The sequence below is a fragment of the Gossypium hirsutum genome, chromosome A03, assembly GCF_007990345.1.
Source record: "Gossypium hirsutum isolate 1008001.06 chromosome A03, Gossypium_hirsutum_v2.1, whole genome shotgun sequence".
Lineage (NCBI taxonomy): Eukaryota > Viridiplantae > Streptophyta > Magnoliopsida > Malvales > Malvaceae > Gossypium > Gossypium hirsutum.
The window spans coordinates 20,695,168-20,767,256 of record NC_053426.1 but is presented as its reverse complement, the minus strand read 5'-3'; the positions used below and the strand labels follow the sequence as shown (position 1 = coordinate 20,767,256).

Below are 72,089 nucleotides of genomic sequence, written 5' to 3'. Positions count from 1 at the left end.
CTCATTCCTCTCGACGACGAGCAGCATAAACCAGAGCAAGCTGCCTCACCTTAGTACGCCCAGCACCTCTTCCCGGTGCTCTCTATCCACGGCCCATGCCGTTACCACCCCTAACCTCACCATGGCCTCTAGGTGGCTACTGAACTACCCTTGGCGGCTGCATAGTACCAATACTCGTAGCTTGCATCTACTAGGTCCTCAATGGACAATCCCAAACACGATGCTCAATCGAATCACACCTCAAGCATGCCCCAGTAGTCCTCCAACACTCGCTCGGATGGCATCTATCACAGTGTCCATAGAGCGCACCCTAGAAGGTGTAGTAAGAGGCCACTCTCACTGGCCCATCAGATCTGACCTTTTTCTTAGGCCTCATCGCAGCACTCGAGGGCTCTAATTCCCTCTTATTCTTTCCTTTCTCTCAGTTCTAACGCTCAGCGCGCTTAACCTCCTCTACGATCTTCACCTTCTCAACTAGAATAGAGAATTCACGCTCCCTCTACGGAGCTATCAGAACTCGCAAACTATCCCTGAGACCATCCCCAAACCAAACACAACACTCATACTCAATCGCAACTATGCCCCATACATAACGGCTTAACCTTAAGAACTCGGCCTCATACTCGGCCACTGAACTGTCTCCCTAGGTGAGATTAAGGAACTCGTGCCTCCTAGCATCAATGTAGCTGGGCCCAACATACTTACCCTGGAAGGTAGTCTTAAAATAATCCCAGGTCAACAGGTCGGGCTGAGAGCCCTCTTTAACCGTGAGCCATCACTGGTCTACCTCATTACGTAACAGAGAAACAGCCCCCTTAAGCTTCTGCTCGGCAGTAAAATCCAGGTCGTCCATAATTCTCTCTGTGGCCTCCATCCAATATTCAACCATATTAGGGTCAACTCCAGCGACACCCCTGAATAACTTAGCCCCATTGGACCGGATTCGTTCGTAACCGACCTTCGGCCCCTAGAACTAGTACTGGGCCCAGCGACCCTCTCTATAATCTGTGGCATGGCCTAGGACAGTGCGTCGTCTCTAACCGTATGATCATGAGACCCTGACCCAGTCTCTATAATAGGCGACAGCAGTGTCTCGCTAGTATCCAGATTCAGAATAGTATCAGATGCCAAGAACTCAGTTCGAGCCCCTCTACGGCTCCTACCCTGGACTCTAGTACCCCGTTCACGAGTACCACATATGCTCATCGTAAATTTTGAAATTTATCTGTTTTAACTGTTTCATGCATTAGTTAACAGTTTCGATATTTTATTAACAGATATTTTATGTAATACAGTATCAGAATGTTCAGAGGCTGTTATTGCGAGTAGTAGTCTCACTACAATTTTTGTTTTACACTACCTAGAGTGTTTTCAGTGTAATATACTACTTAAAGTAGTTTCAGAATATTCTAATCATATTTTCAGACAATTCTAAATAAAGTTTCAAAAAACTTACAGGATCGGCGCCGGAGACTCAATGTGCCACATATTTATTCCAAAAAAAATATTTCAAATTATTTACAAATCATTTCTTTAAAACCAACATTTAACACCAAAATTCACAGTCGAATTTTACAACGTGACTCTGATACCACTAAATATAACACTTCAAACCTAGCCTGGACGTTATGGCTGAATCGGATGATGTTACATGAGAATATTTTTGAAAACGTATTGACCTTAAACTGTCTCAATTATTGATCTTAATTAGTTCGGGAAAACATGTTTTAATTTATTTATTTTAAAACATTTCTTTCGCGCGGAAACTTTTGAAAACCCAATAAGTTTTTGGGAACCATTTTGTGTATAAAAATATTAGCTTTTAGGAAAATCGAGTTTAGTCTAAAACCCCATAAATGGTTTTAAAATCCAAATAAATTCATGAATTACATCAACCAACCCAGCACACAATTAAAAAGAAATGAATACCTGAACTGAGTTTAAAACAGTCTAAATATGTGTAGCCACCGTCGAGTCCTCCGCTACACTGAACCGTCAAGTCTGAGGATTACCTACACTGATTAAACAAAAAAGGGTGAGTTTTTGCAAACTCAGTGTGTAATCCCCTCACAAAATATACACAATAGCAGAAATCAAGCATACATCCAAATGTCAGATAACTCGGGCTTCAACCCTTTATAGAACCGGCGTGAGCCTTAGTCCACTCAGATACTGAATCAGTTATGAACGGGCGTTAGCCCTTCTCAGATATATCATGCATAATAGAGCAGAATAATAAAGTCCTACCTACGAGCCTCTACACACCAACTCTGTCCAACCCTACACACCATGTGGGGATAAAATCAACCCACCTATCCCTACACACCACACTGTACTGAAATACGACACATAATCAGATAATTATAGCTCTGCCGTCAGATATCAAGCTTAGGAGCCTTTCCGAATACTTCCTCCATATACAATAACCTAACCCCGATGTAATGCAGCATACAATACATGACGTGCAAATATGCAATTCATAGATCATACATACAAATCAGTCTACATGCTAAAAGTAACATGCTAGAGCACACATATCACATAGTCAGATCACATGATCAGGGGTCAAATAAATCTTACCGACCCTACGGTAGGTCCCAGTCGACTTGGGTGACCCGAGTAGTCTTTCAGAGTATTTCAGAAAATTGGGTTCACACGCTCATGTGGCCTGCCCGTATAGGCCCACACGCCCGTGTGGCCCACACGACCTAAATTGGCCTTGGCCGTGTATCACACATCCTGGTCCAAAATTCTACATACCCATGTGGCCCATACGGCCCAATTGGTCGAGCCCGTGTGTCGCACACAGCCTAACCAATCCTCATATGGTCGTGTCATGTGCCCGTGTCACACGGGCACGGCCTAGTTCGTCGATCACATGCCCGTGTGTTGCCACACGGCCTATCATATGGGCGACCACACGCTCGTGTGGCATCGACATTTTCATTTTTTGGCTTTCACCGATTCACATTTTCTATGTTGATGGGTACACACCTGTATCGTTTTTACCGTAGAAACACTCCCGAGATATCTATCACCTATAATTGACCAATATGTACCCAATTTAGTCATTTAAATCATTATTAAATTTAAACTTGACGAGGTATTCTAACTTAAAACCATTAAAATCCATTACCTTTGAACGATCACCGGTAATTCACATTTCCACAACACCGATTGCAAACTCCAGACTCTTTAATTCCCTTAAACACAAAACAACCTCTATTAGTAAAGATTCAACCTTCTAACATGAAACTATATTCACAACAATTACCGAACGATCAGAATAGCATTACACACTGAAAGATAATGGGGAAGAAATCACAAAAAAAATGAGAGAAAGGAACCAAAACTTTTGACTAAAGAGGAAGAAGAAAAAGAAAAAAAACAGAGAGTTGGAGAGAAAGTTGTAAGTTTTTTTTCCTAGAAAGAAAATTTGGAAACTAATTATCCAAATTCCACTACCCATACTATCTCAATCACCCACTACTTAGATTCCCTTCACAACTCAAACTCCCAGCCACCAAACCGAGCAAAAATATTCACTCATGCTCATGAAGGGATTTGAACACTCGATCTTCAACAACTTAACACACCACTTAACCACCAGACCAGCAGCCCATTCTGATATTTTCTTATCAAACATTAAACTTAAGCCTACTGGGCAAGGTTAAGGCTTATATCAGAAGAAATACCAAAATTTGCCAAATGAAAGGCTTGAACTTGGGACCTCTCACACACACCCAGAACACTTAACCACTAAAGCAGATACAAATTTGTGTCAATTAATAGCAAAAGTATAAACATAAAATGTGGGGCGTTACACTGTTAAAATTTTACTTGTTGAATTCACTGAATTTGGGGTTAAAGTTTCAAACCCCCTAGGCCAGTATGTTATGGTTGATAAAGTTCGTAAAAACTGTCCGTTGATGGTAAAGAGTTATTGTTTCTCGGTTGATTTGATGCTATTGCCCTTTGATGAATTTGATGTAATTTTGGGAATGGATTGGCTAACTCAACATGATGCAGTGGTGAATTGTAAACAGAAGTACATTGTGTTGAAATGTCAGAATAGTGAATTACTTCATGTTGAATCTGATAAACTGGAGGAGCTATCTAATGTGATTTTTGCTATATTAGCACAGAAATATATCAGAAAAGGGTACGATGCTTACCTTGCTTATGTGTTAAACACTAAAGTATCTGAGTCGAAGATTCAATTAGTACCGGTTGTTTATGAATTTCCTGATATATTTTCGAAAAAATTACCCGGATTACCGCCTGTCAGAGAAGTAGAATTTTCTATAGATCTTATTCTAGGAACAACTCCTATATCTATAGTACTTTACCGAATGGCTCCAACAGAATTAAAAGAATTGAAAGCACAGTTGCAAGAATTGACAAATAGGGGTTTTGTTCGACCTAATCATTCACCTTGGGGTGCACCGGTTCTCCTTGTAAAAAAGAAAGATGGATCGTTGAGGTTGTATACTGATTACAGACAGCTCAACAAGGTTACAATTAAGAACAAGTATCCATTGCCTCAACTTGATGACTTGTTTGATCAGTTGAAATGTGCCACTATATTTTCTAAAATAGATTTTCATTCTGGATATTATCAGCTACGGGTAAAAGATTCGAATGTGCCAAAGACAGCTTTCAGAACTAGGTACGGACACTATTAATTTCTTGTCATGTCGCTCAGGTTAACAAATGCACCTACAGTATTCATGGATTTAATGAATAGAATTTTTAGACCATATTTAGACAGGTTTGTTGTGGTATTTATTGATGATATTTTGGTTTATTCCCGAAATGAAAATGAACATGCTGATCATCTGATAATTGTATTGAAAACTCTGTGTGAGAAACAATTGTATGTCAAATTCAGTAAATGTGAATTTTGGCTACAGGAAGTTAGTTTTCTCAAAACATATAGTATCTGTAGAGGGTATCAGAGTGGATCCAAATAAAATTTTACCTATTGTTAATTGGAAACCACCAAAGAATGTGTCTGAAGTTAGAAGTTTTCTCGGACTAGCCAGATATTATCGAAGGTTTGTTAAAGGGTTCTCAATGATAACTTCTCCGATGACTCAATTGTTGCAGAACGATATGAAATTCGTGTGATCTGATAAATGTCAGTAGAGTTTTGACAGATTGAAAGCCTTGTTGACTGAAGCACCTGTGTTAGTTCAACCTGAATCAGGTAAAGATTTTGTAATTTATAGTGATGCATCGTTGAATGGTTTAGGCTATGTTTTGATGCAAGAAGGAAAAGTAATTGCCTATGCTTCTAGACAGTTAAAGTCACATGAAAAGAACTACTTGATACATGATCTTGAATTGGCAGCCATTATGTTTGCATTGAAAATCTGGTGGCATTACCTATTCGGTGAAAAATTTCACATATTTATAGATCATAAGAGTTAGAAGTATCTGATAACGCAGAAAGATTTGAATCTAAGACAGCACAAGTGGCTTGAGTTATTGAAAGATTATGATTTGATTATTGACTATCATCCGGGAAAAGCCAATGTAGTTGTTGATGCTCTAAGCAGAAAGTCTTTATTTGCTTTGCGAGCAATGAATACCCAATTGTCATTATCAAATGATGGTTCAGTTATAGCTGAGTTAAAAGCTAAATCGACATTTCTACAATAGATCTGTAAGCCCAAAAAGATGATAGTGAATTACAAACTAAACGAAAATAGTAAGTTGAATCCTGATTTAGAATTTTAGATTGGGTATGATGATTGTTTATTATTTAAAGGCAGAATATGTATACCAAAGAATTTAGAACTTGTACAGAAGGTTTTGAATGAAGCTCATAACGGTACTATGTTTGTTCATCCGGGAAGTAATAAAATGTACAATTATTTGAAAAAGATGTACTGGTGGCTAGGAATGAAACGGGATATTTCTGAATATGTAGCTAAATGTTTGATATGTTAACAAGTAAAAACTGAACATCAGTTGCCTTCGGGATTATTTCAGGTAGTTATGATATTGGAATGGAAATGGGAAAGAGTTACCATGGATTTTGTATTGGGATTACCTCTGTCTCCAAAAAAGAAAGATGACATTTGGGTAATTGTCGATCGGTTAACAAAATCTACACACTTTATTCCAGTACGTATGGATTTATCTTTGGATAGATTGGCTAAATTATATGTTTCAGAGATTGTTAAACTATATGGAGTGCTTGTCTCCATTATTTCAAATAGAGATCCACGATTTACATCCCGATTCTAGAATAAATTGCAAGAAGCTCTAGGTACTCAATTGCATTTTAGTACCGCATTTCATCCTAAGACTGATGGCCAATCTGAATGTGTGATACAGATTTTAGAAGATATGCTTCGGTGTTGTATTTTGAATTTTAAGGTAATTGGGAAAAGTATTTGCCTTTGGTTGAATTTGCATACAATAATAGTTATCAGTCCAATATTAAAATGGCACCATATGAGTCTCTATATGGTCGTAAATGTAGAACTCCATTGTACTGGACAAAACTTAGTAAGAAAAAGATACATGGAGTTGACTTGATTCGTGAAACGGAAGAAAAGGTAAAGATGATTCGAGATTGTTTAAAAGCAACCTCTAATCGTCAAAAGTCTTATGCCGATCTTAAATGAAAAGAAATAGAATTTTAGGTCAGTGACAAGGTATTTTTAAAAGTATCACCTTGGAAGAAAGTTCTCCGGTTTGGCCGTAAAGGAAAAATGAGTCCATGGTTCATCGAACCATATGAGATTATTGAAAGAACTGGACCTACTGCTTATCGATTGGCATTACCACCAGAACTTAACAGAATTCATAATGTTTTCCATGTGTCCATGTTACGACAATATAGATCAAATCCTTCACATTTTATTTCTCTGACAAAAATTGAGATCTAGCCTGATATGACTTACAGTGAAGAACCGATCAAAATCCTAGCACATGAAACAAAAGAATTAAGAAATAAAAAGGTAGCTTTAGTAAAAGTTCTTTGGAAACAACATGGGATTGAAGAAGCTACTTGGGAACTGGAGGATACCATAAGAAAGCAATACCCGATCCTTTTTACTGGTAAGATTTTCGAGGACGAAAATTCTTAAGGAGGAAAAGTTGTAATAGCCCATTTTCAGTAAAATCATAATAGTAATTTCGGGACCACAAATCCCAGCCTCAAAGAAAAGTTATTTTAATATTATTGCATGGTTTGTATTATGATACGAATGTTATATGAAAATTCTGATATTATGTGTTTATTTATGAAAAGGACCAAATTGCATAAAATGCAAAAGTTGAGCTCTAGTAGCTATAAGTACCAAATAGCTATGGAATTCAAAACTTGAGGTCTTATATGGTAATTAGACCATTAAAGAAAATTTAGTAGATATTTTTGATGAATCATCCATGGAAAATTATAAAAAGGTAAGGACTAAATTGGAAAGTGGAAAAAATTAAAAGATGATAATTAAATTAAATAGAAAATATCATCTTATTTTCATCATCTTCCTTAAAATTTCTATGGAAACCCTAGGAAAGAGAAAACAAGCTTTCTTGGCTTAATTGGGTAAGTATTCTTGTCCTGTTTTTAGTCATTTTTATATTTTTGAAACCGGAATAGCTTAATCTATCTATTTTGGGGATTAATTTGAAAAGTTATCAAAGTATAGAATTTTTTCAAGGATGAATATTCTAAAATTTTGAAATTTATGGTAGAAAATGAAAGGTTTTTGATAGATTAACAACTTTTACAAAGTGAGTTTTGATGAAATTATGATTTAAAAACTAAATTGTATAGATGTAAAAGTTATGGAAAAATTCTGAATTTTGTGAAATACATGTGCTGTAAAAGTTATATGAAAATTTCGGTTAGACTTGGAATAAGGATTAAATTGCCTGAATTTCATTTTCTGAGCCTAGGGACAAAATTGTCATTTATGAAAAGTATAGGGGCAAAATAGTAATTTTACCTAAGATGTGAATTGAATTAAATTGAGTGGGAAATGAATTAAGTTGATGTTAAATTCATTTATATAGATCCTAAAAGACCTAATACTGAGTTGGATCGAGGAAAACAAAAAGTTTCAAATTAGTAGATTTCGTATACGAACAAGTATCGAAGTAAGTCCGTGTAACTAAATTTTGTACATTTACATGTTTGAATTAGATGTTGTATATGTGAATTGTATAATTGCCATGTATGTGAAATTGATCGAATTCCGATAATGCCTGATAAATGTCAAATCTCGTTTGAATAATGAAAGTCGATGGATACAGGATTTTCCGTATTGGTTGTAGTCCAGCATATGTTATGGACATACCAAAGCTCTTATGAGTGTCCCGTTATAAGCCCTCTCGAGCTTCCCATATAAGGTTCTTGCAAGCTTCCCGATAATAGCTCTTCGGAGCGTCCCGATAGGTTGTGATCGTATATTTGTTGTGGACACACCTTAGCTCTTATGAGCATCCCGGTTAAAGGTTCTTTGTGAACTTCCCGTTAAATTGGCTCTTTGTGAGCTTTCTGATAGTGCTCGCTTGAACTTCCCGATATGGTTCTTTGTGAACTTCCCGATACGGTTCTTGAACTTCCCGATAAGGTTCTTTGTGAACTTTCCCATTATGACTCTTATGAGCTTCCCATTATATAGCACGGATAAGCTTCCTAATAGGCTCTTTATGAGCTTCCTGAAATGGCTCTGTGTGACCTTTCTGTTACAAGGCTCGAGAGTATACTTCCTAATTATGTGCCCTAATTGAATACCCTTGGAAATGAATTGACGAATTATAGTTGTGTACACTAAAGTGTACTATATGAGCATATCCATGATATTTTAAATAAATTCAATAGGTAAAGTTCTGAAATGGCTAAACAAAACTTGAAATGATTTATCATTAAAGTGTACATGTAATATGGAATAATGATATAGAAAGCATATGTATATGAAAGACATTAAATGATGAGCTCATCCATGTTCTTGGTATTATGTGAATTACTTGACTAACATGATTGGTGAAGTTGTGTTTTAGGCTATAAGTCAAATTGCTTAGATGCATTATTGTATGCTTATCTTAAATGTACATATATGGTAAGTTAAATTCCTGTTATACGAACTTACTAAGCATTAAATGCTTACTAGGTTTTATTTTCTCTATTTTATAGTGCTCGGAAGCTCATAAAGGTTGGAGATCGGTCGAAGTATCATCCCATTATCCTCCAGCTTGTTTTGGTATAAATAGAAAACTTATTTTGACATAATGACATGTATAAGCTAATTTTACCAATGATGATAAGTAAATGGATGTTTGTAATCTAGCCATTGGAATGGCTAGTAATGGTATATTTTGGTATGATAATATAAAGTTATATCATGTTTAATACATACATGTATAAGGTATGGTTAGATTGATTTAGGGTAAAATATATATATTCTTACAAAAAGGTAAGTTTGACTATATGAATGTATGTAACGTTATAGTATACATATTAATGATGTTTGCTTAGTTTTCTGTTTGAAATTGGTTGGTATATATGTACAAGTATTGTTGTAGGTTATTGGCAAATCTGGGTGAGAAATAAGACTAGGAAATGGTCTTATTTTCTCCACACAGGTAGACACACACATGTGTCTTGACTGTGTGTGACACATGGCCTAGCACATAGGCATGTGGTTTGGCCGTGTGTCCCCTGCATCCTAAAATTTGAGAAACAGAATGCTAATAATTGGGCACATGGGCATGTGTCTTAACCATGTGAAACCTGCACCTAATTTGTGAAAATTAAATTGACCACAAGGCCTAGCACAAGGGCGTGTGGCAGGCCGTATGACACAAGTTAGAGAGTTACACGGTAAGGATACGGGCTAGAACATGGTCGTGTACCTCACATAGAATGTAACACCCTGAACCCGAGACCGTCGCCGGAGTCGAACACGAGGTGTTAACAGACTTCAAACCACTTATTTGACATTTCCCAGACAAGCTGCCAATCTGCGTACTAGACGCTTTAAAAATCATATCTTGAGTTCTGAAACTCGAAATCCAGTTCCGTAAATTTTCCCTGGAACTAGACTCATATACCTATATGGTAGAATTTTTGTAGAATTTTTGGTCAGGCAAATTAGTACAGTTTATTAGTCAAAGTCTCCCATGTTACAGGGATTGACTACACTGACCTTTGCACATTACGACTTGGATATCTCCCTGCACAGAGCTTCAATACCGATGCCGTTTGTTTCTATAGTAACTAGACTCAGAGAGGAATCTGTACATATATGGCATGACTCCTAATTATCTCTGGTTAATTTATAATGAATTTCCAAAGTCGGAAAAGGGAATCCAGAAACCGTTCTGGCCCTGTCTCACGAGAACCTGAATATCTCTTAACATACTATCCATATGATCATTTCGTTACTTCTATATGAAAATAGACTCATCAATATTCGATTACATAATTTATTCATTAATTAATTCCACTCCTACTATTTTTAGTGATTTTTCAATCTCACATCACTGCTGCTGCCAGCATCTGTTACGAAAGCAACTATGCCTATTTCGTGATTTCTCCTTGATCTAACTAGTAATTCATCATACATATCACCAATTATGATCATGACTAGCCATGCCAAAGGCTAATCATTGTCAAACATCTCCCTACTACACTATTGCCATATCATGAATTTTAACACAAAAAAAATCAACCATGACATATGGCATAAAAAAAGTCGAATTATCAAGACTTACGACCTAACGTTATGAAACCAAACCCAACCGAACATTTATGCCATTTTCGCATGGCTAAAAGTTTACATACCAAAGTTCAAACACAACATAATAGCCTATACATGCCGAAATGTTCTCCTAAGCCGACTAAGAAGAAAGTACCAAAACTTGCTAGCCGGTGTGATGACTCCAATGACGGCCCGATCACGCAAAAAGAGATGAGTCCAAGAAACCTAAAATAGGTGACAAGGAAACACCGAGTGAGTATATAACTCAGTAAGTCATAAGCAATGCACTACCATCCATTAATAACATTATCACAAGAGGAAGCAAAATGGAACGAGGCTAGTTACTCCATCCATACCGAACCATACCATAGTTCCTCAAACCTATCGGTTCAATCTCATACCAAGTCATGCATTCACATTCCATATACTAATCAATAGGATATTCGAGGCATTTTCATACATCATTTTATTTTCGTTACAATCATACAACTAAACGACCTTTCACCTATTCCACGATAAATCTTATGTACGTGACTTCAATTATAATTGTCACATAGGTTCAAACTTACCAAGCTCAACTTCAAATATAAACATAACGCCTATTAGTCACGAACTCAAGGTACTTACTCGATCCGCTGTCCGTGATCGACTCAATAATGTCGCACACTTAGTGTTCATAATGATTCAAAAGTATATATTAAGTCCGCACACTCAGTGCTATATAATCAACTCGCACGCTTAGTGCTATATAATCAAACTCGCACACTTAGTGCTACATAATCAAGCTCGCACACTTAGTGCTACATAATCAAACTCGCACACTTAGTGCTGTACAATTTAAACCCGCACACTTAGCGCCAATCTCATGATCATAAATGTTTATACCCGCACTCTTAGTGCCGAGATCAACAACTCAATACATCTCACCTCTTTTCTCTTCATCCAACACTTTCATCACCACATACATACATGTATATATATATATTTATCATTCCATTCAGCATCATTACATAGACGTTATGATCATTTAAATTAATACAAACTATATGATTAATGACTTACTTTGTGTTGGGTAGGACGGTTCCAACTCGGCTACTCGATGATCTTTTCTTTGCCTTTGCTTGATTCTCCTCCTTTAACTCCTTGAGCTTAATCAATAAATCAACTAGTTTAACCATCTTGCTAAACATTCATAATTCAATTACACATGCATATGTATGTTTGTATATTCGGCAACCATCCTCACTAATTACCCATTTAGTCGATTATACACATAATTAAAGGTAACATCACGAATGGGTATACTTATGTATATATACATATATATGTATATATATATACTTCGGAATGGGCATCACAATTAGATTTAACACCACCTTCATACTCAATTAGATGGCCGAATGCATGTATATATGCACAATGTCAACTATAACATCATTTAAACACCTAATTTCATCTCATGAACACTCGACCCATTTTTACCCCATATGGCCGAATGTGTAAGATTACATTCAACACCACCGATGTACTTAGTTAGGTGGCCAAATATACCAAGTTAGACTTGACATTATACGTCACAAGAACTCTAATTTAATTTGTCAATTGCTTGGCCAAGAACTCACAAGTGCCTTATCTACAACCTATTCGGCCTTACTACTTAAACTTAGCCTTTCATACACTTATCTCTATTGTTTTAGAAGGCCGAATCCTTATGTGTTCCAACATCTAGCTTACTCAATTCAACACATCAAAACGACATTTAGGCCGATTTTGCTAGCACACAAGCCTTTGACCGAATGTCCTTGACCTCTAGTCACCTAAATTTTTATTCTTTAAAACTCATCCAACTCATATTTTTCATTGACAACCTCCTTAACTTCAATTTATTCACATCTTTAATCATGCTACATTCGACCATTATTTAACAATAATTCATGTATCCTTTTTATTAAACACTCAAAATCAACCATCTTCATACCTCATCACCAAAGACATCAAAATACCAACCAAGAATGTAACATTCATGGCCGAATATCATCTCCATCAATTAACAAAATTTGAACCATGGCTAGGTAGATTTCAAACTTACAACTTAAAATATACATGAATCTCAAAGAATAATATCAACATACCTCAATCTAGTTACATGCATGGCCAAACTTCTTAGAAACTTTTCCCCTAGGCACCGAATATTCAAGAGCTTCTTAATCAACTTGAAGATGACCAAATGCCTTAACTTCACTTTCTTCTTTTTCTTTCTTTAGGTACGGCAATTGTGATAAGGAAAAGGATGAACACTCCTTCTTCCTCCCTTATTTTATTCGTCCTTTTTTTCTTTTTAATTCCCTTCTTTTATTTATTCTAATTTACTTACCAATATTAAATAATAAACAACATAAACTTGGAGGAATGGAACCATGCTTGGCCGGCCACTTATCAAGAATTGGGCACTTTGACATGCAAACCCAAACTTTCCTATTTTAATACTATTTGGTCCTTACTTATTTACCTATCATAATTTTCTAAGTCTCTCAACTAGATCCTTTCAAGCAAAATTCACATTCCTAATACAAAATTAAAACATCAAATTTTTATACAAGTACTATCACACATATAAGATATGCAAATAAAATTTTAACTAAATTTTATGACTCGGTTTTGTGGTCCCGAAACCACTTCCCGACTAGGGTCAATTTTGGGCTGTCACAACTCTCCCCCACTCAAGAAATTTTCGTCCCCGAAAATCTTACCGGTAAATAGGTTTGGGTGTCGTTCTTTCATCAAGCTCTCGGTTTCCCAAGTAGCTTCCTCGATCCCGTGTTTGAGCCATAACACCTTTACTAACGGAACCCTTTTGTTTCGCAACCCCTTCACTTCACGAGCTAGGATACGCATCGGCTCTTCTTCATAACTCATATCGGTTTGAATTTCAACCTCCGACGGACTAATTATGTGCGAAGGATCAGATCTATAGCGTCGAAGCATCGAAACATGAAAGGCGTCGTGAATCTTTTCAAGTTCAGGGGGTAAAATCAATCGATACGCAACTGGACCGACTCGTTCGGATATTTCGTATGGCCCAATGAATCTCGGACTCAACTTGCCCTTTCGGCCAAATCTGAGTACCTTTTTCCAAGGCGAAACTTTAAGAAACACTTTATCTCCCACCTGATATTCAATGTCTTTTAGTTTCAAATCCGCATACGATTTCTGACGATCCGTGGCTGCCTTTTGACTTTCACGGATTACCCTTACTTTCTGTTCGGCATCTTTAATCAAATCGACTCCGAAAATTTTACTTTCACCGAGCTCGGTCCAAAACAATGGTGTACGGCATTTACGACCGTACAAAGCCTCGTAAGGTGCCATCTTAATACTTGATTGAAAACTATTGTTGTAAGCGAATTCAATCAAAGGTAAATATCGTTCCCATGAACCACTAAACTCGAGGATGCAACATCTCAACATATCCTCAAGTATCTGAATTATCCGCTCGGATTGACCATTGGTTTGTGGATGAAAAGCGGTGCTAAAATGCAGCTTGGTACCCAAAGCTTCTTGCAATTTCTTCCAAAATCGCAAGGTGAATCTCGGATCTCTATCCGACACGATAGAAATAGGTACTCCATGTAATCTCACAATCTGAGAAACATACAATTCGGCTAGTTTATCCAATGAAAAATCCGTACGCACGGGGATAAAGTGAGCCGACTTAGTCAGTCTATCAACAACAACCCAAATCGCATCCTTCTTACTTGCTGACAATGGCAGTCCGGACACAAAGTCCATTGTGACTCGATCCCATTTCCACTCGGGTATCATGATCGGCTGAAGTAATCCTGAAGGCACTTGATGTTCCGCTTTCACTTGTTGACATATTAAACATCTCGAAACAAAGTCGGAGATGTCCCATTTCATACCATGCCACCAAAACCGACGTTTCAAATCGTTATACATTTTCGTACTCCCCGGGTGAATTGACATTCGGCTACAATGAGCTTCGTTCAGAATCATCGAAATGAGTTCTGAATTTCTTGGAACACACAACCGACTTCTGAACCTCAAACAATCGTCATCATCAATTTGAAATTCGGATTCCATATTCGGAATACATTCAGCCCGTTTTGCAACCAATTCATCGTCGACTTTCTGAGCTTCACGAATTTGATGAATCAATGATGGTTTGGCCTTTAATTCAGCTACTAACACATTGTCGGGTAGAACAAACAAGTGCACATTCATCGCTCGTAAAGCAAACAGCGATTTCCGGTTTAAGGCGTCCGCAACCACATTAGCCTTTCCCGGATGGTAATCAATGACAAGCTCGTAATCTTTCAACAACTCAAGCCAACGTCTTTGTCGCAGATTTAAGTCTCTTTGAGTCATCAAATATTTGAGACTTTTGTGATCCGAAAATACATGGCACTTTTCTCCAAACAAATAATGTCGCCATATTTTCAAAGCAAATACGATGGCGGCTAGCTCGAGATCATGGGTTGGATAATTTCTCTCGTGTGGCTTCAATTGTCTCGACGCATAGGCCACAACTCGACCTTCTTGCATCAATACGCAACCCAACCCGAGTAGGGATGCGTCACTATAAATGACAAACTCTTTGCTTGATTCGGGTTGCACTAAAATTAGAGCTTCAGTCAAATGAGGTTTCAGTTGATCGAAGCTTTTCTAACATTTCTCCGTCCATTCGAACTTAACATCCTTTTGAAGTAGCTTCGTCATTGGTGTGGCTATCATCGAGAAACCTTTTACAAATCGTCGGTAATAACCGGCGAGCCCCAAGAAGCTCCGAACTTCGGTAATATTTCTTGGAGGCTTCCAGTTAAGTATGGCTAAAGTTTTGCTCGGGTCAACTCGAATACCCGATGCGGATACCACATGACCCAAGAAGCTAACCTCTCTTAACCAGAACTCACACTTACTGAACTTAGCATATAACTTCTTATCCCGCAAAATTTGCAACACTAATCTCAGGTGCTCAGCATGTTCGGTCTCATCTCCTGAATAGACTAAGATGTCATCAATGAACACAACTACGAACCGGTCCAAATACTGTCTGAAGATCCGATTCATCAAATCCATAAATACCGCAGGGGCATTAGTGAGCCCAAACGGCATCACTAAGAACTCGTAGTGACCGTACCTCGTTCTGAAAGCAGTTTTGGGTACGTCCGAATCTCGAATCCGCAACTGATAATAACCCGATCTCAAATCTATCTTTGAAAACACTGAGGCTCCCTTTAGTTGATCAAACAAATCATCAATACGCGGTAATGGATATTTATTCTTTATCGTCACTTTATTCAGTTGACGATAGTCAATGCACAACCTCATGGTTCCGTCCTTCTTTTTCACGAACAATACTGGTGCACCCCAAGGTGAGAAACTTGGTCGAGCGAAACCTCTATCCGTCAACTCTTGCAATTGAGCTTTCAATTCCTTTAACTCGGTTAGTGCCATACGATACGGAGCTATCGAAATTGGCGTAGTTCCAGGTACAAGCTCAATACCAAACTCTATCTCCCGAACAGGTGGCAAACCCGGTAACTCTTCAGGAAAAACATCCGGGTATTCACAAACCACCGGCATAGATTCGGGTTTCTTTTCTAATTCTTTGTCATCAAGTACATACGCAAGGTATGCTTCGCACCCTTTTCTTACATATTTCTGGGCCAACATTGCTGATATTACAGCTGGCAACCCCCTTAAGTCCGTAGACTCAACTCGGATTATCTCGTTATTTGCGCACCTCAAATCAATAGTCTTGCTTTTACAATTCACAACCGCATCATGCGCGGTCAACCAATCCAAACCAAGAATAACATCAAATTCGTCAAACGGCAAAAGCATCAAATCGGCCGAAAAACAGGATTCTCGGATTATTAGAGGGCATCTCTTACACACTTTATCAACAAGTACGCATTGACCCAAAGGGTTTGACACTCGAATTACGAACTCAGTAGACTCAACAGGTAGAGTCTTACTGGATGCTAAGGTTTCGCATACATATGAATGAGTAGAGCCAGGGTCAATCAATGCAATCACATTAGTATCAAAGAGAGTGAAGGTACCAGTGATGACGTCGGGGGAGGATGCCTCCTCTCGTGCGCGAATGGCATATGCTCTAGCAGGAGTACGGTTCTCGGCTCGAACAGCCGTATCAGAGGCCCCTCTCTGACTACCACCCCTACCTCCTAAAATTCTCGGTGGTCTACCTCTAGTTGTCACTCCACTAGGTCTTGCACCTTGAATCTTATTCTTCTCATCAAGCTCCGTGCAATCTCTAATGAAGTGGTCCTTCGAACCGCATCCGTAACAGGCCTTGTTAGTAGACTTACCCCAACATTCACCTAGGTGTCGTCTCCCGCATTGGGGACATTCAGGTTTCTCTTGACGATTATTGCCCACACTAGCTACCGAAGTAGCTCGGGAGTCCGTCGATGGTCGTGCTCTGATGGAAATTCCCGCAGTCGTCCTCGACTTATTAGTGTCCTCCCTGAACTTCTTTACAGCTGAGAACGGAGCTTTACCCGTCGATCTTTTACAATAGTCTCTAGCTTCAAATTCAGCCTTCTTCTTCTCCTTTCCAAGTTCTTCCGCCTTGCAGGCTCGTTCGACTAGTGTTACGAATTCTTTTATCTCCAAAATACCCACTAGTAGCTTTAAATTTTCATTCAATCCTTCTTCGAATCTTTTGCACATAGCAACCTCATCAGCTACACACTCCCGGGCATACCTACTGAGTCTTACGAATTCATGTTCGTATTCAGATGCTGTCATACGGCCTTGCTTGAGTTCCAAGAATTCCTTACGCTTTTGATCAATGAACCATTGACTAATATATTTCTTTCGAAATTCCGTCTGAAAGAAGTCCCAAGTTACTCGTTCGTTTGGGACTATGGAAATCAGGGTCCTCCACCAATAGTAGGCTGAGTCCCGCAACAAGGATATAGCACACTTTAGACATTCATCAGGCGTGCATGACAGTTCATCAAACACCCGAATGGTGTTATCAAGCCAGAACTCGGCCTTTTCAGCATCATCAGTAACTATGGCCCTGAACTCCTCGGCCCCGCGCTTCCTAATCAAGTCTACAGGTGGCTTACTCAGCCTCACAGGATCAGCGACTGATGGCATTACGGGCTCTTGGGGTGGATTATTCAAATTCGGGAATTGTTGGACGGCCGGATTGGTTCGGGCATATTGCGCGACCCACTCATTCATCATGGTAAAGAAGGCTTGTTTAGCCCCCTCACCTTGATTATTCGCAGATGACTGAGGTTCAACAGGCGGTGTCCCTTGTGCAGGAGCAGCCGCTACACTTTCAATGTCATCCGCCAAGGTTCTCTCTACACCGGGATCCATTTACTAATCAAAACATAAATTTTAACCGTCAGAAGTCATCACACATTTAAACATTAACATTCGGCATGTATAGCTAGACTCATACGTGCTATGGTAGTCCTAGAACCGACTAAACCATAGCTCTAATACCAATTAAATTGTAACACCCCGAACCCGAGACCGTCGCCGGAGTCGAACACGAGGTGTTAACAGACTTCAAACCACTTATTTGACATTTCCCAGACAAGCTGCCAATCTGCGTACTAGTCGCTTTAAAAATCATATCTTGAGTTCTGAAACTCGAAATCCAGTTCCGTAAATTTTCCCTGGAACTAGACTCATATACCTATATGGTAGAATTTTTGTAGAATTTTTGGTCAGGCAAATTAGTACAGTTTATTAGTCAAAGTCCCCCATGTTACAGGGATTGACTACACTGACCTTTGCGCATTACGACTTGGATATCTCCCTACACAGAGCTTCAATACCGATGCCGTTTGTTTCTATAGTAACTAGACTCAGAGAGGAATCTGTACATATATGGCATGACTCCTAATTATCTCTGGTTAATTTATAATGAATTTCCAAATCGGAAAAGGGAATCCAGAAACCGTTCTGGCCCTGTCTCACGAGAACCTGAATATCTCTTAACATACTGTTCATATGATCATTTCGTTACTTCTATATGAAAATAGACTCATCAAGATTCGATTACATAATTTATTCATTAATTAATTCCACTCCTACTATTTTTAGTGATTTTTCAATCTCACATCACTGCTGCTGCCAGCATCTGTTACGAAAGCAACTATGCCTATTTCGTGATTTCTCCTTGATCTAACTAGTAATTCATCATACATATCACCAATTATGATCATGACTAGCCATGCCAAAGGCTAATCATTGTCAAACATCTCCCTACTACACTATTGCCATATCATGAATTTTAACACCAAAAATAATCAACCATGACATATGGCATAAAAAAAGTCGAATTATCAAGACTTACGACCTAACGTTATGAAACCAAACCCAACCGAACATTTATGCCATTTTCGCATGGCTAAAAGTTTACATACCAAAGTTCAAACACAACATAATAGCCTATACATGCCGAAATGTTCTCCTAAGCCGACTAAGAAGAAAGTACCAAAACTTGCTAGCCGGTGTGATGACTCCAATGACGGCCCGATCACGCAAAAAGAGACGAGTCCAAGAAACCTAAAATAGGTGACAAGGAAACACCGAGTGAGTATATAACTCAGTAAGTCATAAGCAATGCACTACCATCCATTAATAACATTATCACAAGAGGAAGCAAAATGGAACGAGGCTAGTTACTCCATCCATACCGAACCATACCATAGTTCCTCAAACCTATCGGTTCAATCTCATACCAAGTCATGCATTCACATTCCATATACTAATCAATAGGATATTCGAGGCATTTTCATACATCATTTTATTTTCGTTACAATCATACAACTAAACGACCTTTCACCTATTCCACGATAAATCTTATGTACGTGACTTCAATTATAATTGTCACATAGGTTCAAACTTACCAAGCTCAACTTCAAATATAAACATAACGCCTATTAGTCACGAACTCAAGGTACTTACTCGATCCGCTGTCCGTGATCGACTCAATAATGTCGCACACTTAGTGTTCATAATGATTCAAAAGTATATATTAAGTCCGCACACTCAGTGCTATATAATCAACTCGCACACTTAGTGCTGTACAATTTAAACCCGCACACTTAGCGCCAATCTCATGATCATAAATGTTTATACCCGCACTCTTAGTGCCGAGATCAACAACTCAATACATCTCACCTCTTTTCTCTTCATCCAACACTTTCATCACCACATACATACATGTATATATATATATTTATCATTCCATTCAGCATCATTACATAGACGTTATGATCATTTAAATTAATACAAACTATATGATTAATGACTTACTTTGTGTTGGGTAGGACGGTTCCAACTCGGCTACTCGATGATCTTTTCTTTGCCTTTGCTTGATTCTCCTCCTTTAACTCCTTGAGCTTAATCAATAAATCAACTAGTTTAACCATCTTGCTAAACATTCATAATTCAATTACACATGCATATGTATGTTTGTATATTCGGCAACCATCCTCACTAATTACCCATTTAGTTGATTATACACATAATTAAAGGTAACATCACGAATGGGTATACTTATGTATATATACATATATATGTATATATATATACTTCGGAATGGGCATCACAATTAGATTTAACACCACCTTCATACTCAATTAGATGGCCGAATGCATGTATATATGCACAATGTCAACTATAACATCATTTAAACACCTAATTTCATCTCATGAACACTCGACCCATTTTTACCCCATATGGCCGAATGTGTAAGATTACATTCAACACCACCGATGTACTTAGTTAGGTGGCCAAATATACCAAGTTAGACTTGACATTATACGTCACAAGAACTCTAATTTAATTTGTCAATTGCTTGGCCAAGAACTCACAAGTGCCTTATCTACAACCTATTCGGCCTTACTCTATTGTTTTAGAAGGCCGAATCCTTATGTGTTCCAACATCTAGCTTACTCAATTCAACACATCAAAACGACATTTAGGCCGATTTTGCTAGCACACAAGCCTTTGACCGAATGTCCTTGACCTCTAGTCACCTAAATTTTTATTCTTTAAAACTCATCCAACTCATATTTTTCATTGACAACCTCCTTAACTTCAATTTATTCACATCTTTAATCATGCTACATTCGACCATTATTTAACAATAATTCATGTATCCTTTTTATTAAACACTCAAAATCAACCATCTTCATACCTCATCACCAAAGACATCAAAATACCAACCAAGAATGTAACATTCATGGCCGAATATCATCTCCATCAATTAACAAAATTTGAACCATGGCTAGGTAGATTTCAAACTTACAACTTAAAATATACATGAATCTCAAAGAATAATATCAACATACCTCAATCTAGTTACATGCATGGCCAAACTTCTTAGAAACTTTTCCCCTAGGCACCGAATATTCAAGAGCTTCTTAATCAACTTGAAGATGACCAAATGCCTTAACTTCACTTTCTTCTTTTTCTTTCTTTAGGTACGGCAATTGTGATAAGGAAAAGGATGAACACTCCTTCTTCCTCCCTTATTTTATTCATCCTTTTTTTCTTTTTAATTCCCTTCTTTTATTTATTCTAATTTACTTACCAATATTAAATAATAAACAACATAAACTTGGAGGAATGGAACCATGCTTGGCCGGCCACTTATCAAGAATTGGGCACTTTGACATGCAAACCCAAACTTTCCTATTTTAATACTATTTGGTCCTTACTTATTTACCTATCATAATTTTCTAAGTCTCTCAACTAGATCCTTTCAAGCAAAATTCACATTCCTAATACAAAATTAAAACATCAAATTTTTATACAAGTACTATCACACATATAAGATATGCAAATAAAATTTTAACTAAATTTTATGACTCGGTTTTGTGGTCCCGAAACCACTTCCCGACTAGGGTCAATTTTGGGCTGTCACATAGAATGCCCACACGACCTGATACATGGGCCTATCATCTAGCCGTGTGAGCCACACGGCCTACTCACACAGGCGTGTAACCCCTGTATATGAGAAAAAATTTTAAATTTTGCGAAAAATTCTCTGAGATCTTGGTTTAGTCCTGACTTGTTTCTAAAGCTTAAATTGGGCCTCAAGGATACATTTAAGGGACGATATGATTATTTTCGGATATGAGTAGTAAATGACATGAAATGTTTGTAATTGTTCTGTAAATTTCGGTAATGCTCCGTAACCCTGTTCTGGCAACATATATGGGTTAGGGGTGTTACAGGCCTCCTAGACACGTATTTAGCAGGTACGGAGCTCACCTAAAATGTTAATCCCAGGAACAGAAAGAACTGTGTGCTCCGTAGACATGTGCCTAGCAAACTTGTAGTTTGTAGAAAATGTCAATACTAGAGGCAGCGGAGTCAAGACAAAATAGTGGAATCCTATCATGAGCTGTAATAACATCTATAACATGTATAAATAGCTGAACACTCCTATCAATAACATACGAGAAAATATTACCCAACAAAACTTTAAATGCATTGGTTGTGGCTCTGGTTCAAACTTTTAAACAATTTTTCAATTATTAAATCAGGTCCTGAATTCATATAAATATTTTAATTTTATTTTATTTTTGTTAAATAAAAATACAAAGATTATGATTTTTTTATGGGGAGTTTGTTCTAAGGTTGTAGCTAAGAATAAGATTTTAGGTAGAAGGAAGATTGCAACAGAGTCTCTTAGTCAAATTTATAGAGAGCAGGAGGAAACCATTGAACATGTTTTGCAGCAGTGTGACCGGACCAGAGCTGTATGGTTTGGTCTTGATATAAATTACAAGGTGCAGAAGGATCAGGTAACTTGTTTTGATTGTTGGTTGCTTGATATTAGGAAAATGGTTTTGAGTACAAAAGCGGATGGAACTAAGTTGTTTGTTTTAATTGCCTACACTTACTGGATTATATGGAAGGAGAGGTGCAGAGTAATTAGGCAAGGAAAAATGTCTGAGCCTGATAAAGTTGTCTGTAGAATAAAACAGGCAGTGCAGGAAAGAATGATGATTGTTGATAGTGAAAGAAAGTTGGAGAGTGCTGATCCAAAAAAGGAAAATGTAGGAAGATGGATGAAACCTGGGTGAAGATTAATTGTGATAGAGGTAGCTGCTATTCTAATGGCAGTCATGATATTGGTATTGTGATTCGTAATTGCCAAGGGAGTTTGATGGATGGATGTAATGAGCTGGTTATGGCTTCATCTAGCATTAAAACTGAGGCGTTTGTTTTTAAGAGAGGGCTGAACATATGGGTTTTAGGAAAATAGAGGTGGAGTCTGATGCCAAAATAGTGATTGATGATATTAACAGAGTTAGAGGTTGTGGTAATTGAAAATTTTGGCTAATTGTAAGGGACATTAGAGAGAGAAGGAAGTCTTTTGATCAAGTGAATTTCAAATGGGTGCAACCTTAGATCTGATGTTATGAATCCATTGTGGTAGAAGAACATGAAAAATCATCAAGCACCCTTGAAATGGTGAAACCTTGCCCCTCCGAGCCATGATGCTGTATAACATCAACTCCATTCGAATCCGTTCGAATTTCCACAAGACGTTCGAGCTATAGTCGTTATAGCTCGAAAAAGCCACTCGGAAGCTTCTTTAACCCATATCTTACGGCACACAGTTCATTGATCCTCTTTCTAAGCCGTTTGATATAGCTCGTTCCCCTCTCTATGATATCTTGTATGCTGCGCTTTCCCTTGGTTTTGTCAGGAGGCAATGAGAGCTAAGAGATTAAAAAAGGGCTTTTAGTCCTTTGCCTTGCCTCCCAAGTTTTTCAGTTTTGATACTTGCAAACAATTTCAGCTGCTGCAAGCCTGTATCCATGGTCGTGCTGTAGGAATTCCAACTACACCGGCCAGTGATTGGAGCAGAATCCGAAATATTTTCAATTTGTATTGAGGTTTCCGAAATATTTCCATCTTGTTCAAGTTGTGTCATCACATCTTGGTCTTAACCAAATGTTGATAAAATGCGCATTAATCGATCTAACCCAGCACCTCACTTCCACCATTGAGTTTCACCCTTGGGTCTATTTGAGTTTTTTGCTTGACAACTCCGTTTTTTATATGTTTTTAAGCTTTTGGCAACTGTAAAAACCGATGGTTTCTAGTTTATGTGCAATATGTTGAGCATTAGATCAAAAGTTTTCAAGTAAAAACTTATCTAGCATCATAATATTAAACCAAAACAAACATTCAGATACAGGGGTATTAATTAAAGCAAGAGTGAATGGAGAAATAAAAGCTGAGAAGTTTGAATCCAGAAAATTAAGCACGAAGTGAAATGAATTCACCTCACCTCAAAGTTGTTGGAATCCTATCCTGTCAGTGATGTAGTTGTCCTCCAAGTGAAATGGGAATGAAATATGAATCGGAAGTAGCTTTCTGGTTTGCCCTTTATTTGTGTTATTGTATACTCCATTATTCCAACTGCTGCTAAAGCCACTTTAGTTTTCAAACCCACAACTAATCCATCCAAAATTTAAAGGTTTAATGCCTCTTTTGGCTCCTGTTTATATAGTTCAACTATCATTTTGGTACCTGTACTATTTCTTTTTTATCAGCTTGCCCTCTACATTCTATTTTGGTTCAGTTTAGCCCTTATATACCCATCACCCTTTTATATATTTTCCGTTAAAAAAATTTAAATCAACCAATGGCACGCTGTCACGTGTCAAAGGAGAAATTTTAAAATTTAAAATATATATAAGAAAATTTTAAAAAAAGTCGTTAAAAACCAAAAGGAAAACCTTAAAAATTAGAAATTTTTTAAAAATTAAAAAAAATTAAAATTATAAGTATGAGAAATTTTAAAAAAATTTAAAATTTTAATAAATTAATAAAAGGTTTGGATTTCTAGGTTTTTCTAGAAAATCTTAAAATTTTATGATATTTTTAAACAATTTTATGATTTTTTTTAAAAAATTTTAGGGATTTTATGAATTTTTTATATTTTTAAGGAATTTTGAGTTTTTTAGTAAAAGCTACAATAAAATTCTTTAAAAACTAGCTCAATTGGATAGATGTAGTTATATAATACCTCTAGAAAGTATAAGAAGTTTTCAATTCATATGGTTTGAGAAAGAAATGATTAATTAAAAGTTATCTCATTGTGTAAAATTATAATGTATGGAATTAAAATGTTAAAAAACTAGATAAATCACATTTAATTCGTCTTTTAAATAATTTTATGTTATTTTTTAAGTTTCGCATACTCATAATTTAAAAAAAAATTATAGTTTTCAAAAGTAGATTATGATTTATTTTGATTTGATTTGATTTTTTTTAATAATTTTCTAAGTTTTTAGATTTTGAATTTTTAATGATTTTTTTAAAAAAATTTCAGATACTTATAATTTTAAAAAATATTTTTTTATAATTTTAGAAAATAGATTATGATTCTTTTTAGTTTTTTCTAAGCTTCGGATACTTATAATTTAAGATTCTTTTTAGTTTTAGAATTTTCCGAGTTTTAACATTTTTTGGATTTTAATTAATTTTTCATTTTTCAATTTTTTTTTCAAATTTTTAAGGAACAAACGGACAAATCAAATTCAGAAGAATCCAAAAAATGTGAAACAAATCAAGCCTTATAAAATTGAAAAAAAATTGAGAAACAAATCAAGCCTTAGAAAAATTGATTAAAAACAATATAAATAAGAAGAATTAAGCCTTAGTTTTATTAACAAATCAAGTGATGATGAGGAATCCATCAAATTCGTAGATTGAAATAAAAAATATATATTTTATTTTTTAAAATAAGGTAAAATATAAAACATATTATTACAGTTAAAAGTTTAAATAGAAATCAAAATAATAATTTTTATTAATAAAAATAATATTTCACTAATTGTAGAGAGTCATTTCCCTTAGAACAGCTGAAAGTTTTCCCATCCATGACCCCATCAAGTGGAGCCAAGAACACAACAAGAAATATGAAGTTGCTTCGAACAAGTGAAACTAGCCTATGATGTCAAAGCAACCTTTTCACCTCACTTCGCTGCAACTCCAAGTTGTCTCAACCTATAAAAATTTTTCGAAGCACTTCTGGAATAAATTTTCAAAATCGCAATACAACATGAATCTAGGACTTATGCAAAAACCCAAATGTTAGTTCAATTGGTTCTAACAAGGTTGTATTACTAAGTTTGGGATTTTATTATGAGCATCTATTATCATTCTACTTTCTTCATCATACTCATACATCCTTTGTAAGGACTTCAGCACAATTCAAGATGGAATTCCCAATCAATAAAGGCCACAAATGCAAGATAAACTTGTTGCAACTTAATAAAGTAAACATATCAGGCATAAAGAGTGCATTACTGAAACCAACTTAAAAGATTCACTATACTTAAAAACCCGAAGAGTTACTACAACCAATAAAAACAATGATGTTCAAGCATTATAACGAGTTCTATAATCCCAACCCGTATTGTCTTTTGCGACTTCTTGATACCACACCACCGACATATTTTGTTTTCTCTCATTGAGTTATAAAAAACCCATTTTGATCATGTATGACAGACTAACTAAGAACAAGCCATGCAATTCTTCAGCTGATCACCTACAAAAATCATCCGATATACTCCAGCAAACTTGGTTCATGAACAATCATGTAAACTATGGTAATGGCTACAATAATAAGAAATAACACAAAATCCCGAATTCCTAAACAATCATGTATCTGAGGTAGTTAGGGTCGAATAAAACAGGATTGAAGCAAAATGATAATAGATAATTATTCCAACCAAAAGAACCCTGAAGGTATAATCAAGTCATTGAACATTCTTATACCACAAAAAGGATTAAAAGAACATATAGAATACTTATGAGGCTTGTGAAGAATGACAAGATCCTAAAAATCCATATTGACACTTCCCAAAAACAATATCTACATTCTTAACAACCTAATGCTAAACAAAGCTTCAAAATCACACCAGACCATACATTACCCTTAAAGTGCACGTCCAGCTCTTGTGGACCTTCTCCTTTCATAGTCAGCATCATCTGTTGGCAACTCATGACGACAAACAGGACAGGTATTCCTTATTCCCAGCCAAGGTATAATACAATCTCCATGATAGCGATGAGCACATGGCAGCTGCTTCATCTTTTCACCAAGGTTAACCTCATCCTTACAAACCGCACAAAGCGCATTGTTATTCACAACATCCTCCTGAGTTACGACCACACAAGGAAGATTCTCAACTACAGATTTTGAAGCTGGAGGCTTCCCGATAAATGCATTCTCATTCTCAGCAAACTGTCCGAAAAGCATCTCATATTCAGCAGTATCAATATAGTCATCACGATCAGCAAAAAATGGGTCAGTGTTCTCACCCATTTCGGGGGTTGTTTCCAAATTATTAGCATTCAACAGAACCTCCCACTCCAAAGTCTCCAACCCAGCTGCCCTCTCGAAACTAACCGCATCTTCAGGTGCTATCATAGGGGAAATGGAAAGTGAAACCGAATTCACATCATCATCACCATCAACAAACACGCTTAAAACATCCCTCTCATCAACCCTACCATCCACTTCCTCCCACTCAAAATCTTCAATGGTCTCCCGACGATCCTCCAACTGAAGCGAATCCCAGAAAAGTGGAATACTAACACTCACATCATCATCAGCACCAACATCATAACAATCGTTAACATGATCATCAATACCATAATCATCCCCAGAATTCAAATCAATTGCGAGCGTCCGGTTATCATTCTCATTCTCATCATCATCCTCCGAATCTGATCTAAACCCAACAATCCGCATGCTATCCCCAAACCTCTCAACGCCACTAAAATTAGAAGCGGCCTCACTAGCACTCAACCCTGAAACCCTCCTTTCCACAAAGAAATGGTCGTCCTCATATTCACCGCCACCAATATCAATCTCAACATCACTCGAATGAGTATCCATGGAATCAAACCCTAACGCCAACCCTAAATCCAGCTCATGATTTCCCTCAATAACACCGAAACCGGATTCGCTCAAAGCATCGGAAACCAAATCAGCCGCATCATTATTGCTAGTATTATTACCATTTCCGTTACCAGAATTGGAATTGTTATTGGGGGTAGTACCGGAACTAACCTGAGATTGTTCGACGCGTTGGTGGAAGAGATCGATGACGAAGTTGACTTGGTTCTCGCGGCGGTCGAAGAGATCGGGGCCGTTGACAATGAGGGAATCGGGGAGCGAAACGTCGTCGTCTGGGCGAGGGAGATCGGCGTCGGGGGAAGAGAAGAAGTGGAAATCACGAGACCAATAAGGGAGGGAATCGAGGGTGAGGGTTTGTTCGTGCTGGTGGTGATGATGGTTGTCCCGAACGAGTTCGTCTTCTGGGTCGTGAAGGTGAAGGAAAGTCACCGACGCCATGATTTTTTTTATTTTTTATTTTGTAAGTGAAGAGAACCAGAAAAATAAAATTAAACAAAAGGATTGAACTTAATATCTTACGTTTTCGGCATCATTCTAATGGCGAGAGAGGTAACGCTAAACGGGAATTGTTCTAGGTAAGGAAATTACATTATTGTCCTATAATCTATGCTTTTTACACAAACTTTTCATTAAGTCCGCTGTTACGGATCAAATGCCACGAATTTATTTCTAAAACACGGCTTTAAATAGTTTTCCCTTTTTTTTTAAAAAAGATTATGGGAAAGGAAATGAAGAAGACTACAACACTATGTTTGGTTGGAAGGAATAGCAATGTATTACAGCCTAATTCAGGGGGTCTATCTCAAATTATTATTTGGTTGGTTGTAATAAATTATTATAATTCTATTCCATATGACTTTATTCAATGTGAAAATCTAGAATACCATTCGATACTCTTCCCATCGAATGGTGATTCAGGGAACGGTTGAAGTAACAAATTAACCAACATTTTAATTTTACCCTCACCATCCTCTCTTCTTTCCCACCTTTGAATTTCTTTTCTTTTCTTTTTTTCCCATGCTTCTTCCCTCCTCCACGGTAATTATCAATAAATTTCTAACTTCATCTCTTTTTCCCTTAATTTAAACCCTTTCATTTAATTTTATTTCCTCCCAACCCTTTTTGTACTGTCGAGACCTTTTGTTTTTGAAATTGTCTTTTATTTGAAGAAAACGAAAATGGAGTCGCCATCAATCTTTTTTATAAGATGTGATCAGGTCACCTAGAAATATGATTATTTTAATAAAAGTTTAGATTTACTAAAACTATGATTTTTGGTCTACAAAATCCAGGAGGAGTCAGTTATGCATAAGGAAGAATTAACACCCTCGTAACACCCAAAATTGGTACCTAGTTGACTAATTGATCTCTTATTGTCGAGAATTGAAATTTTGAAAATAATTTAAAACACGATCCCTTTTTGATACATTACTTAACTAAATTAATTTTTACAAAAAGGGGCTTATTTCAAGTTAATCGAGAAGAAAGGATCATGTCCCGTAAGTTAGGACACAATGCCTTAGATCCTCGAGAATAAGAATGAACGCCATTTGATCATCACTTAAATCTTGTTTATTTTTATTTATTTTAGAGTAAATGTTCGGCTATCTTGGTTTTAGAAAGAAGTCATATTCCGTAAGTTAAGAACACGACTTTTCTAATTCCAAAATAATGAATATTACCTCGATTTTTAAAAATTCTTTTTTGTGCCTTGTGCAAAGACGAATTTAATACTTAAAATAATGTATATTTAGCTTATGCAGGCATAGTATATAAATGGGTAAATATATTTGAACATGGTTCGTGACATGATTGTAGCCATAATAAAATTAAATGGAAGTATAAAAAAATAAAATGATGGTATACTGAAATAAAAGTGTCGTGCTAGTAAATGACAATGCAACATCAATTTGTAGTAATAATGGCATGATAATCATACGCATAATAAAATATAAAAGTATAATGATAATAATAATAATAATAGTAATAATAATAACAATAACATGAACAATAAATGTGCAAGTAAAAAAACGTAAATAATCTAATTTTTGAAAGTATAAAAAAGTAATAAATAAACAAATAATAATGATAATAAAGCCAAAAGAAAAAAATGAAGAAAATAAAATAAAAAACGCACAATAAATACAAAAACAAATCAATTTTAAATATAAACAGAGGAAATAATAAGTAAATAAATAAATAAAATAAAAAATAATACATAAAAAATTTAGACAGGGCCGAAATTAAATAAATAATGATTAAATCGACATTGAAATGAAATTAAGAGTCTAAATTGTAATAAAATAAGTGCATAAATATAAGGACTAAATAGAAACTTAAGTAGAATTTTAGGGGGGAAATTGGGATAAAAATAAAAATAAGGCACTAAATCGTAACACACGAAATAAAAGAGGGACCAAATGCAAAAATATTCCCTGTCCCAAAACACGTCGTTCCTTAAGGGACCAAATTGAAACAAAATCAAAATCATAAGGTAGAAATTTTTAAAAAAATGATTGAAAAATAATTAAAAAAATCGAAGGTCTAAAGGCGCAATTAGACCCTCCTTTAAAAAAACACGCAGATCCTATTGGGTTAGGTTGGATCGGTTTCGACCCAAAACGACACCGTTTTGGGGTTTAAGGAAACATGCCAAAACGACACTGTTTCCTAACCCTATTTAAGTTAAAAAGTTTTCAAATTTTCATTTTTAAACTGTTTAAAAAAAACTGAAACCATTTTATTTTTTCTCTAAAATCGCCTAGGGTCTGGCCATCGGCGCCATCATGGACTGCCGCGGTGGCCACCAATCACCGACAATGGCTTCATTGTTCTCGGTGGCCGAAAAACCCTAAAAAACCTTTTTTTAGCCCCTCTCTTCGAATAGAACACAGATCCGGGGTTGTAACATCGAAAAGAGCCACCGTTCGACCAAAACCCAGAGGGACCGTTCAGTTTCTCGCTCTCTTTGACACAATTTCAGGTGAATCCCTAAGGATTCAACCGCCTTATATGGCAGTGAGGGTCACCGACTACGGCGGTGAAAGGTAGAACGACAGGTGCGTTTCTTTTTTATTTTATTATTTTATATATATATGCAATAACAAACTCGAAAATAGAAAAATAAAAAGATCGCCTTTTGAAGTTTTTTTTTATTTTTGTACTTCGACTGTTTTTCTTTTTTTTTGTATATTTTTTAGTAAAAAAATCATTACAATCTGGTTATGGCTTTTATAGCCATATGTTTCACTGCTCGTTACATTTTTTATTTTTTTCTCTACTATTCCTTGCATGTTCTTTGCCTTTTTTGCAGGTGATGATTGACGACAGTGGCAGAGCAGTTAGTGGTGGCAGGCTAGGGTGTGGCACTAGGTTTTTTTTCTGAAAACAGTTTAGGCTGTTGGGCTTGTAACTTTGGGTTAGGGTTTTTTTGTTTTGGGCTATTTAGGTAGTGTATTGGGCCTGACATGTAATTGGACTTTGGGATTGTTAATTTTTATTTTTTTTATTTTTGGTTGTTATTTAGGGCCCAGACAAAATTGGGCTTCTACAGCTGCCCCTCTTTGCTCATTGTTGTGTAACAAGAATAGAGCAAAGACTTTAAGAAAGACCAATTTTTTGTGGTCTTGCCGAATCTCGACTTCTTTAGTACTCCTCTTTTTCAAGTAGCTTCATTCTAACCCACTGTAACTTCAAAGTATCGCTTCAATCTACTGTACTGCAACTTTAGGGAGATGAGATTTGTATCTTTAATTTGCTCCACTACAACTTCAGAGAGATAAGACTTGTAACTTCAATCTACTCCACTACAACTTCAGAGAGATGAGAATCGTATCTTCAATCTGCTCCACTATAACTTCAAGGAGATAAGATTTGTAACTTTAATTTGCTCTACTGCAACTTTAGATATATAAGATTTGCTATCTTCAATCTGCTCCACTGCAACTTCAAGGAGATAAGATTTATAACTTGTAGCTTTAATCTGTTCCACTGCAACTTCAGGAAAATAAGATTCGCTATCTTCAATCTGCTCCACTGTAACTTCAGGGAGATGAGATTTGTAACTTCAATTTACTCCATTGCAACTTCAGAGAGATAAAGTTTGTAGCTTTAATCTGCTCTATTGCAACTTCAGAGATATAAGATTTGCTATCTTCAATCAGGTCCACTGCAACTTCAAGGAGATTAGATTTGTTATCTTCAATCTGCTCTACTGCAACTTTAGTGAGATGGGATTTGTAACTTCAATCTACTCCACTGCAACTTCAGGGAGATAAGGTTTGTAGCTTTAATCTGCTGTACTGCAACTTTAGAGAGATAAGATTTGCTATCTTCAATCTACTCCACTACAACTTCAAGGAGATAAGATTTGTAACTTACAGCTTTAATCTGTTCCATTGTAACTTCAGGGAAATAAGATTCGCTATCTTTAATTTGCTCCACTGTAACTTTAAAGAGATGAGACTGGTATCTGCAATCTACTCCAGTACAACTTGAGGGAGATAAGGTTTGTAGCTTTAATTTGCTCTACTATAACTTCAGAGAGATAAGATTTACTATCTTCAATCTGCTCCACTGCAACTTTAGGGAGATAAGATTTGTGATTTCACTGATCTGTTACGCTGTTCTCTAGGGAACATGACCTATAAAATCCATTTCATGGGCCTATATTTATGCTAGGCGATTAGGATGTTATGATCAGAATGAATCAAATGCTCCTAACTAGATGTGTATGAATGATATTCGCATGAATGCAGAATGTCATTTTTCGAGAATGATTCCCCTTTTAATACTTAGGTTGATATTGCTCATTGTTTATCAAGGTTCTATCACTGACGCATTACCCTGCCTTCTTTTTCAGTTGGTATTTTTATAGAAAACTCGATGAAATAATCACAATTTAAATTATTCGTTCCCAAACATTTCCAACTTTTAGATTTGGTTAGTTCTAACTAGTGGTCATGTTTAAAGTCCTTGGACTATTTAAAAAACCTTTCAGAGCAATATGCAAAAATCTTTTTACTTGAATATTATTGGTCCATTAATCATTATTTTAATGAAAAATGCTTGAAAAAGATCGTAACAATGGATAAGATTGAAATTTATTGGGAGTAGAGCTCGAAATAAATAGATTAATTGAAGATAGCAAACGTTGCTAAAAATACAAAATGAGTAAGATGAGAATAGGTGCCCTAAATATCGCAGCATGAGCTTCTCTGCACAAACTTCTTGAGGACCATTTTAAGCTTGATATGTGTTTAGGAGATCTAAGGTATTTTGTTGCTGCCCCAAGATGTAACGTGCTTTCTTCTGAGAAAACCAAACCATCACATGTTCAATCCGAATTTGAGCTGCCTTTTCCTGGGCTTTCAACTCAAAACTCCATTGGTCTCAAGGTGCCCTTTGCGAGTTTTCACCTTGGCCTCTCTTTTTTTTAAGTGAAATATTTCTTTACCAAGTTTGAATTCATAGGATTAGACAGGTTCTTGCCATCCATCTCGATCAAAATCAGTGCCCCCCCAGAAAAGGCTTTCTTTACCACATAAGGTACTTCCCAGTTTAGCATCCACTTTTCTCTGAAGTCCCTTTGTATGGAAAGGATCTTTTTCAATACTAGGTCCCCCTCATAGAATTCTCTAGGGCGAACATTTTTGTAATAAGCTCGCATCATTCACTTTGGTATATTTGACCACGATGGATAGCTTTCAACCTCTTCTCTTCAATCAAGTCCAGCTGATCATACCGGGATTGGATCCATTCTACTTCATCTAACTTCAACTTTGACAAAACTCGGAGAGAAGGAATCTCAACTTTAATGGGCAAAACCACCTCCATTTCATAAACCAATGAGAAAGGCGTTGCCCCGGTAAAGGTCCTGATAGACGTTCTATAAGCATAGAGGGCAAATGGTAGCTTCTCATGCCATCCTTTATAAGTTTCAGTCACTTTCCCTACAATCTTCTTACTATTCTTATTGGCTGCCTCCACCGCACCATTCATTTTTGGGCGATATGGTGACGAGTTGTGGTGTTTGATCTTGAATTGACTACAGACCTCCGCTATAGTGTTGTTGTTCAAGTTTAATGCATTGTCAGATATAGTCCTTTCTAGCATCTCATAGTGACATATAATCTCTTTCTTCAAGAATTTGCTGACTGTTGACTTTGTGACATTGGCGTAAGAAGTGGCCTCTACCTACTTGGTGAAGTAATCAATGATTACGAAGATGAATCGTTGCCCATTGGAAGCTTTTGGCGAGATCGGCCCAATGACATCCATGCCTCATATAGAGAAAGACCATGGAGAAGTCATAACATAATGAGGTGAATGAAGGACATGAATTTTGTCTCCATTAATTTGGCACTTATGACATCTCTTGGCATACCTGATATAATCACCTTCCATGGTTGACTAATAATACATGAATCTCATAATTTGTCTGGCCATTTTAAAGCCATTAGCATGCGTTTCACAAATGCCCTCATGGACTTCTTCCAAAATCTCCTTGGCCTCAATGGCCTCCACACATCTTAATAGCATATGATCTTTTCCTTTTTTTATACAGGATCTCCTTATCTAAGACATAGTCATTAGCCAGCCTCTTCAATGTCCTGTTATCATTCCCGGTTGCCTAATCAGGGTATTCACGATTCTTTACATATCGCAGTATATCGTAGTACCAAGGGTGATCATCTTTTTCCTCATCCTCTATATTGTAACAATGAGTCGGAGCTTCATAAATACTCATCGAGATAGGTTTTACATCCTCTTGTTTGTTCAGTTTGACCATGGAAGCTAAGGTAGCTAGAGCATCAGCAATCTGATTTTCATCTCGCGAAAGGTAGCAGAAGGTGATGTCATCAAACTCTTTAATTAATTCTAGAACCAACCTTCTATACTCGATCAACTTGGGATCTCTTGTCTCCCATTCACCTTTGAGTTGATCGATCACTAGTGCAGAATCCCCATATACTTCTCGTACTTTGAGCTTGCGTTCTATGGTTGCACGGATACCCATGATACATGCTTCGTATTTTGCCATATTGTTTGTGCAATCAAAATCCAATTTACTAGTAAAGGGATAATAATCTTCGTTTGGGGATACCAGGACTACCCCGATTCCGTTACCCATAGCATTTGACGCTTCATCAAAATTTAGTTTCTAGGTATGTTTTTCTTGAGCACCTTCTTTAGTGGTTGCAACATACATTAGGTCTTCGTTTGGAAAATCAAAATTTAGAGGCTTGTAATCTTCTAGAATTCTACTGGCTAGAAAATATGCTATTGCACTCCATTTTATTACTTTTTGGTTCACATAAATTATATCAAATTCAGAAAGCAGAATCTACCATCAAGCCATTTTTCCATTTAAAGTAGTTGACTACATCATGTACTTTAGAAGGTCTATTTTTTAGATGAGCTAAATTGTATGGTACAACATGTACTATCTCAGCCTCCAGGTTGTATAAATTAAGGTGCAACACAACTTCTCAATTGGAGAATATCTTGTCTTAGATTCAATGAACTTCTTACTGAGGTAGTATATTACTCTTTCTTTCCTTCCCGACTCATCATGTTGGCCAAGCACATATCCCATAGAATTCTCAAATACTGTCAAGTACAATATCGTGGCTTATCTGGACTAAGTGGCATCAGTACTGGTGCATTGGACAAGTAATTTTTGACCTTGTCAAAAGCCTTTTGGCATTCTTTATTCCATAAACCTGGATTATGTTTCTTAAGAAGACGAAATATAAGGTCATATTTCTCAATTAGTTGTGAAATGAACTGGGTGATGTAATTTAATCTCCCTAAGAAAACCTAGACCTCTTTTTGAGTGTACGGCGGAGGCAACTCCTGTATAGCCTTGACTTTATCCGGGTCAGCCTCGATCCCCTTTTCGCTGACTATGAATCCTAGCAATTTTCCCGACTTAGCCCAGAAGGTATATTTTACCGGATTGAGCTTTAGCTGGAATTTCCTCAGTCTCAAGAACAATTTCCTCAGGACTTGTATATGCTCTTCTTTTATCATATCATCAACATAAACCTTGATTTCTTTATGCATCATATCATGAAACAAAGTTACCATGTCTCTTTGATAAGTCGTTCCCACATTTTCAGTACGAATGGCATTACTTTATAGCAAAATGTTCCCCACTCAATTACGAATGTGATCTTTTCCATATCTTCACGATGCATCCTAATCTGGTTGTATCTAGAGAAGCCATCCATGAAGGAGAACAGTAAATAACCTGTCATGTTGTCTACTAAGTCGTCGATGTGAGGCAATGGGAAATTATCCTTCAGGCTAGCTTTGTTTAAATATCTATAGTCCACACACATTCGCACTTTCCCATATTTCTTAGGGACGGAGACTATATTGGCTACCCATTATAAGTATTTAACCACTTGAAGGAAACCAGCGTCAAATTTCTTTTTGACCTCTTCTTTTATTTTCAATAGGACGTTGGGCCTCATCCTTCAAAGTTTCTATTGAACTAGCTTTCATTCTTCCTTTATGAAAAGCTGGTGTACCACAATATCAGTACTTAAACCAAGCATGTCTTGATATGACCATGTGAAGACATCTTTGAATTCTTGGAGTAACTCAATGAGGTCTCGTTTTGTCTCCACGGTGATGCAAGCTCTAATCTTCACTTCGTTTTTTTCTTATCCATCTCCTAAGCTCACAATTTCTATTGACTCTTTGTGAGGTAGAATATATTTCTCCTCTTGTTCTACCACCCTTAACAAATCAAGAGATAGGTCTCGATCATCTTCAAAGTCCTGAGGTTCCTCTAGACACATATTTTGTTCAAAAGGAGATTCTGAGCCAGTAGGAGCATCGCTTATATCATTGATATTTGGAGACTTGTTATAGGACGAAGGAAGACCCAAAGAAAAAATTAATCTAAGAAGAATTATCTATGTGGTATGAGTATAAATGAAATGGAAAGAACAAAAGAATATTTGCCAAAATAAGACACAAAAATGCATTTTATTAAAATAAAAATAATAGACATATGCATTTTTTACAAAAAAGATTCTTATTGCTTTGAGGCTTGGAGCAATAAGTATGTTTTGAATATTACTCTGAATTAGTTCTAAAAATTATAGGGATCTCTTCCACAATCTAATTTTTTAAAACACTTTTGGGGATATAAGGATGAAAGCCTGACAAGTTTTCCCCAATTCCTTATTCGAATATGACATTGATGCTCAAATTTCCCAACATTCCTTTCGGGCTTTCTTTTTCTACCATTCTTCATTCTGGATAAATGATTTCTCCTGACACGAATGTTTTGGATATATGGGGAAAGGACATCAGTTCCCATTTGACCTCTCCCCCACTCAGTCACGCTCTTCTTCTTTCTTGTCTCTTCTCCGTCTCTTTCTTCTTTTACCTCACATCTGGCTTGTATCCTAAGCCAAATCGATCTCATTTGTTCATCAGCATTGGTGCCTCGACTCTTCCTTGGAGGTATTTCTCGAATCTTCTTCTGAGTAAGGCTCCTTTCCCAACCATCAATCCTTGTAGTTTTGGATATTTTGGGCACTAGGATCTTGTTTCCTTCGACAATGAAAGTTGCGTTAACAAATTCCAGTGATGGGAAGGAACATTCTATTGCCTCTTCATTCGCTCCTATGTATGGTGCGTCACTAGTTACGGATATAATGATATCCTCTTTAGTGTTTATTGTCACCAGTCTACCCTTTGTTACTAGCTTCAGTTTTTGGTGTACTGATGATGGCACAGCCCCAGCTGAATGAATCCAAGGTCTACCCAACAAACAATTATAAGAAGGCTTGATATCCATCACTAGAAAGTCTACCTCATATGTGTTTGGACCAATTAAGAGAGGTATGTCAATCTTTCCCCTCACCCTTGTTTTTGTACCATCGAATGCTTTCACTATATTTTGACACGTCTTCATGTAAGAGTTATCTACTGGTAATCTATTCAACGTCGATAGAGGCAAGTCGTTCAGTGCAGATCCATTGTCGATTAACACCCCTGGTAATGTATATCCTTTGCAGCGGGTAGTGGTATGTAGGGCCTCCGTGCATCCCATGCCCCCTGGAGGTATTTCATCATCATTGAAAAAGATGAAATTGTCGGCACTTATATTGTTAACCAGGCAGTCTAGCTTATTCACAGAGATATCATTAGCGATATAAGTTTCATCTATCATCTTCATTAGCATACTACAATATATCTCTAAGCTCAAGAGCAAAGCTAGTACTGATATGTGAGATGGTTGTTTATGTAGCTGTTCTACAACACTATACTCACTATGCTTTAAGAATTCCAAGAATTCCTTAGTCTTATTCTCAGTTAGTAGCTTGTTAACTGGTGATTCAAGCCAAGCCATCTTTTCTTTCTTATGTTCTACTGCCAGGGTTTTTTCTTTAACAAGCTCAGTTCTTGCATTTGCAGGGTCATAGCACTTCCCACTAGCATATAGAAACCAATATCCTGGCCCTCTTCTAAAGTGCCAGTCAAATTCTCCTCTCCTAGGATCATCACGTTGCAATCATAATTCCATGAAACCCTTTTGCTATCCTTATAGGAAAAAGCCATGGGTTTCTAAATTATAACTCTTGGTGCAGCTTGTGTTCCAGCTTCATTATTTCTTGGCTGGGAAATAATCACCACCGGATGATTAACCTAGATACCTTCTCCGTTGATTCTTCCTCTAAGGCACAAATGTCGTCTCCTTCTGAGCCTTTGACATCTTCAAAGAATTCTAACTCTTTGTTATCCATTAGACTTTGTACCAAAGTTCTGAATTCAGTACACTCTTGGATCTCATAACCTTCTTCAACATGGAACTCACAGTAGCTCATCATCCCTTTATATATCTCCTCCAAATCTTAAGCGACTAATCCCATGTTTATCATTTCTTACCAAACCCATTTTAATGAGGATCTTACTTCCGCAACATCAGTTTTGGTTTTCTTTCCCCCACTCTCAATTATCGTGTTTACCCCTTGGTCTGAATGACTGGGTAATGGATTTCCTGCCACATTAGGTCCCGATGGATCATCGAACCTTACAATCCCCATCTTGATGAACCTTTCAATTAACTTTTTAAATACTGTGCAGTTCTCAATTGAGTGTCCCGTTATTCTTGCATGGTACTCGCATTGAGCATTCGCATCATACCATTTTGGGAACAAAGGTTGCACGGGTTTTAAGTAAAATGGGGATACCACATGCGCATCGAATAAATTCTTATATAACTCCTTATATGTCATCGGGATAGCTATGAACTAGGGTTTTCTATGTTTGGCCTTAAGTTAGATTCTTGCCTTGAAGGGCCTTGATGACTTGTTGTTATGGTCCTTGGTTGGCCCACAATGATCGGTTTTGAGTAGCTCTTATTATACACACTTGTGGTATTCACTTTATTTTCTTTCTTTCTTGAGGTAGGCCTTTTAGCGCTTTCCCTCGCGTCTATTTTCCCACTCCTTACTACATTTTCAACCATTTTTCTGAACATTACTATATCTGAGAAGCTCTTAGTGGCACTTCCCAATATATGGTTAATGAATTGGGATTTTAGAGTGTTTATGAAAAACATTGTTGTCTCCTTCTCCAAAAGAGGTGGTTGGACTTGCGTTGCCACCTCTCTCCATCTTGGGATTTTAGAGTGTTTATGAAAAGCATTGTTGCCTCCTTCTCCAGAAGAAGTGGTTGGACTTGCGTTGCCACCTCTCTCCATCTCTAAGCATATTGCCTAAAGTTTTCACTTTACTTCTTCTCCATGTTTTGTAATGTAATTCTATCGAGTGTCATATAGGTCACATGGCTTTATTGTTTCATGAAAAACCTGTGCTAGGTCTTTTTATGAGTTGACTTTGGCACGGCTTAATTGGTTGTACCACTTGGCTGCCGACCCAATCAAACTATCCTATAAGCAGTGAATTAATAATTGATCATTATTGACGTATCTCGTCATTCTTTAGCAGAATATTGTGATATGGGCTTCAGGACAACTAGTCCCGTTATATTTTTCAAATTCTAGAGTTTTGAATTTTGGTGGGAGCACTAGATCAATGACTAAGCTCAACTCCTTAGCATCAACCCCGGAAAGGTAATCAACATTCTCCATAGCTCAGAATTTCTCTTCCAACCACTTGCACCGATCTTCTAGTAGTTTTGGAAATTCTACCTTTACCCTATCCATTTCGGCCATGTCATCCAAATCAAGAACAACTGGGTTGGTTAGATTATCCTCGGGATTGGAACCTGAACTTGTTGGGTAATTCACCAGTGCTGAAGTGCCGGCTTGATATTGTTGAGGTCTTATGGTAATGGGTACCCTTCGTGGATATGTATCTAGTTGAGTTTGGACATTTAATGGGGTAAAGCCTGGGGGTATATAGGGTCTTCATTATCATTCCCAGAGTTATTTATAGTACTTTTCCCTTTTTCAGTCCCTTCGGCCAACAATTGGGTCAACTGGCTTATCATGCTTCGTTGGGACTCTTGTATTTGATCCCTCATTTCTTGCTATACCTTAGCTAATTTTTCTTGCAGCTGCACTTGCATCTGATCTTTCATGTCTTTCTGAATTTGTTCCAATCTCTCTAACCTTTGATACATGTCTCTGGTTTTACCGCGGGTACCGTAACGATATTCGGTTGGCAAATTCTTGTTGGTTTCCAGGGTAATTGTCAGAACTTTGCTTAATTAGGGTCTTTTATGAAATTTAATGCATATGATGAAATGTAATGCTGATGAATGAAATGAATGCAAAAAAGAGGCATCGATTCTGATTCAATTCTATTAGAATAACTTTTAGAAAACGATTGTCTCTACATAAAATAGATACATGTTATATTTATGGCCTTGCCCTAATATTCAAAGCCTTGACCTTCCTAAGAAGTCAAGATAATTCTTGACCCCGATCTGATTCTGATTCATATTTTAAGCTCAGTATGTTGGCTTGAACCACTAGGGTTTGCAAATGGTCAGCTACTTCCTGTAATTAAGCCACAGCTTCGCCCATGATGTGATCTCTATCCCTGATCTGACCTTGAAAGCATTGGAGTTGTTCTTTCCAGTGTTCATTATTTGTTTCAAGAAGCTCAACTCGAAGTTCACAATTTTGCAATGTGGTCTTGAGCTCTTCTATCTTTTTCTTCAGCTCTTCTATCTTATTTAGGCTAGCTTTCAACTCAATTACAGAGTTGCGACTACGATATTGATGTAGTGACCTTTCTAACTCTGTTACCCGGGCTTTTAATCTAACATTTTCATTTTAGCTTTCTAACAAATCCCTTTCTAGAGCATCTTCTCGAACTCGAGCATCTTGGAATTTCTTTTCCTACTAATCAGTTCTAATCTTTTCTTTTTTGACCTCTTGCTGCCATTGCTCTGATGTTTTACCCAATCCAGCAGTCTTTATCTACAAGCATAGCTTCTTATAATCTATTTTTAGATTGTTCAAATCTTTCTCAACCTTGTTCATTCCTTTTCTCATTTTATTGGCTTCTAGCTTCTGGATGTCGATATCTAATCCTAGACGCATTGTTTCTTCTTCCAACTATTCTATCTTTTTCCCCAACTCCAAACTCCTCTCTTCTTCCAACTATTCTATCTTTTTCCCCAACTCCAAACTCCTCTTTTCAAAGTCTTGCTTTATAATTTCCAACTCAGATGGGATCACTTGTAAGTGCTCTTCTATCAGTCGGGTGTTTACTTGACTTGATACAGGGATATTGTCATTGACTCTTTTACCCACCACTAACCATACTTGGGGGTCGTCATGGGATTTGTAGTAAATCTGTTCATTCTGTGGGTTTGGTTCCAAGTGTTCGATACTTCACGAACCTTCTTCTTGTAATTATCACCTTTATACGCAAACTCATACTAAGCCAACCCTTGCATTGTCGGTATAAACTGCCTTGACTTATACTGCCACAATACAAGTAAAGAGGTATATCCAATAGCTCCTCATATCCCAAGTAAAGGGGCCCAGTCGAATTCTCCACTTCAGTATAAAATCTCATCAGGGATCATCCAAGGGACCCTCCATTCGACGTCTTGATCTTGGAGACTCTAGAGAATTGCCATCCACTTTTCTTAAAAAATGTTGTCTCGTCTTGGCATAGCCACGAATTCTTTCAACGGAGAGTAGTTCTCAGAGAATACTCAATAAGAGACATTTTCTACCTTTTAAAAGTGGCTGTGAAACCAAGCTAGCAAGAGTTGTGCACATCGGATAAATCTTCCTTCACCCACTCTCTGGTATGCATTCAAAGATCTAAAAGTTTCAGCCAAAATTGCCAGGATGGGTGTGACCCTTTTGTCAAGCTGGTCGAATAGATCTAAAACTGCATCATCTATGTGCCTTAACGCTTTGGGGAAAATAACCAACCTATAAATACTCAAAGCGAATACATCGACCCTTTTCTTCGTATTCGAATGTGCCAAGATCAAATCCCGCAAACTTTTCCAAGAGATGAATTTACTATCTTCTTTTTGTTTAATCCAGACTGTGACATATTGCTCACTCATCCGTGTTATACTCATTAGCTTCTTCAAGAAAGTCGAGACATTAGTGGCTTTAGGATAAGCTTTGTCGGCTTGGATCCTCGGGCAACGTTGTAGAGTTGTGTACTCTTCTACGGTGGGCACCAGGTCTATTTTCCCAAAAGTAAAGGAGCTATAGGCAGGATTCTACTACCGGGTCAAAGCTCAAAATAAGTGCTTATCTACTTTGACATCGAGTAAATAAGGCAAATCACCATAGTTACAGTAAAATAACTACTTGGTTCATCATCCTATTGGTCCCGTACCTTTTTCAACTCTTGGAGATTATTCTGAGTCACACTGGTGTGAGTGAAATCCAATAATTCTGACATATATCCCTCCATCAGGCTGTCACCCTTCTCTTGCTGTGTCTTCTCGGACCATATCCAGATGGCTGCATTGTCTTCCACTTTATCAAGAAATCCTTTTTCCATGACAAGCTCTCTATTTAGCAACTGAACGTGAATCAACGCCCTTTTCTATGATGAAAATACGATGCAATCACAACCAAAACAAAACGAAAGAAGTCAGCATATTTCATATAAAGCAAGAAATAATAAATAAAGCACCTATTCGGGTGACCACTAGAGGTTCGGTATGGTTCTATCTAGGGTAGGTTCTTAGAGCTCATTATATGCGGTTTGTGTAACACCCCTAACCCGTATCTGTCGTCGAAACAGGGTTTTAGAGTATTACTAGAACATTCAGAACATTTTATAAATAATTTACGTAGATTACAATTCATTTACCGAGATCATTCAAAACGTCCCTTAATTAGACCCTCGAGGTCCAATACGAGCATTAAAATCAAGTCGGGACTTAATCAGAAACTCATAAATTTTTTCGCAACATTTCAAAAATTTTCCAAGGTGCAGGGCTCACACGCCCGTATAGTCTAGGGACACGCCAATGAGGTCGGGTCGTGTACTACACACACCCATGTCTTTAACCCATGTAACTCTCTAACTTATAAGGCATGAAGAAATTGAAGTCACACGGCCAAGTCACACACCAATGTGCTAGCCCGTGTGGTGAATTTTATTTTCAAAATTTAGGTGCAGTTTTCACACGACCATGTAACACGCCAGTGTTAAGGCCGTGTCGCCCAATTCTGAGCATTCTATTTCTCATTTTTAAGATACAGAGGACACAGGCCGAACCACATGCCCATAGGATGAGCCGTGTGTCACATACGGCCAAGACACACGCCCGTGTGTCTACCCGTGTGGACAAAATAAAGTCATTTCCTAGCCTCATTTGTCACCCAAAACTTACCATTTTCTTGCACCAAAACTCACAAGTATATATCCACCAATCCAACATCATATTCACATAAAATTTACCATCAATCATGTAGTGTTAGCTCATGCATCAAAGGATATAAACTTACTCTTATCATAAACTTATATGCTAACATAATTCCAACAACTAACACATAATAAGCACTTATGTGATTACCAAAATATTACTTCAAAAATAGCCAAACTTAAACCATCACTAGCCACTCCAATGACTAGATTATAAAACAACAATTACAAGACATCATTGATCAAATAAGCTTATACATGTCATTATACCAAAATGAGATTTTTATTTATACCAAAATGAGATAGTGGATAGTGTGATGATTGCTCCGACAGACTTCTAACCTTCGCGAGCTTTGAGCACTATAAAATAGGGAAAATTAAATGGAGTAAGCATTTTATGCTTATTAAGTTCGTATAATGGAAAATAAACTTACCAATCATATTTATCAATACAAGCATACATAGCCATATTTTCCATAATTTTGGATGATTTTACCTAAACACAAACACTTAATCAAACAAGTTAATCACATAACCTCATATAAATATCAAGTAAACATAGATGAGCTCATCAAATTACAAGTTTCCATTAATTTCACCTTTCAATACTTCAAGAGTCTTTTCCGTCGAACTATTGAAATTTCGATGGATGTTCGTTTAGTATACTCATGTACAAAAGTACCCATTAGGGTGAATAATAAAAAGGCACAATCTTGAGCCACACATTTTACAACAGGATTATTAGTCTAGGCTAAATCCTATCCGTAGCATATGCTCTAGAGAGCTTAAATTGGATTACCCGTCCGAGCTAAATCCAATCTCTATCAAAAGCTCAAGAGGGCTTACATTAGAATTACCCGTTCGGGCTAAATTCTATCTGCAACATAAGCAGTATTATTCTTATTCAAGAAATCACCTTAATCCATCGAAATTCAACATTCAACCGGAACATGACAATGTGTCCATATTTCACAACTTAGGACTATTTCATTATGTATATAAATCTCACACATATCAACACAATCATACAATTCAATTCAAGCATATTAACATACATATTTAAGTTACACGAACTTACCTTGAAAATTGTTCGTATTTGAATTTCAACTAATCCGAAACCTTGCTTTCCTTGATCTAGTTCCATGGTTGGTCTTTCCGGATCTATATGGGTAAATTTAAATATTAATCTATCACATTTCATATACATTTGCATCCTATGATATCCTAGGCAAAATTACCATTTTGCCCCTATCTTTTTTAAAAATTCTGATTTTATCCCTAGGTTCGAAAAATGAAATTCATGAAATTTAACCCTCTTTCCAAGCAGAGCCAAAATTTATAGACTACATCTACAGCACATAAATTTCACAAATTTCAGAATTTTCCATGGGTTTTACCACTTTTTCATTTTAGTCCTTAAATCAAGTTTTCATCAAAAATTGCTTTGTAAAAGTTGTTTATCTATGAATAAATTTTCATTTTCTACCATAAATTTCTAATTTCCAGCATATTTATCCATGACCCAAATTTCATGCCTTGATAACTTTTCAAATAAATCCCCTAAATAGAAAGATTAGATTATCCCGATTCCAAAAAATATAGAAATTACTAAAAACAAGACTTGATTTCATACCTTATTAAGCTTGAAAAATTTTCTTCCTCTCTCCTAAGGCTTCCATAGAAAAATTGGGGAAGATGATATGAAAATAGATGATTTTTTTCTTTTTAATTAATTATCATTTATTAATTTTAACGATTTCCAATTTAGTCCCTACCCTTTTCTAATTTTTCCATGGATGAGTCATTAAAATATCTACTAACTACTCTTCAATGGTCTAATTACCATATAAGGACCTTAAGTTTTGAATTCCATAGCTATTTGATACATATAGCTACTAGAACCCTACTTTTGTATTTTATGCAATTTAGTCCTTTCCCTAATTAAACTCACAATTGGTAAAATTTTTGTATCAAAATTTTCATGTTATCTTCCTATCATGTTACCAACCTAAAAATAAAATAAAATAAAATAAAATTTTATTTTTTTGGCTCGAATTTGTGGTCTTGAATCCACTATTTTGATGTCACCGAAAATGGGCTATTACAGTTTGGTTCTAAAGTAAGTCTACCTGACCCAGAAGATTCTTCAATCCTCACCCATTATAGGCTTATACGAACCGAGTTTAGTTTAGGGGAATACATTTCCCTATGGCTATACAGAGATGAAGATCTCACGAAGACATAGATACAGATGTATCCTGAAAGCGATCCACTATTCTATACGGAGGTGAAGACCTCACGAAGGAATAGTTTCTTACTCCCACTTAAGAAGGGAAAAATTGAATGATCATGCAATGCAATATACGGAAAACACACAAAAAGAAACTTTCGAACCAAATAAAACAGATATTCTAGAACGCGACAACTCGAGATATCAAGGCATGAAGGATGAAATGTAATAAAGGGATCATAAATTTAAACTAAATTATCAATTTTCGACAAAAAGACCAAAAAGTAAACAACTCGTGGCTTGACTCTCTTATTTTTGGTTTCCCTGGTGGAGTTGCCAAGCTGTCGAGACCTTTTGTTTTGAAATCGTCTTTTATTTGGAAAAAAAATGAAAATGGAGTCATCGTAAATCTTTTTTATTAGGTGTGATCGGATCACCTAGAAATATGATCATTTTAATAAAAGTTTAGATTTACTAAAGCTATGATTTTTGGTCTACAAAATCCAGGAAATGGGTTCGGGAGTCGGTTATGCATGAGGAAGGATTAGCACCCTCTTAATGCCAAAAATTGGTACCTAGTTGATTAATTGATGTCTTATCGTCAGGAATTAAAAATTTGAAGAGAATTTAAAACATGCTCCCTTTTTGATACATTACTTAACTAAATTAATTTTTACAAAAAAGGGTTTATTTCAAGTTAATCGAGAAGAAAGGATCATGTCCCGTAAGTTAGGACACAATGCCTTATATCCTCGAGAACAAGAACGAACGCCATTTGATCATCACTTAAATCTCGTTTATTTTTATTCATTTTAGAGTAAATGTTAGGCTATCTCAGTTTTAGAAAGAAGCCATATTCCGTAAGTTAAGAGCACAACTTTTCTAATTCCAAAATAATGAACATTACCTCGATTTTTAAAAATTCTTTTTTGTGCCTTGTGCAAAGACGAATTTGATACTTAAAATAATGTATATTTAGCTTATGCAAGCATACTATAGAAACGGGTAAATGTATTTGAACACAGTTCGTGACATGATCGTAGCCATAATAAAATTAAATGGAAGTATAAAAAAATAAAATGATGGTATACGAAAAATAAAAGTGTCGTGATAGTAAATGACAATGCAACATCAATTTGTAGTAATAATGGCATGATAATAATATGTATAACAAAATATGAAAGTATAATGATAATGATAATAATAATAATAATAATAATAATAATAATAATAACAATAACAACAACAACAATAACATGAACAATACATGTGCAAGTAAAAAAACGTAAATAATCTAATTTTTGAACGTATAAAAAAGTAATAAATAAATAATAACAATAATAAAGGCAAAAGAGAAAAAAGATAAAGAAAAAATAAAATAAAATTAAAACGCACAATAAATACAAAAACAAATCAATTTTAAATATAAATAGAAGAAATAATAAGTAAATAAATAAATAAATAAAATAAAAAATAATACATAAAAAATTAGACAAGGTCGAAATTAAATAAATAAGGATTAAATCAACATTGAAATGAAATTAAGAGTCTAAAATATAATAAAATAAGTGCATAAATATAAGAAGGACTAAATCGAAACTTAAGTTGAATTTTAGGGGGAAATCGGGATAAAAATAAAAATAAGGGACTAAATTGTAACACGTGAAAAAAGAAAGGGGCCAAATGGGAAAATATTCCCTGTCCCAAAACTCGTTGTTCCTTAAGGGACCAAATTAAAATAAAATCAAAATCATAGGGTAGAAATTTAAAAACAAAAAAAGACTATATTGAAAAATAATTAAAAAGCGGAAGGACTAAAGGCGTAATTAGACCCCCTTTAAAAACTACGCGAATCCTACTAGGTCAAGTCAGGTCTGATCGATCGGGTTAGGTCTGATCGGTTTTGGCCTAAAACGACGTCGTTTTGGGGTTTGAGGAAACAGGCCAAATTGACGCCATTTCCTACCCCTATTTAAGTTAAAAAAATTAAAAATTCATTTTTAAACTGTTTAAAAAAAATTGAAACCCTTTTATTTTTTCTCTAAAATCGCCTTAGGGTCCGGCCATCGACACTGTCATGGACCACCACGGTGGCCACCGATCACCGGTGTCGACTCCGTCATTCCCGGTGGCCGAAAAACCCTAAAAACCCCTTTTTAGTCCCTCTCATTGAATAAAACGTGGATCCGGGGTTGTAACATGCAAAAGAGTCGCCGTTTGACCAAAAACCCGGAGGGACCATTCGTTTCTCGCTCTCTTTGACACGGTTTCAGGTGAATCCTTTAGGATTCAACCGCCTTAAATGTTAGCGAGGGTCACCGACTACGGCAGTAGAAGGTAGAACGGCAGGTGCGTTTCTTTTTTATTTTATTATATATATGTAATAATAGACTCGAAAAGAGAAAAATAAAAATATCACCTTTTGAAGTTTTTTTTATTTTTATATTTCGATTGTTTTTCTTTTTTTTGTGTGTGTGTATATTTTTCAGTAAAAAAATTACAATCTGGTTATGGCTTTTATAGCCATATGTTTCATTATTCGTTACATTTTTTTATTTTTTTCTCTAGTGTTCCTTGCGTGTTCTTTGTCTTTTTTGCAGGTGGTGGTTGACGACGATGGCAGAGTAGTTGGTGGTGGCAGGCTAGGGTGCGCCGCTAGGTTTTTTTTTTCTGAAAATAGTTTAGGCTGTTAGGCTTGTAGCTTTGGGTTAGGGTTTTTTGTTTTGGGCTATTTGGGTAGTGTATTGAGCCTGACCAGTAATTGGACTTTGGGACTGTTAATTTTGATTTTTGTTTTTATTTTTGGTTGCTGTTAGGGCCCGGACAAAATTGGGCTTTTACATGTGTCACACACCAAAACTCTTTTTCTCTTCAATATTTTTACAAAACTCCTGATAGTTTAATCCATTGAAAAAAAGAAGTGAAGCATTTTTTGGGTGGTCTCGCAAGATCCAAGATTTGGTAAGTTTAATTCCAACCCAAATTTCTAATTTCATTATTGCTTTTTTTTTATTGTGTATATGGATGTACTGCTTTTAAAGTTGATTTCAATGAAATAATTGTATAATTGTGCTTGTGGGTTTTTCTTATTTTTAGTTTATGAAAGTTTTTTTGGGTTTAATATCTTTGCTTTCTGATGATAATTATTTAATAAATAAGGATTTCTACTATGACAATGATTTTTTTATGGTGATTTCATGTAAACTTCGTGAGGTGTAATTTATAAATCCTAATTTTTCAAAGACCAACATCAAGAAGTTTAAAGCATATACTTTTTTTTTACTAAAAATCATATTTTCATTTTCGTTTGGCAAATTTTGCATTCATGAAGCTTCTTTCTCTTTTTTTTTTGTAGCCAAAGATGGCACATTATTCTGCACAATATGTTTTTTTTTGGTTAAAGTATTCTGTAATTCAATAATTTCAAAGAGAGTAGATATTTTGTTTATATTTTGTTTATTTGTTTATGATGTGTTTGTTTTTTTTTAAATTTCTTGTATATTAGTTTAATATCATGGTTAATAGTTTCTGATTGTGGTAAGGTTGCAAAAAAAATCTACTACCTTTTGCATTTGCATTCACAAACATCAATTTGCATAGTCATGAAAATAAACAATTTAATAACAGTGGTGTAAAGTTGCACATCTTTTATCTTCTTGATTGAATGATGTCTTTTCTCATACGCTTAAAAGGGAAAAGACCTTTATATTCTGGCAAATTTTAATTTTAAACAAGAACAAATCTACATGGCATATGTAACACCCCTTATCCGAGATCGTCGCCGGAGTCGAGCACGAGGCGTTACCAGACTTATCTTACTTGTTCGGGGCATAATTTTTTTTAAATTTATTCGCTCACATTCATCCAATAAATCCCAAAAAGGGGCCTTCAAGGCCCTAAAACATGCAATTGAAACAGTTCGGGACTAAACCGGGAACATTAAAAATTTTTCCAATTACTTACACAAATCAAAACAATTTATTTCACTATTCATAATAAAACTGTCCATCTGCATAACAGTCACTAAATTAATTATAACTCGAGTTACGAAACTCAAAATTTAAATATGTAAAATTTCCCTCAAACTAGACTCATATATCTTCTTCCCATATTTTTTTCAAAATTTTTGGTTTGGCCAATTAGTACAGTTTATTCATTAAATTTTCCCTTGTTTTGTAGTTTAGTGGACCTGACCTCTCTTCACTAAAAATTGATTATCTCATTATAAAAAATTTGAATAATGTTTTTGTTTGTTTCTAATGAAAATAGACTCACTAATAAATCTATACATATAAACTATGACTTATAGTTATATTTTTTAAAATTTCTAGTGATTTTCCAAAGTTGGAACAGAGGATCATGAAGTCACTCTAAACCAGTCTTACAAAAATTTAAATATCTCAGAATATAGACTTCCTTTGCTTGCTCTATTTCTTTCCTATGAAAATAGGCTCAATAAGATTTAATTCTATATCTAATTAACCATTTAATTTCATTTCTAAAATTTTTAGTGATTTTTCAAATCCACATCACTACTGCTGTTTCCTAACTGTTCCATGGCCAACTCTTACTCCTTCATAATTTCTTTGCATCAAACCTCATTTAGGCATACATAATACCAAAAGATGTTCTTATTTAGCTATATCATAAGCTAATCATTACTAAGTATTCACATGCCATTATTTAATCATATCATAAAGACATACATACAAAATAGCCAAGTCCTTATACATGCCAAGACTTAAAGTATTTCTAGTCACAAAATACCGAGATAGCTCGTTGATAGTGTAAGGCGATCTTCGACGTCCTTACAATTTTTCGAGTTGGCTTTGTGATACTATAAAAAAGAGAGAAAAGAAAGGGAGTAAGCATAAAGCTTAGTAAGTTTGCATGTAAATAAATAACAATATTCTAAATGAATTATCAAGATAACCTGAACCTTTCGAACATGGACTTATCTTACCTTCCCTTTGGTACACTCTTTAAATTTTCCGTTAAACCACTTGGAACACTAAGGATACAGGGGTACCTTTCCTTTTTAAACTTACCATTGCCATGTCTTGACATGGTCTTACGTGGTATCCTTGCCTTTTGAACTCACCATTGCCATGCCTTGGCATGGTCTTACATGGGATCTTTGCCTTACAGTAGTTTATCAATGCCATGTCTTGAATGGTCTTACATGATTTCCTTGCATTGTAGAACTTACCAATGTCATGCCATGACATCTGTATCCTACACATTCCTAAGGTTCAACTGAGACTTTTAAGTATCACTTCTCTGTCAATTCTTGCTTGAATCATCAAGGAATAAATTTACAAAATAAATATATAGATGCTGAAAAATAACATCATTAATTATAAATAATAAAATATTGTATTTATTTACCGCAAACTTACCTCGATACAAAATACGATCAAATATTTTGATTTAGTCCTCAACTTTTTTCTTTCCTCGGTCTAACCCTGAATTTTTTTCTTCTTGATCTATAATAGCAAATTTAGCTTATTTAATATTCACATTTATCAAAACAGTCCTTAACTCTAACTTTGGTAAAATTACAATTTTGCCCTTAAACTTTTGTATATTTACACTTTTAACCCAAGGCTCGGAAATGAAACTTTATCCCTAATTCTTATGTTTTATGACATGCTGATCATTTATTACCTACGGTAACATCAAATTCCCACTCTAACATGTACTTATGACCATTAGGTATTTTTACCGATTATGTCGTTTTACTCGTTTCCGCTTAAAATAGCTTAGCTCAAGTCGTTTACCTTAATTTCAAGCTTCATATTCTACCATAAAACATCAAAATAAACACATTTCACCTATGGGTATTTTTCCAAATATGAACCCTAGGTTAAATTATTGCTAGAATAAGATAAATCAAGTTACCGGGACTTCAAAAACGTAAAGAACATTAAAAACGGGGCTTGGAATCACTTACTATGAAGCTTGGAAGCTTGACAAAACCCTAGCTATGAAGAACCCTTGAAGTTCCGGCCTAATGAAGAAGATGGGCACATTTTGCCATCTTTTTCCCTTTTTTAATCTTTTAATTACCAAATGACTAAAATACTCTTCATTAAAATTTTAGTTATTTTTATCTATGTATGCCCATTTTTTGTCCATGAAAACCTAATGGTCTAATTACCATTTAAGGACCTCTACTTCAATTATACTCTTCAATTTAATCCTTTAGCATCTAAAACTCATATTCATCAACTTTTTCAATTAAGCCCTAGTAGGTAAATTAAGCATGCTATCTACAAAATTTTCCATCGATACTCTAACGCATCATCTAATCACTCGGTAAATTATAAAAATTAATCGGAATAAAATTTTCTATCTCAGATTCATGGTTTTGCAACCACTGTTCCGTTTAGGCTTTGGGATGTTTCATTTCTCCCCCTCTTTAAGGATTTTCGTCCTCGAAAATCTTACTTGTGAAAAGATTGGGGTACTGTTTTCACATAACCTCTTCAGGCTCCCATGTAGCCTCGTCTACCCCATGCCTATTCCATTATACTTTCACAAGTGCAATACTTTTGTTCCTTAATTTCTTGACCTCTCGAGCTAAAATCTTTATCGGTTCTTCACCATAAGTCATATCTTGCTGAATCTCAACCTCTATCTGTGAAATCACATGTGAAGGATCAGAATGGTTACGACGTAACATGGACACATGGAACACATCATGAATCTTCTCTAACTCTGGCGACAAAGCTAATCGATATGCTAATGGTCCAACTCTTTCAGTCACTTCAGACGTTCCAATAAAACGTAGACTTAGTTTGCCTTTCTTGCCAAATCTAAAGACGTTCTTCCACGAGGATACTTTCAAGAACACTTTGTCACCAACTTGATACTCAATCTCTTTTCTTTTCAAGTCTGCATAAGACTTCTGTCTATTTGAAGCTACTTTTAAGCAATCTCTGATAACTTTCACAAATTTCTTTAAGAAACATTGGCTTAGCTTTTAATTCGGCTAAGATAGAACCATCACCCGATAAGGTTAAACTAGTGTTCAAAGCTCTTAATGCAAATAAAGATTTTCTACTCAAAGCATCAGCAACTACGTTTGCCTTACCCGAGTGATAATCGATCACTAGTTCATAATCTTTAATCAACTCTAGTCATCTTCTTTGCCTCAAGTTCAAATCTTTCTGAGTCACCAAGTATTTCAAACTTTTATGATCAGTAAATATTCGACACTTCTCACCATACAAATGATGTCTCCAAATTTTCAATGCAAATACAATGGCAGCTAGTTCTAAATCATGTATCGGTTAATTTTTCTCATGTGACTTTAGCTGTTTAGAGGCATAAGAAATTACATTTCCTTCCTGCATAAGTACACAGCTTAATCCATTCAAGACACATCACTGTAAATCACAAACTCTTTACCTGGTTCTGGTTGTACTAAGACAGGAGCTTTAGTCAAAAATGCCTTTAACTTACCAAAACTCTGCTGACACTTTTCAGTCCATTTAAACTTGACATCTGTCTGTAGCAATCTTGTCAATGGAGTAGCTATCATGGACCCTCTACAAATCGTCTATAATAACCGGTGAGACCAAGAAAACTTCTGACCTCTTATACATTCTTGAGAGGCTTCTAATCAATAATGGCTGAAATCTTGCTCGGATTAACTCTAATACCTTCACCTGAGACTATATGTCCAAGAAAACCAACTTTCCGTAACCAAAACTCACTTTTGCTAAACTTGGCATAAAGTTGATTATCTCTTAAAGTCTGTAAAACTGTTCTCAAATGCTCTGAATGCTCAGTCTTATCATGAGAATAAATCAAGATATCATCAATGAACACAACTACAAATTTATCCAAGTAAAGTCTGAAAATTCGATTCATTAAGTCCATGAAAATGGCAGGAGCATTAGTTAAGCCAAATGGCATCACAAGGAACTCATAATAGCCTTATCTAGTTCGGAAAGCAGTCTTCAGAACATCTGACTCTTTAACTCACAACTAATAATATCCGGATCTCAAATCTATCTTAGAGAACACAGTAGCTCCCTTCAATTGATCAAAAAAATCATCAATTCTAGGTAGTGGATACTTGTTCTTAATATTCATCTTGTTAAGCTACTGATAACTTATGCACAATATTATCAAACCATCTTTCTTTTTCACAAAGAGCACTAGTACACCCCATAGTGAACAACTAGGTCTTGCAAAGCCTTTCTCTATTAGTTCCTGCAATAGAACTTTCAATTCTCTCAATTCCATTGGAGCCATTCTATAAGGAGCAATAGAAATGGGTGTTGTACCTGGAACCAATTTAATACCAAACTCAACTTTTCTAATAGGAGGCAAACCTGGTAGTTCTTTCGAAAACACATCAGGAAACTCACATACCACGGGCACTGATTCAATTTTCAACTTTGGATCTTTAGTATTCAACACAAAAGCAAGATAAGCTTCATATCCTTTTCTCAAGCATTTTTTAGCAGACATAACAGAAATCATGGCAATTGAACTATCTGACTCATCTAAATTAACCCGAAGAATTTCACCATTTTCGCATTTCAACTTAATGAATTTCTTTCCACAATTCACTATCACGTCATGCGCAGTCAACCAATTCATACCAAGAATCACATCAAACTCATCAAATGGCAATAGCATGAGATCGGCCGAAAAACAGTAACCTCTAATCATCAAAGGGCAATTTTTACTTACTTTGTCTACTAATACATACTGACCAAATAGATTCGATACTTTAATCACAAATCTCGTAGACTCTATGGACATATTCATACTAGGCATCAATTTCATGCAACATAGGAATAGGTCAAACTCGGATCAATCAAAGCAATAATATTAACATCATGAAGAGAAAATGTACCCGTAATTACATCAGGGGAGGATGCCTCTTCACGAGCACGGATAGCATAGGTCCTTGCAGGGGCTCTAACATCTGGTTTCGCTGCTGAATCTTTAGATGCACCTCTACCTACCCCTATTCCCGAACTTCTCTGAGGTCTTCCTCTAACGGGGGCATTGCTTGATCTTCCACTCGGTATTACCTCTCTTTTAACCAACTCAGGACACTCCCGAATGAAATGATCCGATGCACCACATCGGAAACAACTAGTCTCAGTTGTTCGACATTGACCTGGATGACGTCGACGACATTAAGGACACTCGGGTCTATCAGGCTGAATACTGCCAACACTCACAATTGAAGTGGTCTGAGCTTTCTGACCCATAAATCTTCTACCTTTGTTTCGGCTAGAATACCCTGCTGAAAAATTAGATCTCGTAGAAAACTCTCTAGGCCTCTTGGATGTAGACTGAAACGACTTGCTCATCTGTCTTTTCTTCTTGTCTTGCATATGAATTTTAGCTTTACCCTTTCCTTTCAGCAACTCCTCTGCCTTACAAGCTCTTTCAACTAAAATAACAAACTCTTTTATTTTTAAATCACCGACTGACAGTCAAATATCATCATTGAGCCCATCTTCAAATCTCCTGCACATAATAGCTTCAATAGACACACACTCTCGAGCATAATTACCGAGTCTGAAAAATTCACATTCATATTCAGTCACTATCATCTTACCCTGCTTTAGTTCAAGGAATTCTTTTCTTTTCTGGTCAATGAACATCTGACTAATGTATTTCTTACGGAACTCCTCCTGAAAGAAATTACAAGTAACCCTCTCTTTACGTACTACTAACACAATTGTCTTCCACTAATGGTAGGCCGAGTCTCGTAAAAGTGATACAACACACTTCATGGACTCTTCAGGTGTGCAGAATAACTCATCAAAGACCCTGATAGTATTCTCGAGCCAAAATTCAACTTTCTCTGCATCGTCATCTTTAGTAGCCCGAAACTCTTCAGCCCCTTATTTTCTAATTTTATCAACTGGTGGCTTCTCTCTTCTGACTGTATTTATGACTGGGGAAGTTACATGGGTAGTCTAAGGATCATGAGGGGGTGGAGGTCTAACGGCCGGATTCGTATGAACGAACTCGGCAAACCATTCATTCATAGCTTGGAAGAAGGCTTCTCGAGCCCCTCCTCCCTGACTAACTGTAACGAGCCTTTCACTACTATCTGTTGGCACCGTCCCTTCTATGGGAGCGGGCGTGTTACTTTCTACATCATCTGCACCAACTCGTTCGAGATCCATAACTATAAAAGAAAAACATTTTAAAATTGTCAAGAGTCGTCACACTATCAAAATATAAGTATGGCATGTATAGCTAGACTCTTACTCATACTGAATATTCTGAGAATTGACTAAAATCTTGCTCTGATACTAATAAATGTAACATCCCTTACCCGAGACAGTCGCTGGAGTCGAGCACGAGGCGTTACCAGACTTATCTTACTTGTTCAGGGCATAATTTTTTTTTTAAATTTATTCGCCCGCATTCATCCAATAAATCTCTAAAAAAGGCCTTCAAAGCCCTAAAACGTGCAATTGAAACGGTTCAGGACCAAACCGGGAACATTAAAAATTTTCCAATTACTTACACAAATCAAAACAATTTATTTCACTATTCATAATAAAACTATCTATCTACATAACAATCACTAAATTAATTATAACACAAGTTAAGAAACTTGAAATTTAAATCCGTAAATTTTTTTTGAAACTAGACTCATATATATTCTTTCTATAATTTTTCCAGAATTTTTGGTTTTTCCAGTTAGTACAGTTTATTCATTAAATGTTCTCCTATTTCGCAGTTTAGCGGACCTAACCTCTCTTCACTAAAAATTTATTATCTCATTATACAGAATTCAGATAAATATGTTTATTTTTAATGAAAATAGACTCACTAAGGAATATAGACATATAAACTATGACTTATATTTATTTTTTTTACAATTTCTAGTGATTTTCCAAATTTGGAATAGGGGATCACGAAGTCACTCTGAACCAGTCTTACAAAAATTTAAATATCTCAGAATATAGACTTCCTTTGCTTGCTTTGTTTCTTTCTTATAAAAATAGACTCAATAAGATTTAATTATATATCTCATGCACCATTTAATAACATTTCTACAATTTTTAGTGATTTTTCAAAACCACATCACTACTGCTGTTTCCTAACTGTTCCATGGCCAACTCTTACTCCTCCATAATTTCTTTGCATTAAATCTCATTTAGGCATACATAATACCAAAACATGTTCTTATTTAGTTATATCATAAGCTAATCATTACCAAGCATTCACATGCCATTATTTAATCATATCATAAGGACATACACACAAAATAGCCAAGTCCCTATACATGCCATGACATAAAGTATTTCTAGTCACAAAATACCGAGATAGCTCGTTGATAGTGTGAGGCAATCTCCGATGTCCTTACAATTTTCCAAGTTGGCTTTGCGATACTATAAAAAAGAGAGAAAAGAAAGGGAGTAAGCATAAAGCTTAGTAAGTTTGCATGTAAATAAATAACAACATTCTAAATGAATTATCAAGATAACCTAAACCTTTCGAACATGGACTTATCTTACCTTCCCTTTGGTACACTCTTTAAATTTTCCGTTGAACCACTTGGAATTCTAAGGATACAGGGGTACCTTTCCTTTTTAAACTTACCATTGCCATGTCTTAACATGGTCTTACGTGGTATCCTTGCCTTATGAACTCACCATTGCCATGCCTTGGCATGGTCTTACATGGGATCTTTGCCTTATAGTAGTTTATCAATGCCATGTCTTGACATGGTCTTACATGATTTCCCTGCCTTGTAGAACTTACCAATGTCATGCCTTGGCATGGTCTTACTTGGTATCATTAAGCCCTAATGTCATGACATTTGTATCCTACACATTCCTAAGGTTCAACCGAGACTTTTAAGTATCATTTCTCCATTAATTCTTGCTTGAATCATCAAGGAATAAATTTACAAAATAAATATATAGATGCTGGAAAATAACATCTTTAATTATAAGTAATAAAACATTGCATTTATTTACTGCAAACTTACCTCGATACAAAATACGATCAAATATTTTGATTTAGTCCTCAACCTTTTTCTTTCCTCGGTCTAACCCCGAATTTCATTCTTCTTGATCTATAATAGTAAATTTAACTTATTTAATATTCACATTTATCAAAACAGTCCTTAACTTTAACTTTGGCAAAATAATAATTTTGCCCCTAAACTTTTGTATATTTACACTTTTAACCCAAGGCTCGGAAATGAAACTTTATCCCTAATTCTTATGTTTTATGACATGCTGATCATTTATTACCTACGGTAACATCAAATTCCCACTCTAACATGTACTTATGACCATTAGGTATTTTTACCGATTATGTCGTTTTACTTGTTTCCGCTTAAAATAGCTTAGCTCAAGTCGTTTAACTTAATTTCAAGCTTCATATTCTACCATAAAACATCAAAATAAACACATTTCACCTATGGGTATTTTTCCAAATATGAACCCTAGGTTAAATTATTGCTAGAATAAGATAAATCAAGTTACCAGGACTTCAAAAACGTAAAGAACATTAAAAACGGGGCTTGGAATCACTTACTATGAAGCTTGGAAGCTTGAAAAAACCCTAGCTATTAAGAACCCTTGAAGTTTCGGCCTAATGAAGAAGATGGGCACATTTTGCCATCTTTTTCCCTTTTTTAATCTTTTAATTACCAAATGATTAAAATACTCTTCATTAAAATTTTAGTTATTTTTATCTATGTATGCCCATTTTTGTCCATGAAAACCTAATGGTCTAATTACCATTTAAGGACCTCTACTTCAATTATACTCTTCAATTTAATCCTTTAGCATCTAAAACTCATATTCATCAACTTTTTCAATTAAGCCCTAGTAGGTAAATTAAGCATGCTATCTACAAAATTTTCCATCGATACTCTAACGCATGCATCTAATCACTCGGTAAATTATAAAAATTAATCAGAATAAAATTTTCTATCTCAGATTCATGGTTTTGCAACCACTGTTCCGTTTAGGCCCTATTTTGGGAGGTTACAGCATATGGTTATGGTCACTTTATCTTAATTTTGATCTCCCTTATCTTGGTGGAAGCTTTTTTTATTTTACCTTTTTGTTTCCTGTTTGTTTATGTTTACATGTTATGGTGGTTCATGGTTTTGAATTGCTCATTGTAATCTTTAGACTAACAACTTTAGAGATGTTTCGTTGTTTTCAAACAAAAACGAATGTTTTTGGTCATATCTACTAAGTGTTTTTAAGTGGCCTTACAGCGTCTAATACTTAATGCTTGTATTTAGCTCTTAGCCTCTTTGCAATCATAGGGAGAGATCATCTCTGTCATCTTTTCTAACATTGTAGTAAACCATAATATGTTTTGTCTTTCCTTTTTCACATATCAATCATTGGTGAAGTTCTGCACTTTATTTTATGTTTCTATTCCTTGTTGTATAACAACTTAATGGTCTCTTAAGGCATGTCTTTTTGTTGGTTATGAAGTACAAATGCATCAAGCATGTTAAAAATACTACAAATTTGAAATGTGTTGTTTCATTACATTTAGAATCTTGGTCTTACTAACCAAAAAGGAAACTACCTGTCACCATTATATTGTATATGTTTTATCATTTTGATTCTTGCTTGTTAGCCTTACATGGTGGACATACTAAGAAAGAAATCGAAGCCTAAAAAATTCAGGTTTCTACTATTGAGTGGTATTATGGTCTTGGCTCTAATTTGGTTTATATATATGCATCATATTCCTTGCGTAAAGTAGACCCTGCGTTTTTAATTTGCTAATACGATGAGATTGTTAAATTTGTTGTTTTTGCATGCTATCAGGAGATGTTCCTAGAGTTAATGGACAACTATCAATTTCACGTGTTTCTAGTGACAATATCCTTAAATCGCATCTACAATCAGATCCCCATATTCAATGGACCAACATAGATAACAAAACAGATATTTTAATTCTTCCAGGTGATGGTCTTTGGAAGGTAAAACACTTTACTTTGATGTCTCCTTATTGAGTTAGAAATAGTTTTATAGGATGTATTTTTCCTTTTACATATGCTTAATCCAGGTGATGAATAATCAAGAGGCCACTAATATTGCAAAAAATTTTAAAGACCCACAAAAGGCTTCAAAACAATTAATTGTGAAAGCAGTTAAAAGAGAGTAAAGATGACATATCTTGTGTTGTCTTTTTGGAATGTATTTTTTTGTGTAAGAAAAATCGTGTTTTTTCCTTAAAACTCCATCTAGGACAAAGAAAGAGCTGGAGATTAGTTAGGTATGGACTATATTTAGCTTGCTCCTCTTATTTATTTTCCTTATTGTATCCAATACATATTATCTTACATCCCTGTCCAACATATTTATATAACTAGCTGCAAATTGCTCGTGGCTGTAATTTTTAATCTTTTATGCATCTTTTCAATGTTGAATTGATTGTCCTCAATTAAAATTTATGTGAATCCCTTTTGCTCTTAGAACTTTTGAAGTGGATCACATGCATCTAATACTCCACAATTGGGATCCAAAACTATTTCCAAAGTTTAAATTCATCACTGAAGCTTCTAATGAGCAATTGTTCTTTTTTTATTCTTTAATAGTTTTCATAGTGGCGTGTCCATTTGAGTGTTTGGGGTTGAAGTAATGAATGGATTGGAGCAACAAAGATAAAGATAGAGTTTGATTTGGAAATCAGACTGAGAATAGAGTTTTTATTTTCTAATGGACCTTTTGTTTATTTGTTTGTGATCTATTATTTTGGAAAATTATTCATTTGTTAGAATAAATGAAAAGAAGCCAAATCTTAGGCCTTTAGGGGTTATATCATTCGGTATAATTTGTTTAACCATTTCCTTTAAAGTAATCATTAATGCAAAGTTGTCTCATTAACATCAACTTTTCCAATTCTATAGTGTAGACAAACAAACATTTTTTGTTTCCGATTCAAATAAGAGTGTATTATTTTAAAAGGTAGTAAATAAAAAAATTAAATATAATTTAATATAAAAATTAAAATCTTTTAATATAATTTAATATAAAAGTAATTATATTAAGAATGTTATTAAATTATATATTATTTTTTAAATTATATTAAAATATGATTAAATAATTTATTTTTATTTTTATTAAATTATATTTAATAATAATGTTATTAAAATTTAACAACAATAAGCATCTACCTATTAAGGGTACTATCAAGGATTTAAATTACAGTTGCGGCCACGTTTTCGATCGCATTGCATTTATCGCAGTTGCAGACATAATGGATGCTATTGTGATCACTGCGGGTATCGCGGTCATTAATTTTTTTTTTAAATTCACACACTAATAACTAATAACAAAGTAAAGAAATAGGAAATATTAAATATTTATCATATTTAATAAGTTTGAAAGTTTTTATAGATAAAATAATTGAAAATTCAGACCTGAGAGATATCTTCAATATTTATTCATAGCTTTGAAGATGATGAAGATATCAACGAGAATAGCGAAAAAATAATAGGAATAACGGCCTGTTATTGTCGCAATTGGTCGTTACTCGTTAAATTGTTGTCGCGATCCACCGGTATTGGTGTGACTCCGCTTCACACCGCTATTTTTAGCAGTAGCAGTTTCAAACGGTGCCGCTATCGCTATATAGTGGCCGCTATTTCACTACTCGACCGCTATTTACATCCCTGGGTAATATGACCATTTTAGTTTTTTTCTTATGCTATAAAAAATTTATTCCATTCAACCAAACACAAGAATACTATTTCAGTTTTATTCCATTATATTCAATCAAACAATTGAATTATTGATTACAACTCCATTCCATTACAACTTTATTCCGTTTCAGCCCTGTAATCAACCCTATCTGTAACACCCCTAACCCTATCCGTCATCAGAATGGGGTTACGAGGCATTACCGGACAATACACAAATTCTGAACATTCACATATACATATATGTTATATTCACATAACTAAAACATGAATCTGTTTAAAATGTTAAACACATAATTTAAAATCATAACACAAATATCAATGAAAAATTCAAAGTCATTTATAATATACTTTTTAATACATACAAAATTCATGTATTATTATCATTAAAGAAACCAAATACCTCAGAAAAATTTTAGCATTTAACATCTCATTTATATACATGTGCTTAATATCCAAGCATATCATACAACAAAATTAATTTAATAATAACATATGCGACATTGGCTTTTGAAAATATAATCAATTTACATTTGGATATTATACCATATTACCAAACCAAAATGAACCATTTTGAGTACAAATATCAACCATAATTACACTTATTTTGCATGCTTATTACTATGCCTATGTGTATTCGCATATCAAATCTTAAACAATCCATATTATACAACTTATTACTTACCCATATAAGAGTCATTATCAAACACTAAAAAATAGTCAAACATAATTGTCATTATCATCAAGTTATGTGTATTGCTCTATAGTAACATTAACATTTTTGACACAATTAACAAATCAAAGTACACGCAAATCGCATGCTAATTTTCATACCCAAAATACGTATATACAACCAATCAATTAGCCATATATTCGGTCATCAAATTTAACCTCAAAAGATCATACCATTATCACAACGAAATATCAACTAGGTATACCATTTCGTAGTTAATTAACATTATTAACTAAATACAATTTGCTTACTCAAATGACCGACTCATCATCCATAGATCATAGTCATATTTTTCTATCACAGATTGTACTAAATAGACAAATTACACAAGCAATAATATATTCATAACATAACTTATATAAACTTGTCACAATCGAAGCCACATCCTTCACTTCATTATCATTGCACAAACCAATTCATAACCATCCACAAATGCAAACTATGCCATAAAACAAACTTACCAAAATGAGCTAATTGTTAAACCGATTATACATTATAATTTCTACTTCTTATTGTCAAATCATGTAACTAAACATCACAAACATATTTACTAAGAACATACTTACCAAAATATGCTTATCTAATGTCAAATTTCTAAATCATCAATTAACCTAATAATCAAGCCATACCATTTAGCCAAATACCACACATATATGCACCATGAAATATACTTTATTAACAAGCCTATGTCAAGACCGAATGCATATAAGCATTAATATCAAGTTTAATCCATTTTCGCATGGCTAAATGTATACATATTCAAAATAACTAACACAAATACTAGCCTATACATGCCATAAGTTCGAGTTCAACTTATAAAGTACCGAAAATAGCCGATAGTGTGATAGACTTTGCTGACGATCCCTGAGCTCATAACTTGATTCCAAAATCTATAAAACATAGACAAACATACACACAGAGTAAGCTATCATAGCTTAGTAATTTATAAGCAAATAACAACTCAAAGACATTATCAACTCATTTTGACCACACCAAATTATACTATCATAATCACATTTAGTCTCAAGCTTACTATTTCATATATAACATATACTTTCATATATAAACTTTATCTTGGCCGGATGTACATATATATATTATCAAAGTATCATTCCATTTCAAAGCCATAATATCATTATATAACCGAATATATATAAACTTATATGTATATACTCATGAATCAAACTTTAATATCACATACTTATACATAGCATATGGCCGAATATACCGCACAAATGTACATAAATTTACATTAGTATCATGTATAATTTGCATTACATATCAAATCCCAAACTTACCTTATTTTCAAATAGGTAATCAAATAACTCATACCTGATCGTTTTAGTTCGTTTCACATTTGGTCACAACTTATCATTGCCCATTGAACCATTCGGAATTTAATAGGATACTTGGATCATCACATATATCGTACAATGAAAGTATCCCAGACGTGGTCTTACATGCTATCTCATATCGATGCCACTGTCCTAGACAGGGTCTTACACGAGTCAAATACGATGTCGATGTCCCAGACATGGTCTTACACGTAATCACATATCGATTCCAATGTCCCAGACGTGGTCTTACACAAGAACACATATCGAAAACCCTATGTCATGGCATATGTATCCTAGCTATTCCTAAGGTTCGTACGGGGCTTTCGGACGTCGTAACTCGGTCAAAACGAATTTGTAAACATAGCTCCCAAGCATATACACATTCGACTAAAAACAAATATACTTCACATAATTCATTTCAGCATATAAAGCTCGTATTTATTTAAAATTAACAACATTTATTTCCTTATAAACTTACCTCAGACAACGGTAATCAAAACGGGATGACTATTCGACAACTTTGGTTTTCCCCCGATCCAAATCCGATTTCTTTGGTTCTTGATCTATACATATTCAAATTAAAATCATTCAAACATATTTTCACTCAATTTAGTCCAAAAACACATAAATAGGCAAATTACCAATTTACCCCTAAATTTTACACTTTTTACAATTCAGTCCAAATTGCACAAAACACAAAACATGCAAAATTTGATTACACCATGCTTAGGCCGAGTCTTCCTTATGTTCATACAAGTACATACATTTCATTTATTTTATATTTTAGTCCCTTAAATTATCATTTTTTCAATTTAGTCCTAATTACTCAAAATCATAAAAAATTCCAATACAAAACATGTTAATCCAAAACATATCTTTCATATTTCATCAACTAACATCACAAAACTAAATTAGTCATCAATGACATAACTCAAAATATTCATCAAAACCAGAAATTCAAGCATGGGCTTTGTACATTACACTGCAACGATCTCAAAAACGTAAAAATTATCTAAAATTGAGCTAGTTACATACCTTGATTAAGCTTAACAATGGCCGAACCTTTGAAACCCTTATTTCTTTTTCTTTTCTTTAGTTTCGGTTATGCAAAATAATATGAACACTTATGTTTTTATTTTATGTTTTATTATAACATATATTATTCCATAAATTACCATATTAACCTTTAAACATAAATATAAAACCATTATAACATAAGGTCTCTACTGTCCGTAATATATAATTATGGTCTAATTTCAACATAAATACCTCATGCAATAAAGACACCATCAATTCGACCCTTTTAAAATTAACCATCAAATTTTCATTTTACGCGATTAAGTCTTTTTTAGTAGATCGACACTCAAAAGATAAAATTAAATCCCAAAAATTTCACAGATATAAATTCAAACATAATAAACATAGAAAATAATTTTAAAATATTTTTTGACTCGGATTCGTGGTCCCAAAACCACCGTTCTGAATAGGGTCTAAATTGGGTTGTTACACTACCATCCACTTCCTCCCACTCGAAATCTTCAATGGTCTCCCAAAGATCCTCCAACTGAAGTGAATACCAGAAAAGTGGAATACTAACGCTCATATCATCATCAGCACCAACATTATAATAATCGTTAACATGATCGTCAATACCATAATCATCCCTAGAATTAAAATCAATTGTGAGCATCCGGTTATCATTCTCATTCTCATCACCATCCTCTGAATCTGATCTAAACCCAACAATTCACATGCTATCCCCAAACCTGTCAATGCCACTAAAATTAGAAGTGGCCCCACTAGCACTCAACCCTGAAACCCTCCTTTCCACAAAGAAATGGTCGTCTCATATTCACTGCCACAAATATCAATCTCAACATCACTCGAATTAGTATCCATGGAATCAAAACCTAACGCCAACCCTAAATCCAACTCATGATTTCCCTCAATAACACTGAAATCAGATTCGCTCAAAACATCAGAAACCAATTCGGCGACATCATTATTGCTAGTATTATTACCATTTTCGTTATCAGAATTGGAATTGTTATTGGGGGCATTACTAGAACTAACCTGAGATTGTTCAACGCGTTGGTGGAAGAGATTGATGACGAAGTTGACTTAGTTCTCGTGGAGGTCAAAGAGATCGGAGCCGTTGACAATGACAGAATTGGGGAGCGAAGCGTCGTCGTCTGGGTGAGAGAGATTGGCATCGGGGGAAGAGAGGAAGTGGAAATCATAAGACCAATAAGGGAGGGAATCAAGGGTGAGGGTTTGTTTGTAGTGGTGGTGATGATGTTTTTCCTGAACGAGGTCGTCTTCTGGGTCGTGAAGGTGAAGGAAAGTCACCGACGCCATGATTTTTTTTTGTAAGTGAAGAGAACCAGAAAAATAAAATTAAAAAAAAGGAGTAAACTGAAAATTGTAATATATTACATTTTTGACATCATTCTAATGGCGAGAGAGAGAACATTAAACGAGAATTGTTCTAGGTAAGGAAATTGCATTCTTGTCATATAATCTATGGTTTTTACACAAACTTTTCATTAAATCTACTATTACGGATCAAATGCCATGAATTTTTTTCTAAAACACGACTTTAAATAGTTTTCCTTGTTTTTAATCTATGGGAAAGGAAATGAAGGAGAGCATAACACTATGCATACAGCCGGTAGTTTTCCTTTTTTATGTTTTAAAGTTAAAATTCTATTATTAGTATTTGTACTTTGTAAAATTTATAGATTTAGCTCCTTTACTTTAAGATGATCAATTTTTGTTTTTGAATTATCAAATTTACTCGTACTTTTGAACTTTAAAATTTTTAGTTACTAGTCTTGTACTTTTCCAAAATTCTTCAATTGGAACATTCTAAGTCCCTATCCTTTTTGAATTTTGAAATTCTAGTCTTGACACAAATGAAAGTTATTAATCCATTAACTAAATTTTTAGTGAGTAATATGTGGAAATAGCAAGCTGATTACGCACATAATAATATGTTTGACGCACCAAATTTTAGAAACAACAAAACTTTATTGAATTTAACAACTACTATTTGGTAAGGATTGAAATTTTTAACTTTCTAGAGACTAAAAATTACCAAATTAAAGCACATGAACTAAATCAACAACTTTCATAAAGTACAAGGACAAATAGCATAATTTAACCTTTCATTTCTTCACATTTTGATCCCTAGACTACAACTTTGCTAAAAACATGTGTCACTTTGGATGAATCAAATTGTGACATGTGGAAAAATTTTTAATTGATTTTTTTCTTCCTTAATATGTGAAAAGTGGGACTAATTTACCTAAAAAGGTGTATTTCCAAGCATATTTATAGAAATGGGTCAATTACAAAATTATTTACTGGAAAGAGCCGGTTTTGGAAAAACGCTCTTACATGGATGCATTTTAGGGGGAAAATGCCAGGAAATCGTGCCCCTGGGGGAGCGTTTTTGCCACGTTAGCCAAAAACGCGCTAACGGGGACGCACTTTGATGACGTGGCAAAAACGCTCCCCTAGGGGCATGTTTTGCTCTGTGTTTTTTAAACCCAATGACTATTTTTTTACCATTGAGGGTCCAACAGTTAAAAGAAAGAGTATAAAACCCTTCCTCCTATTATTTCACACATTATTTCTTCACATTTTAGCAAAAAAAACTCTAAAATTTCTCCCTAAACCTCCCAAATTTCTCAAAGCTCTTTTTAATTAGTTATTTACTTTAATTTTTTTTCTAAATTAGTATTAATTTTTTTATAATTTCAAAAATATTTGATCGTGTTAGCAATGGTCGGATAATTAATTCGTCTCGATCATAAACATATCTCCGTCGAACAAATGAAAATGGTAAGGTTAATTTTAATTTTTGAATATTATTTAATATTTTTTCATTTACATAATTTTAATTAATTTTTATTTTATAATTTTTTATAACAGTCTGTAGATCGGGTATTACAATGTTATATTAAGAATATGTTTGGTCTGCCATCACCATTAATTACTTGAGGGAAGCGGGTTTTTGGCATGCGACCACTATAGGCCAAGTGTGCAAGTTGGACTCGAAACTCATTAGCGCGTTAATAGAGAGGTGGAGATCCAAGACTCACACATTCCATCTTCCATACGGAGAGTGTACTATCACTTTAGAGGACGTCCAGTTACAATTAGGATTGCTGGTGGATGGGTCCACACTCACTGAGTCCTTTTAATCTGCTAATTGGGGAGCCATATGCTACGATCTTTTGGGTATGATTCCGGATAATATTTACGGAGGTTGGATCGAGATGGACTGGTTACGAGACACATTCTCGGAGATGGGGAATGATTCGACTGAAGTAGAAAGAATACGATATGCTCAAGTATACATCCTTGAGATGATTGGAGGTTATCTGATGTTGGACTTGTCACAAACCTCATACATTTGAGGTGGCTATGGAAACTCGCTGATTTTAGAGTAGCTAACGAACTTAGTTAGGAGTCTACCGTATTGGCAACTTGTACCGGGAGATGTGCAGGGCGACGCCACCAAATAAAGAAAAAATTGGAGGTTGCCTATCATTACTACAATCATGGGCTAGGTTTCGCTTTCCATTTTTATGTCCTCGAGTGAACCACCCATATACTTTCCCACTCATAACGAGGTAAATTTGTTATTTGATTTTACAATTATTTCATAGATTTAAAATAAATTTGTATGCTGAAAATTTATTTAATTAGGTGGGACCATCCGGCGAGTTATGTTAGAATACCTACCACTCTTGAATATATACGACTTCTATTAGACCAACGGTCAGAAGCGCAAGTAAGTATTAAATAAAATATATATACATAAAATACTTGTTTCATATTTAGTATTTAGTATTTAGTATTATGTATATAACTAATATTTTATCTCGTTCATATAGTTTCAATGGACACTATACAAGGATCCGGCAATACGGGCAATAATTCCTGAAGAATTCTTTCAAAATCTAAACATTTGGCATGTTAAGGTCCCATTGGTCAACTATGCTATTGTCAAGATGAACCAGATGGATAGAGTGTTGCGGTAATTTGGATTCTGACAACTGATTCCTGAGGAACTGAGGTGTTCGATGACCATCACAGATCGACTTACGGCAAACGAATACGAATTGGCTGGTATTCTGGTTCAAATATATCAAAATTTGGGAAAACTGGTATGATCATATACCTAATGTAACACCCCGAACCCGAGTCCGTCGCCGGAGTCGAACACGAGGTGTTAACAGACTTTAAAAAAAATGATTTCCCAGACACTGCCAATCTGCGTACTAGTCGCTTTAAAAATCATATCTTGAGTTCAGAAACTTGGAATCCAGTTCCGTAAATTTTCCCTGAAACTAGACTCATATGTCCATCTACATATTTTTTTATAGAATTTTTGGTTGGGCCAATTAGTACAGTTTATTAGTCAAAGTCTCCCATGTTACAGGGATCGACTACACTGACCTTTGCGCATTACGACTTGGATATCTCCCCGTACAGGGCTTCAATACTGATGCCGTTTGTTTCTATAGAAACTAGACTCAGAGAGGAATCTATACATATATGGCTTGACTCCTAATTGTCTCTGGTTAATTTATAATGAATTTCCAAAGTCGTAACAAGAAATCCAGAAACCGTTCTGGACCTGTCTCACAAGAACCTGAATATCTCATAACATACTGTCCGTATGATTGTTTCGTTACTTGCCTATGAAAATAGATTCATCAAGATTCGTTTACATAATTTATTCACTATTTAATTCCATTCCTACTATTTTTAGTGAATTTCCAAATCTACATCACTGCTGCTGTCAGCATCTGCCTTTAAGGTAGACTTTACCTATTTCATAGTTTCCATGATTCAACTAGCCCTTTTAGCATAAATAGCACAATTTATGATAGTGATTAACCATTCCCATGGCTAATCCTTGTCAAGCATATCCACACCTCTCAATAACCATACCCATACCAAATGATTATAACATTATACTCAAACATATATAAGCCATTTTCGCATGGCTATCCAAAATTTATACAAGTCCAAAGGGTCCATGACCCACAACGAACGGGTAGTCCTATACATGCCATATCCAGAGTTCAACTAAAAGAGTACCAAAAGGGCTTTGATAGTGTGGATGACTTCGACTTCGATGATCCCGAACCCGATAGCTGGAGAGCCAAATCTATAAAACAGAGAGCCAAAGCAACGGGGTAAGCATTTTAAAGCTTAGTAAGTTTCAAGTAATGAAATCGGCTGTGACTAAAGTATTACATTCACATAGCTAAATGGATCACTTTATTAATACACATTCTCATACACATACTTACTTCACACTTCATCAACATATACACACAAGGTATTAACCTATCTAAAAGTCGAAAGTTCGTTAGTCGATTGAACGAATACTATTAAAAACGAATCGACTTTTCCGATGCATACAAACACATACCTTATCATTTGGGTTTTTCGAGCGTTTTAATTGAATTTATTACAGCACAACACGCTCACCTTCGAACCCAAGTTTCTTCGGAATTTAGCCGGATATAACCACAAGCACAAATGCCTTCGGGTCTTAGCCCGGATTTAGTAACTCGCACAAATGCCTTCGGATCTTAGTCCGGATAAAATCACTAGCACAATTGCCTTCGGGTCTTAACCCGGGTATAGCAACTCGCACAAATGCCTTCGGGTCTTAGCCCGGATAAAATCACTAGCACAATTGCCTTCGGAACTTAGCCCGGATATCATTCAAATGCTCATGCACACATATATCAACAATCATGACACATCCATATTTCATTTTCGTTACTAAGGCTCAACACAAAGCATTTATTTAACCTTTCCAATTTTGGCTCAATAGCCACACACAAAGAGCATGATTTCAATTGGCTTTATAACATAGTCTCTATGCACATTCGGCTATCCGTCATAGTATGACTAATCATTTCAATATAATTCAAGTAGGGTCATTACTCGAAGACTTACCTCGGATGTTGTCGAACAACTTTAATGGCTATTCAATTACTTTTTCCTTCCCTTTGTCGGATTTAGTTCCCCTTTGCTCTTGAGCTTAAAGAATACAAATAGGAGTATTCAATATTTAAACCAATAATATGAATTTATTTATCACATTCGGCAATCACATATCGTTAAATTTTCAACCCAAAATGTCATTATATGACCACATATACACATATCCATATACTTAAGCTCAATAATATCATGTACTCACTTTAAGTATATTGCCGAATATACTTAATCATACATACACCTAACCAAAATAATTTCTAAAATCTTTATATCATTTATACACTAAGCCGAATACTCTTACCAAGTTCACCTATATTCTTCAACAAATTCTTCATTGATCAAACACATATTCGGCTAAAGAAATGGAAATTTTAGCAACTTTTGATTTAATACTTAATCAATTATAATACATCTAAATATTCTTTTTCATATTATTAACTCAAATCACATACATTATTTACTATAACATTTTTACATTTGGCATTAGTGTCAACCATAGTAGCCGATTCTTCCTACTTTGTACCCATGCATCTATTTGATCCTTAGTTAGTTCAAACACTTCACACACTAAGACTCATCCAATTTTAACAAGAAATAAAATCCTTAATCCTCAAACTACCATGGCCGAATGTTATAACCCAAGCCACATATATTGTTCCTCAAGGCCCTTCAAGGACCACATTCGGCACCTCCATAATAACAACCCAAATTTCAACCTTCAAGAAAGAAGAAGAAAAAATATATGTGCTAAGAGCTTCAAACTACTTGGCCAACTATCAAACCTCCTAACAATCAAAACTTAAGCCATGGAATGATTAGAACTTGAACTAACCACCTTCTTTATACAAAATTTTTCCAAGAATTTCAAGGTACTTACCTCTTCTTAATCCTCATCCAAACCGAACATAAAGCAAGAGAGCTCTTTCTTCTTCCTTTGATTTTTCGGTCAAGAAAACAAAGAGGATGAAGCCTTTTTTTTTTCTAGTTTCGGCAAAATGGGGGAGCAAGGATGAAACAACTTTGGTTTCTCCTCCCACTCCCCTCATATTTTATTGTTCTTAACACAACATGTTGTCATAAACTTTTCATAATATGTTTTACCCATCACAATTTGTCTATCCACCTTGTCATGGCCGGCCACTACTATTTAGGGGGGAATTTGACATGCAAGTCCCCCCTTTTTATCTCATGCACTAATAGGTCCTTATGCTTTGACCTATCACATTTCAAAATTTTCTCACATAAGTCCTATTTACAAAAATTCACCTACAATTAAACAAAATTCAAACACGAAATTTTCACACATGCACATGTACATATAATGAGCATCAATTATGACGGTTAATTATTTTTATGACTCGTTTTAGCGGTCCCGAAACCACTTCCTGACTAGGGTCAATTTTGGGCTGTCACAACTAATCGCGAACCGATCATCATCGCAGAGTTAACGTACACGCCGGATTACATACCATGGTTTAGGATCCATGGCAAGCCATATTTGCTGTCGAAAGAGCAGAGG

The 72,089-nt window shown here is 35.4% G+C and overlaps 2 protein-coding genes across 2 annotated transcripts; both read right to left on the bottom strand.

Moving 5' to 3' along the window:
• Positions 1–26,475: 26,475 nt before the first annotated feature.
• Positions 26,476–28,347, bottom strand: LOC107887071 (uncharacterized). The gene has a single exon (XM_016811200.2). It carries the CDS (start codon positions 28,138–28,140, stop codon positions 26,716–26,718), a length of 1,425 nt encoding a protein of 474 aa, XP_016666689.1. The 5' UTR covers positions 28,141–28,347; the 3' UTR covers positions 26,476–26,715.
• Positions 28,348–39,823: 11,476 nt separating this feature from the next.
• LOC121217858 (probable serine/threonine-protein kinase DDB_G0278509) lies at positions 39,824–65,893 on the bottom strand. The gene is made up of 4 exons (XM_041094355.1): positions 65,696–65,893; positions 65,355–65,608; positions 65,048–65,268; positions 39,824–40,080 (listed from the first exon to the last, which is right to left on the bottom strand). The coding sequence occupies exons 1-4, from the start codon at positions 65,891–65,893 to the stop codon at positions 39,824–39,826; spliced, it is 930 nt and encodes a 309-aa protein (XP_040950289.1).
• Positions 65,894–72,089: the final 6,196 nt, after the last annotated feature.

Excerpts from the sequence above, each read along its gene's own strand:
- LOC107887071 (XM_016811200.2), bottom strand. The coding sequence starts at position 28,140 with ATGGCGTCGGTGACTTTCCTTCACCTTCACGACCCAGAAGACGAACTC.
- LOC121217858 (XM_041094355.1), bottom strand. The coding sequence starts at position 65,893 with ATGGCGTCGGTGACTTTCCTTCACCTTCACGACCCAGAAGACGACCTC. Across the intron at positions 65,609-65,695 it reads CGCTCCCCAATTCTGTCATT|GTTAGTTCTAGTAATGCCCC; the intron begins GTCAACGGCTCC and ends GAACAATCTCAG. Across the intron at positions 40,081-65,047 it reads CGAGTGGGAGGAAGTGGATG|GCTTTACCCCATTAAATGTC; the intron begins GTAGTGTAACAA and ends ATATACCCCCAG.